Consider the following 60,717-nt stretch of genomic DNA (forward strand, 5'->3'; position numbering starts at 1 on the left):
ATCTGTATGTGATTTGTGATTACGTGTAAGACCATAGTTGGACTATGGCATCGAGAAAACGAAGTACTCAATTCCGTAAGACGTTCTCTAATTTGGCAAATGTCGGTAAGTAAAATAGAAGCCAAGTATTGGAATTTAATTAGATATTAACGTTGAGCTTGAGTAAGTAAATTCGTTGTGTGAAATTGTGAGTGTCAGAAAACATTTGTAATAAATAGATGTGTTAATTTGCTTGGAATGAATTACGTGGTTATGATGGTATTACATTGATGATGAATACAAAATCATATATATATATATGTATCTATGAGAGCAAGTTGAAAGATTTATGACTTCACCATCACCCCCTTATCAGTATTGTTCTATGACGAAAATTATCTTGAAGAGACAGATATGTTTTTCAACTGAGTTAATTCTAATAGTATAGAAATAAATACTAAAATGTTTGAGTGAAAATGTATTGATTATGAGTTGAAACTCATAAAGGTATGGATCAAAGAATAAAACATTTTTTTTATTGATGAATGTTATAATTATACAAGCATATGAGTTATGATATTTGGATTATGATGTTATATAGAAATTTTGATTGTGAATTAGTGATTTGAGTTAGAATTTTGTGTTGAGAACAAAAGTGACTAAAAGCAAATGTTTATTAAATGCTTTGAGAATGTGAACTTAGTAATGAATTGGCTATTTGTGATGGTATGTGTTATGCGCATTTATGTGTAAGATAAATTTGAGGCTTTACTACACTCACCCCCATATTAGTAAAATGTTACAATGAAATTTGTGAGATTTTGGTTGAATAAGCTTACGAGTGTAGTGTTACAGAAGTTCGTGTACGGGAGAATAATAATGTGGTCGGAAAAGTGAATGAATTAGAAAATGAGGACAATATAAAAAGAGAGAAATATTTGATAGTTCTGAAAACTACTCAGGTTATCAAAATGGATATCATTCTATATGGATTGTAATTTTTCGATACTTTGTGTAGCTTCAGATGCTGAAATATCGCTATCCTGATTTTCTTATGAATCTATGTGATTATCTGTAAAAGATATGAAAATCCAAAATCATGTGTGAATTTGAAATATACTGTGGAAGTAAATCATTAACCTACCATTTGGTAAGATTTTCGGGGACGAAAATCCCTAAAGGGGGGGAGAGTTGTAATAGCCCGATTTTAGGCTTAGTCGGAACAGTGGTTTCGGGACCACAAATCCGACGAAAAAAAAAATGTAATGGCTTGAATTTTCAGAGGTGTCGGAACGGTGATTCGAGATCACTAAATTCGACAAATGGGTAGAAAATATTATTAATTTAGTAAGTATAAGTTAAATATGAAGTTAGGAAAATTTTTGAAATAGTGAATAGTGCACTAGAAATAAATATTAAAATAATTAGAATCGAAATGAGGTATCAAGACCTCGGGGATTTTAAACTGAGCCATAAATATTTTTATAAATATTTATGGAGTGTTAAAAAGTTAGTATTAAAGTTTCGTTAAGAAATTTTAAAGTTCCGATAATTAATTGAACAAAAAGGACTAAATTGTAACAAATGCAAAATTTTGGGAAATGATTAAATAGCTTAAATGATAAAAGGAAGAGGGCTTAAAAGGAAAATAGACCCAAGGTCTATTTGGGCTGGACGGCAGAGGCATGAAATCAGCAAGAAAGTAAGGAGAATTAAGGGCAAAATTGGAAAATTGCAAATTTTGCTTAATAAAGTTAGGACCCAAGTGGAATTATCCAGATTTCTCTTCATTTTTCTGAATTCTCATCAGCTAAAACACCATGGAAGGGCTTCTTCAAGCTGGTTCTTCATATTTTTATTACAAGTAAGTTCAATTCTTGACTATTTCTTGAAATTTTTGTATTTTTATGACTTTTACAACTAGGCCCACTTGTTAAATCCATTAGTTTTTGATTTTATGAAAGAAGTTGAAAGTTGATATGAATATGTGCTGGAAGTATATGATGATTTAGCATGAAATTAGAGTTTTAAATTGTTCATATGCTGATTTTATTGAAAGAATTGAATAGAAAGTGAATGTTTGGGACCTAATAGTAAAAGAGTTTGAAGATAGAGTTATATGTGGAAATTCTGAATTTCAATAGTTGTGTAACAACTTATAATGTCTAGTAAAGTACTAATTGAGAAAATTTGATTAATTGAGGGGTTAATTGAGAAAGGACCGAATTGTATAAACTGTGAAATTTGGGGCAAAATGGAAATCAACATTTTGCACTAAAGCAGTTTTAGACAGCAGCAGTAGTGTAACTTTGAAAAATCACCAAAAATTGTAGAGATTGAATTAGAGGATGAATAAAATATGAAATTAAAGCTTATTGAGTCTAGTTTCTTATAAAAGAAATGATGTGAGCAATGGAATTGTAAATCATGAGATATAATAGATTTTGTGAGACAAGGTCAGAATGAATTCGGGTTCCCCTGTTCTGACTTTGGAAAATCATTAAAAATTGTACAGAAATTATTATGAGTTATAGTTTATATGGTTAGAATCCTTAATGAGTCTATTTTTAGAAGAAACAAGCTAAAACATCATCCGAATTCTGTACAATGAGATAATTAATTTTTAGTGAAGAGTGGTCGGAACTGTCAGACAGCGAAACAGGGGAAACTTTAAAGAATAAACTGTACTATTTGGCTGAACCAAAAATTATGAAAATTTTATGGTATGAATATATGTGAGTCTAGTTTCAGGGAAAATTAACGGATCTTAATTTGGAGCTCTGTAGCTCCGGATAAAAATAATTTAGTGACTCTGACTCGGATAAACAGCTTTGAATATACATGTTAGTGAATATTGAAATTATGGTTAATGTTGTTTAAGTGTGTTATACACATTAAGGATGTGGAATGGAGAGGAGGAGGAGGAAAATTGGGAAATATATGAATGATTCGTGTATAAATGGTCATATGTTTGATTATAACTCATAAACGATGAAATATGAATGATGCTTATTTTTGTGCATTATTGGTCATGGTTTAAGCTCATGTGTGAAAATAAAGTTTCATAGTATGTGTGTATGGTATATTCAGTATATGATTTGGCATGAAATAATACCATGAATGGTTTATGAATTAACACATGTTGGTAAGCCTGATATATGAATAAATGATCAAATTGAGCGGAACGCCGGATTTGAGTACTTCTAATCAAGTGACAAAGTGATAAGTGATAGCTTCAGCTACACTTATCTGATCAAGTGACAAGTGGAAAGTGATAAGTGATAGCTTCGGCTACACTTATCTGATCAAGTGACAAGTGAAAAGTGATAAGTGATAGCTTCGTCTATACTTATCTGATCAAGAGACAAAGTGATAAGTGATAGCTTTAGCTACACTTATCTGATCAAGAGACAAAGTGATAAGTGGCTACACTTATCTGATCAAGAAACAAAGTGATAAGTGGCTACACTTATCTGATCAAGAAACAAAGTGATAGTTGGCTACACTTATCTGATCAGGGACAAGTGATAAGTGATCATACGTAAGACCATAGTTATACTATGGCAAAGTGAAAGTGAAGTACTCAATTTTCCGTGACCGTTCCCTAATTTGATTAAAGATGGTAAGTGACAAATGGGCCCAAAAGAATTAAAGTAAATGGATAAGTGGTAGTGTATTTATATCAGGACGATGTTGTTATTCAAACTAAAGTGATATTTTCATTGCTAAATTGAGAATTTCATAAATGTGTTATTGAATGGTATAATCAATAAACATTGAGTTAAATGGTAAATACGTATTAGTTTTGAATTTGATGTCATTGAATTGTACGTGAATTAAATGGAAATTTCTAGTGATATGATTTAAATTATGAGCATGAGAAATTGCGAATTGAATGAAATGGAAATGAAGCATTAAATTGCATGAGTATGTATCGGGTCTCGCAGGCCCTAATTATTATGATTATAATATTTTGAGGATATATTGTGAAAAGTTATAGAAACATGTTAATTATTTTGAAAGTTTTAATTTTGATGAAATTTTATAACTCGGTTAAATACGTTTACAAGTGTATGTGTTTTGGTAATGCCTCGTACCCTATTCCGGTGTTGGATACGGGTAAGGGGTGTTACAGAATATCCCTTCTATAGTAATTTAATAGCACAATTAAATACTACTATTATACCCTCAAATATTGAAAGAAAAATAGGACAAGAAAGAACACAAGAGTTTTAACGAGGTTCGGTAAATTATACCTACGTCCTCGGGCACTAACACCAGATGATAACTTTACTATCTCCAAAGTATTACAAACAAATAGAATTCCTTAAGAATTCTCAAATGGGAGAAGAGAGAAAACTAAGAGAGAAAGATTGGTTGGGATGGTTGAAATGAGAAATGGTTAGGCCTATTTATAGTTGAAGTTCAGGGACTAACTTGCAAATGGCCTAAAAAATTAGGGACCAAAATTGCAATTATCCCTTTCAACTTTAAACAACTTGCCAACTATTTTTTTTCTTTCGGTGCCAATTGCACCTCCCACCATTTTTGACTTTTCAACCCCTTTTTTAATTTAACTTATCAACAAAGTCAACAAAGTACATCGGAAGGCCTGTCTACACAAGAATCGGTCTCTTCCAAGAGACCTAAAATGGATTCAAGTAAAGGCAGTATTTGAAAAAGTTGGGTTCTGTTTTTTTTTTTTTTTGGTATAGGTTTAGACACTTGATTATGGACACCTAATTAAATTTTGGTTATTGGTGACTTAAATTTTTGTGGTTTAATTACTTAAGATACATATAATGTAAAAAAGTAGAAGGCACAAATTTTTTATCTATTATGTAATTTTCACTATTTTAATTTTGGATATTTTAAATGTTACTTATTGAATTATAATACATATGAATGATATGAACTGATATTTGCTTCTCAATTATTCATCATCTCAACTTCCTCTCTTCATTACCATTGATAAATCATTTTATTTTTCTTCTTAACACCATATTAAGTCATATTCAAGTTTTCAGTATACAACTACTCAAAATTTGTCACTTGAATATTTGCTAAACTGATTCTAAATTAAAATAAGTTCACAAATTACAAAATTCACGCTTCAACATATTTTTCCTAAACCCTAAACCAACCAAAAAAAAACAAAGATGGAGACCTAACTAAAATTCTATAAAATTATCCACGTTATCTTCATCATTTCATCACAAAACAGTACCACCAAACAAATATCCACATACACCGCTCAGTCCTTCTTCCCCTCTCCATAGTTCTTATCTTAATAAGCCAACAAGAAGGGCTCTTGAACGTGGACACAATAGAAGATCAAACCACTTAAAAAATCTACAAGAACTCTTAAATCGATGCCCATAGTTTTCACAGTCGAAAACCCTTCTCCTCGGGTTTTCATTTGACCACGAAGTCCGAAAAGAAGCTGACAAGCCGCAATAGCACTCTAGGATTGCATAGGGTAACTCCATACTTGGGCGTTGAACCTTCAATTTCTTTCCCTGTTCTCTTTCTCTAAAGACAAAGAATGAAACTTACGAAAAAAAACAATTTTGGAGTTGGGGCTTTTACATAGGTAAAAATAAGGGAATAAAATGGATTTAAAATATTTACATTATTACATGGAAAATATCAGCCAATAAGCATTAATTAAAAGAATTACCTCTCAATCCACATTAGCCTCCATTAGTGAGATTGACTTGTTGATTTTTGTTAGCTTGTTGCATATAAAATTGCCAAATTTTTTCTTTTTTTATATATAAACCGTTGAACTGTTGATTTTCAATTAACAATTTAACAACAAAGTTCACAATTGGACTATCTTTTCAATTTCTGTTGAATAGGTTTTTAATTTTTGCAAAGTATAATAATGAATTTTAGAGTTGTACTTGATAAAATGTCACTTTGTTTAGGGAAAAAAACTATTCGAAATATAATAATAAGTAGTAGTAGTAGTTTCGAGAGCTCGTTAATGGCCATTCCATTAGATCCAGTCGTAGTTAGTTGGGAGAATGCGGCAATTATAAATGTTATGCCTTTTTGTATTGGAGTGTGATTTATGTATCAGATCCACCTTGAAACCATGCCAAAGCATCATATATATTATATATGCATGCGATTGAATTGAAGCCAAGAAAAAGTCCAAAACGCACCCAACCTTGGCTAATTAATTGCGGGCATAGGAAGCTATGTTAGAGTGGCTAGTGGAGAAGCATGATGGTTCTCTGTGCCATTAATTAAACAATAGTCTTCCTAACCTTTTATGACCCCCACTTTTGGATTCTGCACTTCAATTATTTATATCCATCAACAAAAATAATCTATTTCATAGTAATAAATAGCTAAAGCCCAAGAGCATAGGGCTGTTGGACACATGAAGACCCTAATTATGAAAGTTATTAAGGAATGAGTAGGGATGGACATTGCGCTTTCTCCATCATGTGAAGCAATGCCACCTTTTGTTTGGACTTTGTCCATAGTTATCATGTGAACTTGAGACTCATAACCGTATGCATATTTAATATCCATCCAATTAGCATTTCTGTCTACCTACAGAAGCAGATGAAATAATCTTTGCTTCACATAGAGCTCGTAAGTGATCACTGCCTTTCACTACATGCTAAATGAGGAAGCACTCGAGTAGTTGAAAGGCCAGGCGAGAAGTGAGATAAAGGCGTGAAGCAATGACCAATCCTATCCAATACACAATTATGCCATATTCAAGCAGCAAACTGTACCGTGTCGGCGTAATATACCTTTGCCTATAAGTCAAGAAAACCAGTTGGGCACAGGCTATTCCCAATATGCGAGTGAGTCACAGTCATCCTCCCATTCATGGACTTTGACATCATATCTTGTCGTACTGGCAGCTAAAACCTATGTTACTCGAGGTTCAATGTTAGTGCCATATATGAATATGTGTGCAATATGAGTAAAATTATAAAGAAAGTTTTTCTATTTTGCATTTCGGTTTTTTTATTAAAATGTAAATAAATTAATTTTTATACATTTTAAAAAGTAAAATTAGACTCTCTGTTACATGGTAACATGGAACATTAATTAAAATAATTAAATTACTAATTTTATCCCTAAGTTATAGCTAAAATATTATTTTAATTTTTTTAAAAAAATTCTTAACAATAATGCTAAAAAATTAAAAAAATTTAAAATAAATATAATTTATTAAAAAGAATAAAAATATATTAAAAATATTATTTAAAAAATTAATAAATTTAGCTCTCAATGTTTACAAAATTTTTCATTTTAATTCTAATTCTAAAAGAATCAATAAATTTGACCCTCAATATTTACAAAAATTTATTAATTTAATCCGAACTCTAAAAATTAAAAAAATATTTTTAATCCTTTATAACCCATCAGCTAATCCATGTAAGATATTAAAATAAGAAAAAAAATACACTGCTTTAAGCCACTTGCAAAAGAACTAAAAAAATACACTGCTTTAAGCCACTTGCAAAAGAACTTTCAAAAGTTGGGATAAATCACAAAAAAATTAGGGTAAACCACAACAAGTGTCCCTAAACTTTGTTTAAAATTATATTTCGGCCACCCAACTTTCAAAAGTTATGTAATAGTCACTAACGTTATCGAATTGTTACATTTTAGTCAGTTATCCATTAAATACCATTAAGAGGATTATGTGGCATGTTTTTTTAATAGTTAATTACTAATTTATCCCTTCAACTATAGTTAAATTTTTATTTTGATACTTTAAAAAGTTTAAACATAATTCTAAAAAATTCTTAAAATTACAATAAAAATCTTTTAAAAAAGTATTAACAATATATTTTTTTAAATAATCTGCTATCGATTTTTTTATTATCTTTTCTTAACTTTTTTTCTTAAGAAATCAAATTTGCTAGATTTCCACTAAAATAAAATAAAATAAAATTCTATTAAAGGTAAAACATACATTCAAATAAGTTTTTCTTTTTGAATCGTGGTGGGTTTTTCTTTTAAAATATCGAGCACTATTTCAATAATAAGGAAACATATTTATTTTCAATAAAAATTCTCTATTTAATGAGAACTATCTAATGTAATAAGACACCAATCGTACTTATTAAAAACACTTTCCGGTACAATTCTAAAAGCACCAATTTCAAAAAAATATTAAAATTCATTCAAACCAAAGAAACAACACATTTATAGTAAACAAAATATTTCGATTTTGCATCTCTTTGGCAACAAAGAAGAATATGAAGGCAATGAGCTCTATTCGCAGCTTCTCCACTTCAGGAGATGCATTGATGATTTTGGGGTTCTATTTTGAATTAAAATTCCACTTTTTATATCTTATTTCTCCTTATAAATTTAAAACATCATTTTCTAAAATTTCAAAATTCATGGAGTCAGACCTTGTTTAGAATCATAAATTTATATTAAAAATTCAAAACCCATAAATTATTAAATCTAATAAAGCTTCTTAGGTATTAAACAATAAATTCTTCAAATGAGAAAGTTTATAATAGCTAAGAGATACGAAAATGAAATATCGAAATTGACGAAGATAAAATTGAATATTAACCAAAGCATAAAAAATTTATAAGTGTTAATCAAAACTTATAGTTTTTTTTTTTTTGCTTCAATGAAGTTTTTATTTATTTATTTTGTTCTTCAATAAGCACGGGATATCTTTTTATTTTTCTTGGTTTTGTTAAATAGGGAAAAATTCTTGTAAAAAGACCTAGTTTTTGAGTTTCAAAATAAATAAATAAAAATTATATTTTAACTATAGTTCAAGAATGAAATCAGTAATTAATCATATCATTTAAACAGAAATTTTAACGAATCAATAGTGGGGATAAAAGGAAATCTGCCCCTAAGAGGCTTTCCTGGTGATTTTACCCTGCAATATGAGAATACTAAACAATTTTTGATGTTTTTCTATATATTTGAGAAACATATTCCATTACACACCCAAACTTCAAATATGTATATACAGATAATTTAGGAAAAATGAAAAGGACAAAATAGCGTAGGCTAAGGCACTATCCCTTCATTCTCCAATGAAGATTTTGTTACAGATGAATATGATCATGATTGGCTAAACTTTCCTTGGGTTTACATTCTTGGAATTCTTATCATCTTAACTTTGCAATCAACATGATTCCTGGGGGGAATCAAGATGATGTTGGAATCCATTGATCTCCTTGAATGAAATTTTGGACTGAAAATGTATGTACATGCTGGGGTGGAATTTGAGTACTCCATGGAACTCTGTTCAATGGAATGGATCCAAGACCAGAATTCCCAAATTCTCCATAGAAGAGTGTTTTCAATGCAAAGTCGCCCTTCCATGGCATCCATCCATTCGGATTAATAAGTGCTTCCATAACACAATTTATAAAAACTGTCCTTGAATATTCCTTCCATGGCCTTCCCAAAAAGTTCTTGTGCACTTTAGGCTTGCTATAATAGTATCTCATGTATTCATCAGTTCCGTTGATCAAGCAGTTCTGGAAAACCAGACCAGTCGATTGAGCAGGATCAGTTCTACCATGAGCTGTCACAGCATTGTTCTCACCTTTTTCGGGTTTTACCTGCCGGGGAGCAACCAAAATTTCACAATCTTGGAACACCGAGGCAGAATTCCCGAAGATGAAGTCCACGTTCCCCTGAATACGGCACTTCCTGTAGAACTGGCGGAGGGAGTGAGCGTAGAGAGTATCTTGGTTGCCTAGGAATTCACAGTTCTCAATGACAGAAAGATCACTATCTGATCTAAAGGCTACGGCTTGGTGGGCATCAGGGCCTGCTGTGTTCCGGATTGTGAGTCCACTGGCCATAAATCCATCCCCAAGAACCCCTGCAACAGCCAAAGCTCAATCTACATTTGCAATAACCATGTATATACAGCCTAAAGAAAAGGGGATAAACCTCTGGATTAGCTAAGCGAACAAGACTTATTTGATGAGTTAAATAAGAGACTTTTACTCGAAATAGGCTTATGGGTACTACTACTATATATAAGCTCTGGGAAACCATGAAAGTCTAGAGGCAGTATCTTATCAAGCTCATTCATATATGTAAAACTGAGAATTCTTAAACAAAGTTAAATGTTTAACGTAAGTAGTGGAGGAGGGTAGTAGTACTCACCGACAGTAGCAGTCTCATAAGTGGTAAGTCCAGGCATCCCTGCATTTAAAGCACCCGCAATGATGGTTTTACCCATTCCATCCCCCAAAAAGACCACATTTTTCTTCTCCAGTGGCACCCTCACCGTTTCTTCGTACACACCTTCCTTTATATATATCACGAAACGGCGTGTACTCTCTGCATTTGCCGGTGCTGCGTTGACGGCCTCTTGCACCGTCTTGTAACACCCTCCGCTCCCGTCTTTACACACCGTTACGTCCGTCTTCAAGTTTGACGGTAAACCCCCGTTAAACCCCAGCTCCGTCCCACCCGACCCGTTCTCGTAGAACCCGTCCCGTTCCGTCTTGGGAGGGACCCACGCGGCTATGTCCTCCCCGATATTATCGTAGGCGACCATCATGCTCAACGCGTTGCTGCTGTGTTGCGTTAAAGAGTCCAAAAACGCCATCGTTTCACCGACCAATTTGGTGTCATTTACGTACTTGAGCGCGCTCCAACAATCGTATTGGTAGCAAAGGGCCGCGCTCATCCACGCACGAGCGTCCTTGATCTTGCCACGTGCCAGAGCGTCATTGGTCGATCTTATGCGGTAATCAGAATTAGAAAGGATGTTGAGACAGATGGCGGCGGCGTTAGAGCGGTTGAGGTTGCCTTTGGAGGAGTCGAGGATGGATTTCACCATGGATTGTCCGGTTTTGAGGTTATCGGAAGAGACGGAAATGGCGGATTGGATGAATTGGAGGGAGGTCGGATTAGGAGGGAGAAGAGAGGATCGCGAAAGGGAGGATTCGCAGGGTTGTGGGAAGCGAGTGGATTTGCAAGCAAGGCGGATTCGAGAGGAGTCAGAGGCGTAAACAGGGGAGTTATGAGGTGGGTGATGACTGGAAGAAGAGAAGATGAAGAAATGGGAGAGGGAAAGAAGGGAAAGGAGAAGAAAAGCAGACATGGATAGTGAGACAAGGAGAGAAGTGGAATTCCAGGGATTTCTTCTGGGATGTTTTTTGTGGGACTGGTGAGAAGGAGGTGGTGAAGATGAATGCATGGTTGGGGGGGGTATAAATATGATAAGGAGAGTTGATTAGGAATTTGGGAGTTGGGTAAAATTTGGAGATATGTGTTGGTTTGGAACGAAAGCGAATGAAATCACGAGAAGAGAAGAGTGAAAGGAGTCACGGGGCGCTTGGGAATGGGCAGGCCATGTTAGAGTTTGGAAGTTTGCCAATGGAAGCAGTGGAAGTGGAAATGGAAGGCGTGGCCATTTACTGTCAGTCACGAGATTGATTGGGTAGAAAAAGTAATCCCAAAGAAAAGAGGGAAAGCTTTTTGATGCGGTGAAACTAAATGGAATGAAGGTTAGGAAACGAGGAAAACTGTGGGCGTGGGGAAGGGGAGGGAAGGAATAAGGGGAATGAAATAAGAAAAAGCACATGGGAGATTCTTATATTAAACTGGGTAATCGGGTTCGGGTCTTACTGAATTCAAATACTACTGCCTACCCGACTCTGCCTGCTTTATATATCGCTTTCATCACACCAGTTGCCATGGGGATCGGCTTTCATTAACTAGTTAATTAAATTACATAATCACAATTTTATTAATAAATTAAATATGAAACCTATTTTAATCATTCATACATTTTAAATATTTTCTAAAGTTATTTTGATGATGAAAAAAATAATATGAAAAATACATTAATAGTTTTTTAAATAAACTTATTTTTAAAATTTTAATGAAAAATTATAGGTAAAGAGTTATTTTAGTGGTTTGAAATAATTATTAAGTTTTTATTAAATTCTGTGAAAAACTTAAATAATTTTAAGGGATTTTGAAGCTTATATAGTGACTATTAGAAGTACTCATGGGACTGGTTAGATTTAGATCGGGTCTAAGTATAATATTAACATATTTTATACTTGTTCAAGTCTGGTTTGACTCAAAATATGTACTTAAAATTTTGTCCAAATTCGACTATATTTACAAAAGACTAACCTAAGTCCAATTTAGGCAGCTCGTATTATATTTTAAATATTTTTAAAAAAATATTTATATAATCTTATTTTAATATTAATAATTTTTTTATTTATTAAAATTTTTTATATAATCATCTTAATATTATTTTAATGTTTACATAAGAGTAATATCATATACTTAGTATAGGTTTATTTTTTTAATTTGTTATAAATTATATAATATATAAAAATAACATAATATAAAATATTATAAATTTAAAAATGAGTTGATTTGAGTCAAACTCGGGCCTGAAATATTCAAACCCGAGCCCTCTCATATTTTAAACAGGCCTAAGTTTTTTGACTAAACCCATTTTTTAGGTCTAATTTTTTATCCGAGCCTTCTCAAATTTTGGATAAGCTAACTCAGCACATCAATATATATAGGAAATGATTTGAGAGATGATAAATAAAACAAAAATGGAATTGTAGTTTGATGATACATCAAAGCAAATCAAACACAAAGCGTGGTGGGTACTGTCACATGAATATACAAACCATGAAAAGGGAAACGCATTGATTGCTGAATTTATTCACATTTCTTTATTAAGGGTTTACAAATTTTCAAGCATCCATGCGAATGATACAGCGGATGCCCTCCCCAGCAAGCATGTAATCGAAGGCCTTGTTTATATCCCGGAATGCCACTTGATGCGTTATAAATTTCTCCAGCTCAAGCTCCTACATGCATCACAAAGAAATTACAAACATGAATGTTCTAAGTAGCCATCCAACATGTTAGAATTGGTTGACAACATGCTTTAACTCAGATTTGGTATTATATTCTAGGAATTAAGATTCAAAGTTTAGCTAGCGCCATATTTGTCCAGAAGTTTTAGGAAGGACTGATGTAGCTTACTTTGTTCATATACTTTTCCACCACCGAGGGAAGGTCGGACCGGGGCTTGTAGTTGCCAAAGAAGGTACCTTTCAGAGTCCTCTCATTCAAAAAATTTACGGGACGTGTTTTAAATGCATCATCTCTGTTAGGAACACCGACGAGTACCGCAACACCCCATCCCTGCACAAAAACCAAAAACATGGCCAAATGTGTCAAACATCACAATTTCTGTTATTTGCTTCGTTCTACTTCCTAATTTCTATCCAGTTTAGGCAAATGCATGAAGAAAGGGAATTACATCGTGAACACATTCAAATGCAGAGATCATGGTATTAATGTTTCCAGTACACTCGACGCTTCGATCAACTCCCCCATCTGTCATTTCAGCGAGCACCTGAAAATAAGGGAGTAAAATTTTGAGAATGAAGGGTTGTCTTCATTTAGTTTTACCTTGAAACCAATAGTTAGGGTTTTCACAAACCTCTTGAACCGGCTTGTTATGGTCTTTCGGGTTGACGAATTCAGTGCAACCAAATTTCTTAGCTGTTTAAGATACACCAAGGAAACTGAACATTAGACCAAGCATTTTAAAGACAATAAATCAACAAATTCCCTTCTGGGGTTTTTAACTTACCTTCCTCAAATCTGTTAGGATTCAGATCAACCCCAATAATCCTAGAAGCGCCTGCAATTCTAGCCCCTTCAGCAGCCTAATTATAAACACCACATCAACAATGTTATCCAAGTTAGCAGCAGCAGGGGCGAGGAAAAAAGTTACGAAACTTATTATGTTCCCACGCATTATTATTTTTCTTGAAATATCTATGTCCAAGAATGGCATTGGACACATGAAGCTAAGAATATAGCCTCCAAAATTTCCTCCATATACATTTTTAAAAAAATAACTTCGAGAAAACTGATCATAACCATGTGGAACACATCCCATATACGATACTCTGCTCAATTGTATGGAAGAAGGGATACTCACAGCGAGGCCTACTGCTCCCAGTCCAAAAATGGCCACAGTTGAACCTTTGGTGGGCTTTGCAACATTCAAGGTGGCACCAAGACCTCGAAAATGATTTAAAACTCCATTAAACTAACAGATTAGATGGAAAATGAAAATTTTAAATCAAGTAACAAATTGGTTCTTTTTTAAGACCTGTAGAGATGCCACAGCTGAGAATACAAACTTTGTCAAGAGGAGCGGCGGGATTGATTTTGGCAACACTGCCAACATGAGCAACAGTGTATTCACTGAAGGTGGATGTGCCAACGAAATGATAGATGGGTTTTCCATTAATGGAGAACCTGGTCTTGCCATCACTAAGCATCACCCCTCGGTCAGTGTTGATCCTTAGCAGGTCACACATGTTGCTTTCCTTGGACTTGCAATGACGACAGTTGCCGCATTCCCCGGTGAAGACCGGAAGCACATGGTCACCGGGTTTAAGGTGTGTCACACCCTCACCCACACTGTCAACAATCCTGTAAACAAAATAGTCAATAGAGTGATAAAAATATCTGGTTACCACACTAAATGGATACAGACACGCCCATTCATACCTAGGTTCAACAGATCCGACCAATCTGACATAGATCCCATGCAGATGCTGTTTAAAATAAAAAATATGCCTTGCTGAATTTATATGGAAATGGATCGGATAAGAGTTTGACTGTTGGACTCATTGATGATAGAGGTACTTAAAATGAAAAAAGGAAAAAAAAATTAGTGTTGAGCATACCCCCCAGCTTCATGACCAAATATACGAGGGAATAATGGAGTTTGGCCCTGTAAGATGACAATGATGAACAATATTAGTTTCCAAGTATGCGAGTAATGAGTATTGCTTTACAACGAGAATGCATCATGAGGAGGCACTTAACTAAAATACCTTGGCTTCCCAAAAGTAAACATCAGTGTGGCAGAGAGAGGTGAAGAGGATCTTCAGACGAACCTCCATTGCTTGTGGTGGTGCCACCTCCACTTCTTCAATCACTAGTGGCTTCCCGGCTTCCCATGCCACCGCAGCTACATGCAGTTGCAATGTATTTCAAAGAATAAGCATATACAATGACAAATGGTTTTCCTCAAAAACGAAGCATCAAAGTATGATGATAAAACCCTAAACACTCAAGTAAAAATCCAGAATGAAAATATACCTTTGCAACGAATGACCTGACCAGCAGTGCTTTGGGCAGACATATTTACTTGGCAAACTATCTGTTTTCTCCTTTTGGAAACCTGGAAAAATATTCTAGTAAATTGGGGTTTAGGAGCTTGGCATCTCTTAAAGTAAGAATCGAGGGGACTGATATTTTTACACGTCAAAGAAGCCTGTTTTGACGGGGCATTTGTAACAGACATATACATCGAATTCATGAACTAGAAGCAAGAATTCACCGAAGGGAAACGCTGTTTTTCTTTTGATCCGCAAAGCAAACGACGCCTAAAATTTATTTGTTTCCCGAACATGGGTTCGTGAATATGGTAGTATTTTAGTAGATTAATTCGAGGGGTTGAGGCAAGTGTGCAACTTTAAATTTAGCTAAAAGTGATCAGACGCTTGTTTCGGAATATCTGCCTTCTACCATTTTAGCCCGGACACGTGGTGGTCCTACGTACCCCTGTCGACTGAGTCCCTGTCATGCCTGACCATACTCAGAACTTACTATATGGACTTTTTCAACCATGCGCTCTATAAAATTTTAAGCATATCAATTGTTTTATCAAATTATATTTTTAAATATATATTTGATTTTGGTTTAATTGATATTATTATTTGTATATATAATATATCAATATAAAAAATTTCAACTCATATATAAGAATCAAAATTATCAAAATTTACATATAAAAAATACTTGTATATCCCGTCCTAAAATAGGTTAGGAGTTAGACTTATTAAACTTGAAAAATATATTTTAAATCTTTATCAATTGATTAATTGAAGAGAAATGGAATTGTAGTTTGATGATTCATCAAGGCAAAGGAACAGAAGCGTGGTGGTACTGTCTCATATAGTATACAGAGCATGAAAAAGGGAAACAACATTAAGATATGTATGATCGATGACGATTACAAATGAAGTTTGATAGGTTTCAAGTATCCATGCGAATAAGACAGCGGATGCCCTCCCCAGCAAGCATGTAATCGAAAGCCTTGTTTATATCTGAGAATGCCACTTCATGCGTTATAAATTTCTCCAGCTCAAGCTCCTGCATGTATCACATTACTCTTTCTGAGTTCATAACAAATTACAGAAATGAATGTTCTAAGTAGCCATCCAATTGCTAGCTGCATAATTGTCCAGAGTTTTTAGGAAGGAATGATGTAGCTTACTTTGTTCATGTACTTCTCCACAACTGAAGGAAGGTCGGACCGGGGCTTGTAGTTGCCAAAGAAGGTACCTTTCAGAGTCCTCTCGTTCAGAAAATTCACGGGATGTGTTTTAAAAGCATCATCTTTGTTCGGAACACCGACGAGTACGGCTACACCCCATCCCTGCATAAAAACAGAAAACATAGCCCAATGTGTCAAGCATTATTGTCTCTGTTCTTAGCTTCATTCTGCTTCCTAGGCAAAATGCATGAAGAAAGGGAATTACATCGTGGACACATTCAAAAGCAGAGATCATGGCATTGATGTTTCCCGTGCACTCAACGCTTCGATCAACTCCTCCATTTGTCATTTCAGCCAGCACCTGAAAATAAGGGAGTAAATTTTGGGAATGAAGTGTTGTATTTATTTAAATGTACATTACAGCCAAAAGTTATGGTTTTCAGTCACAGACCTCTTGAACTGGCTTGTCATAGTCTTTAGGGTTCACGAATTCATTGCATCCAAATTTCTTGGCTGTTTAAGATACACCGAGGAAACAAAACATTAGAGGAAGCATTTCAATTTTCAGGACAGTAAATCAACAACTCCCTTTTGGGATTCGTAGCTTACCTTCCTCAAATCTGTTAGGATTCAGATCGACTCCAATAATCCTAGAAGCGCCTGCAATTCTAGCCCCTTCAGCAGCCTAATTATAAACACCACATCAACCAGCAGCAGGGCCAAGGGGAAATAAATTATACGAAACTATGTTGGTTTAACTCTTTACTGATATCAATATATATATATATGAGAGGACTCTGAAGAAAGTGATACAATCATGTCGGACACTCACGTCCAAATTTGATTAAACATAGTATTGAAGAAGGGATACTCACAGCAAGGCCTACTGCTCCCAGTCCAAAAATGGCCACAGTTGAACCTTTGGTGGGCTTTGCAACATTCAAGATGGCACCAAGACCTCGAAAATTATTTAAAACTCCATTAAAACTAACATATTAAATAGAAAATGAAAATTCTGAATCAAGTAACAAATTGGTTTTGTTTAAGACCTGTAGAGATTCCACAGCTGAGAACAAAAATTTTGTCAAGAGGAGCGGCGGGATTGACTTTAGCAACACAACCAACATGCACAACAGTGTATTCACTGAAGGTGGATGTGCCAACAAAATGGTAGATGGGTTTTCCATTAATGGAGAACCTAGTCTTGCCATCACTAAGCATCACCCCTCGATCAGTGTTGATCCTTAGCAGGTCACACATGTTGCTTTCCTCGGACTTGCAGTGACGACAGTCGCCGCATTCCCCGGTGAAGACCGGAAGCACATGGTCCCCGGGCTTAAGGTCTGTCACACCCTCACCCAAACTCTCAACAACCCTGTCAATAGAGGGATAAAAATATCTAATTGAGTTGCTCAATTTATAGGGAAATGGATGGGATATGAGTTTAGGGCATACCCCCCAGCTTCATGACCAAATATACGAGGAAAGACTGGAGTTTGGCCCTGTAAGATGACAAATGATTGACCATATTAGTTTTCAAGTATGTTAATTGCTTCACAACGTGAACGAATCATGAGAGGCAATAAATTAATTAAATTACCTTGGCTTCCCAAAAGTAAACATCAGTGTGGCAGAGAGAGGTGAAGAGGATCTTCAGACGAACCTCCATTGCTTGCGGTGGTGCCACCTCCACTTCTTCAATCGTCAGTGCCCTCCCGGCCTCCCATGCCACCGCAGCTAGTTACAGTCGCAAAGTATTCCAATTTTTTTAAAATAAATAAACATATACAGTTGCACATAAACTCTTAAGTAAGATTCGAGAATCAAAGAGAAGAGATAAATGGAGAAAACAGAACCAAATGTACCTTTGCAACGAATGACCTGACCAGCAGTGCTTCGGGCTGACATATTTACTATGAAAAAGAAATTCTAATAAAGTTGTTTTTTAGCTTTCTCTTATAAAAGAAAATCGATGGGACTGGAGTTTTACACTTGGGGTATTTATATGATACAGAGATATATAAAGTTCATGAATGGGAAGAAACCGCCAAGTTCAGTTCCTTTATAATGTAAATATTTTTTAATTTTAAAATCTCACGCAACATTTTTAACAAAAAAAATTATACCAATGTAAATAAATCATTCAAAATTTTTAAATTAAAAAAATTCCGAATGTTAAACCTATTATAATTTTAAATTTTTATCTATAATTTAGGAAAAATAATTAATTAATAGCATGGCAAGTGGAACATGAATGTGAGAGGAGGCGACGACTGGCTCGGTGTCTTGTCTTCTTCCTTTATAGGACAACACCTGGTGGTCCAAACTCCAACGCAGTTTGATTTTTCATTTTCCAATACCGATCCTGTCATGCGTGACCAAAGCCTTCATTTAAAATATTACGCTTTATTTACTTTAGTGATTGCGGTGGCCATCTCATGTCATGTCCATCATTGGTTCCAGAAGTTTACTTATTTTTAAATTGGTTTAAATATGAAATAAATTCTTCTACTTTTTTATAAATTTTATTTTTAAAAATTTAGTTTCCTCATTTTTATATTTTAAATTTTGTTAATTTTAAATTTATTAATATTATTTTACAGGTTTGTGTAAAATATAATTATTTTAAGAAATCAATAAATACTCCCTTATTAAGTTAATAAACACTTTAAAATTTATTTCGAAGTAATATAACCTTACATTTCACTTAAGTAATAAATTAGAATATCGTAGATATTGCATATGATTTTATATGTTAATTTTATTTTTTAATATTTTATTTTAAAATTTTAGTGTAATGTATATTATTTAAATCGTTTAACATAATTAAAAATATTACAGAAATAGCAAATTTTAATCCTTTTAAAAAAAGTAATTTCATTAAAGTCTGAATGAAATAATAATGAAATTCAAACTCTTTTTAGTGATTTTTAACTACTAATTAAATGAAAATACCTAAATATTTAATATTAATGCACATATTTTGTAGTGTTAAGTTTTAGCTTTAAATTGAAAAAGTTTTATTAGAAAATAAATTAATTAAAATTTAAACATCTAGAATTTAATTGAATTAAAATTAAGTTTAAAATATTTAGCAAGTATTTGAATAAAAAAATATTATCACTCAGGCTTTTTTTTTAAAATAAACTTACATTTATTAATTAAAAATACATTATGTTTTACATATAATTGTATTAAATATAATGTAATCTATGATTTAATTTAATAATTATTAAACCTGATTATATTTTTATTGTTTTTAATTGAAATTTGATGAATACAAAAGATTAGAATAACAAGTAATTACTAATGGGTAAATTCATCTTTTTATTTAAAAATCAATTAATAAATAAATCATAGGAGGGTGAGTGGATATTTTTTCAAACAATTAAAATAATTTATCAATTCTAATTGGATTTGAATAACCCTAATTTTTTTATTTAGCCTTTTGAAATGAATTTATTAATTTTAAAACTAAAATATATCTAATTTAACAAATTCTTTGATCAAATAAGATTTTATTTATATATTAAAATTCTATTGAAATAAAATAAGTAAATGAAATTTAAAACCAACTTAATTATATTTGTAAATTGATTAATATTTGATATTGCAACTAAAAAAATTATTTTTATAAATAGTGTTACGTCCAAATTGATAACAATCTTTCATGATAAATCCACTAGAGTGAATTTAGAGATATTCTTTTGTGTTTCGTAGGTCTATTAAGGGGATAGACGTTAGCTACGAATTTTAAAGTTGCTCTATATTCAGGACGAGGATCAAACCCTTGACTATTAATTAAGGTAGAAGAAATCATTGTCATCTTATCTAACCCCATAATACTTAACTATATATGCGTGTGAATTAATATACTCTATTTGAAATAATTCAACTTTAAAAAAAATTAAATGTAGCTCTAAATCTCTTAAGCTTTAGCTTTAAATCTATACTCCTAACTAATAATATATATCTCTAATACTTTTGAACCAACGAAGTAAAATATATATATATTCTATATAAAATAATAACAATTACACATTAATTATAGTATCTTAAATTAGTGGGAAACATTAACTCTTCATAATTGACTTGCTATCACTAAAGGTATCTCCTGAAAAGTATGTGGATTGACAAGGAATTGCTTCATCGATTTGGCAAGAGCATGTGCTGTAACACCCCTAGCCCATATCCGTTGCCAGAACAGGGTTACGGATCATTATCGAAATATACAAATCAAATACAGACATTTCATATTATTTAACATGCATGTCAGAAATTATTCATAAAGTCCTTTATATGAGCCTTCGAGACCCAAAACATGCATTAGAAACAAGTCGGGACTAAACCGGGTACTTAGAGAATTTTTAGCAAAATTTCAAAATTTTTCCAATGTGAAAGGGACACACGCCCGTGTGGGCATTCAAAATAGGGCACACGACAGTGTCCAGCCCGTGTCTGTACCCATGTAACTCTCTAACTTAGGTCACAAAGCCAAGCCACACACCCGTGTGCTAGGCCGTGTGTCACACACGGCTGAGACACACGCCTGTGTCTCTGCTCGTGTGGACGAAAATAGGCCATTTCCAAGGCCACTTTTCTCACCCAAATTGTCTTCCACCTACAACAACACCTTAACACATTCTCAAGGCAATACCAATCATTCAAATTAAGCTAAAACCAAGTTTAGTACATATTATAACATCCTATATATCCAAGTATTCAATTTCCTCTAATTGAACCATTTCACATACATGCATATCTTACCAATTATACTAACTCAAATCAATTAATAATGAGCCTATATATTTTCCATCATTTAACCAATTCAAAGACTCATTAAACACATTAAGACCATATATAAACTCATCAAAACATGTCATTCACAAGCCATTCCAATGGCTAGTTACAACCAAACATTTACATTGCCATCATTGGTCATATTTAGCCTATACATGCCATTATAACCAAAATTAGTTTACTATATATATACCGAAAAGTTCGAGGGATAGTATGATGTGACTCCGACCAGCTTCCAACCTTTACGAGCCTCCAAGTACTATAAAACAGAGGAAATAAAACACAGTAAGTATTTAATTCTTAGTAAGTTCGTATAACAAGAAACTTATTTACCAATCATTTTCATTTAAATAAGCATACAAAATGCATCCAAGCAATTTGGCTAATAGCCTAAACACACAACTTCATCAAACATGTTAGTCATTTATTTCACATGAATATCAAGAATTATGTATGAGCTCATCAACATCAAATTTCCATGTATTTCGTATATATACAGATAACGTTTCACTTTGAATTAATATATTTTCTCATATCAGGATTTTGCCCGTTGAACCATTTAAAATATCGATGGATACCCAAGTAGTACACACGAAGTGTACAAACCTGAAATCCGTCAATTCATATTCGGGAATGCTCATGTGGGCACATAAACGGGAAGCTCTTTCCAGCTATATAACGGAAAAGCTCATGTGAGCCATGTAACGGGAAGTTTTGGAACAAATGTAATACCCCCTACCCGTATTCGTCGCCGGAATAGGGTATGAGGCATTATCGAATTTTACCAAATTAATTTCTCGTTATTACGAGTTAAATACTATTTATTTACCAAAACATGTCATGACGTCCCTTAGATGGGCCTTCGAAGCCCAAAACATACATTGACACCAAACCGGGATTAAATCGAAACCATAAGAATTTTTTTGCAAAATCCCAAAGTTTTTTTTTATGAACTCAATATAACCCCTTTATAAATATCTAACATTCCTTGCAATTTTAAACTGAGACCAATCCAAACCAACCAATCCATTTCAACATATTTTCAAGATAGATTCAAACATATCCATAAGATAACCTCATCACATACCAAAACCAAGATTTATTAGTCATACCAATGGCTAACATTACATTCATTTCACATTAACGTTTACTTTATTAGCTTATACATGCCATTGATTTCCAAAATAAAATTTTTTTATATACCGAAATCTTGAGGTTGATAGTGTGATACGTCTCCGACCGAATCCGACCTCCGAGCTCTTAACACTACAAAACAGGGGAAAAGGAAACAGGGTAAGCATTTTGTGCTTAGTAAGCTCATGTAACAAGAATTATACTTACCTAATATTTTCAATACAATGCAATAAACATTCAAACATCCATTCAATGCATTATTCCCCTAACATGCACAAACTCAACATTCAAGTTAGTCCAATAATTTCCATGTATCAATAATATATACCATGATTGATGAGCTCATTAATACCATGATTTTCATTCCCTTGTTATTTTTCCATATTTATCTCGTTCAATTTCTCGGAATTTTGATGGATTTTCAGGGGTACATTTTAGTGTACAAATCCAGGTCTGTCAATTTATATTCATGTGTGTACATTTCCATTTCAGAGAGCACACTCCCGCGAACCTCATTCTTAAAGCGGGATTACCAGTCCAGGCTAAATCCCCTGTAATATAAACTCATAGAGTATTGTCGGGATTACCAGACTAGGCTAAATCCCTTGCAATGACAATTACTCTAATGAGCTTGGATCTGAATTACCAGTCCAGGCTAAATTCAGACCCTAATTCGAATTACCCGTCTGGGCTAAATCAATTTTCCATATATTCTTCGGGAGAGCTATATCAGGATAGGATCACCCATCTGAGCTAGATCCTTTTTACGATCAATTCCTTTTCAGAAATCCATCTAATTTTCCTTTCATTCAACTGGGATTTATTTTTCCTTTTCATCAAGAATATCAATACTTCATCAATTATCATACAATAAACATCCAAATCATATTCACATCAATAAAAATATATTTCAAGCATTTAAGAATATAATTCAAGTTACACGAACTTACCTCGATACTTGTTCGTATACAAAAAGTCTACTAATCTCAAATTTTTTCTTTTCCTCGATCTAGCTTCTTATTTGAATTTTTTGGATTTAAATAAATAAATTTAATCATTAATTTAATACATTTCATGTTCATATGTAACATTCTCTATAATTCCATTATTATTTATAATTCATTCAGAGTTGTCTCTAAGGAGTCATAGTCACTAAATTATTTATATCTTGAACTACGGAACTCCAAATTAAGATCCGCTTGATTTTTCCAAAACTAAACTCACATATCTTCTTACCATAAAATTTTCAGAATTTATGGTTTAGTCAATAAGTACATTTAATTCTTTAAAATCATCCCTGTTATGCTGTCTGACATTTTCGACCCTTCTTCACTAAAAATTTATTTTCTCCTAGTATGGGATTCAAATGATGTTCCTGTTTGTTTCTATTAAAAATATACTTATTATAATTTTAAACATATAAATTTAAGCCCTTAATTATTTTTATCCAATTTTGATGATTTTCCAAAGTCAGAACAGGGGAACCCGAATTCATTCTGACCTTGTCTCAAAAATTTATTATATCTCATGATTTATAATTTCATTGATTACACCGTTTCTTATATGAGAAACTAGACTCAATAAGCTTTAATTCCATATTTTTTTCATCAACTAATTCGATTTTCACAATTTATGGTAATTTTTCAAAGTTATCCTATTGCTGCTGTCTAAAACTGTTTTAATGTAGGATGTTGATTACCATTTTTCCCCTAAGCTTTCAATAAATGATAATTTCGTCCCTGCTCAATTAACCTCTTAATTGAGCTGATTTTTCTCAATTAACACTTTATTCTATACTTTAAAATCTATCCTGAATGGACTCAACAGAAAGAACACAATTTGTCTCTACGATAACATTTATTCATTTTGCTTCCCATGTAAATTAAAGACCATCATAGATAACCCATAATTCAACTTACTCAACGTTACATCTCCCAATATTTCTTTCGATTCTTCAAAACCAATAAATTTTAATACTATTAAAATTAGATATCTTAATATAAATTTTTAACTCATGAAATAAAATAGATTTAAATAATCAACCTCTAAAAATTATCTATATGCTGTCAATACTATAATGCCTGAGTGTATTTTGTTCAGTTCAATTTTGGATTTACACTGAAATTAATTGAATCCAACCAAATTCATTTTTTATGTTTAATTTATATTAAGCTTTTCTTCTATAATAATATGAAAACAAATATTTTATATTTAAACCACGATAAATTAAATATTAAATATTACAAAATTATATTCAAAAAAATGTTTAGTAAATTTATAAAAATTAAGTATGAAATATAATTATATTTTTCGGATAAATGTAAAAGTTGATTTTCAAAATGTTATTTATTTTTTAGTTTTAACCTTTTTAATATAATATTTCATATTATTTTGGATAATCTTGAAAAATATTAAAAAAATAATTTTAATATCTCATTTTTAATAACTAAGTACCTACCTACTTATTTTAATTAATATTTTTTTGAAGAAATGGTATAATTAATCACTTAATTATTGCTGTGTTTTTATTATTATCATAAAAATATTAAAAATAAATTGTGACATATTGAATCGGGTTGAAGTAAGATATAGCTTTGACTTTTCGGGTGTTATTAAAAGGCACTAAATGAAGCATACAATTAAAGTAAAAATCGAATCACAAGTAGGGCCGTCCCTCTTGGAAAAATTTTCATTTAAGCCTTTAGAGTTTCTAAAATTTTAAATTAATAATGATAAAATTATACTTTGACTCTTCAAAAATAATAAAAAAATTGATTTAATATTTAAAAAATATAAAAATATAGATGGTTAAAATAATAAAATTATATTTTTTATACTATCGTAAAATTATACAATTTGATTCCATCCAAAAAATTTTTGAGATCAAATAAAATCTAGAGAATGTGGAAAAAAATCCCAGGTAAGAGCAGGGAAAGGTAATTTATTTTTTGGAATTAAAATTAAAATTTAAGTTTTCATATTAAGAATACAATTTAGGTGGTGTCTTACTATCGCATCTAACACTTATCTAAATATTCAAATAAGAAATATCAAATAAAAATAATTAGGGTAAACTATTAAAATAATCACTTTTGTTTACCTCAGATTACATTTTAATCACTGAGCTGTAAACTGCCATTAACGGTGTAACGATAAGCTGGCGTGACACGTTAAATCATCATTTCAAACAAAAATGTTAAGTTAAATTATATAGTTTAAATTTTTTCCTTTTATTTCTTTATTTTTCTTTTCTTCTTCCCCTTTAGTTTTGGCAAGTGGAACACATAGAAAAAAACATGTTAAAAAAGATGAAGAAGGGAGGAAAACAAAGGGAGAAGCAGAAGAGAATAAAAAAAAGAAAAAAAAAGGAAAGTTAAAAGAACAAAAAAAGTTAAATTACTCAAAATGAAAAAAAATATAGGGACCAATTGTATAATTTAACTTAAAATTTTATTTGAAATGATGATTTAACATGCCACGTCAGGTTACTATTACACCATTAAATATATCAAAAATATCAATCAACGGCTCAATAACTAAAATGTTACAACACGCTAATGTAAGTGACTAAAACGTAAAGTAACTAAAATGTAATATGAAGTAAATAAAAGTGACTAATTTGATAGTTTACCCAAAGTTGGATTGTAGCAAATTAAAGACATATTTTAGAAATTTACGCATTAAAAATATTTAAATTTTGACTTGAAACTAAATTAGATGGGTGCGAACAGAAATTACAACTTGGTTCCTGTTAGATAATTATACTGGGCAAGCAAATGTGGCCACTTAGCTACCAACTCCAACCTTTCTGCATCTTTTTCCTGCTTTTGATGCAAAGCTAGTTACCTAAAGTCATGTTATCTCTTTGAACCAAATCGCCCTTATATACACCCATTGGCCTCTTTGAAAGCTCTCATCATAACAGCGTTTTCTCTTCCTATTTCAGCTGTTTCCAGTTCAACTATTCGAAAGTAAAAAAATGGACGGAAAAACAAAAAACATTATGGTTTGTTCTATAATAGTTATTACTCTTCTAGCCCTTGGCTTTGCTTCAAATATAATTGGAGGATACCTGTACCCTCAGTTTTACGATCATTCATGTCCCAGAGCTCAAGAGATAGTGAGAAACGTTGTTGCCAAAGCTGTTGCAAAGGAACCTCGTATGGCTGCTTCATTGCTTAGGCTACACTTCCACGATTGCTTTGTTAAGGTAACTTATTCAACCTCACCAAACCAATAGCGTAGTGTCGAATACGAGACTAGTGTGTCTAATATGGATATATTCAATTCATTGTTTTCAGGGCTGTGATGCATCGATTTTGTTAGACAGCGGCGGGAGCATTATCAGCGAAAAGAAGTCGAATCCAAACAGGAACTCAGCCAGAGGATTCGAAGTGATGGATGAAATCAAAGCTGTAATAGAGAAAGAGTGCCCTCATACTGTGTCATGTGCTGACATCTTGGCTCTAGCTGCTAGAGACTCAACTGTTCTCGTATGTTGTTTTTTATCAGAGTTTTGTCTTGTCATTGAAATTGACCCCATGGTAACATGCTTTTTTGGAATTGCAGACAGGTGGCCCTAGCTGGGAAGTGCCACTTGGAAGAAGGGACTCCAGAGGTGCAAGCTTGAGTTGCTCTAACAACAACGTCCCTTATCCAAACAACACATTCCAAACAATTCTCACTAAGTTTAAGCTACAAGGTCTAGACATTGTTGATCTTGTTGCACTTTCTGGTAGGCTATATAGTTCTTTCACATTCTGTAAATGACCAAGAAGGCAAAACTCTGAAAATATTTATCATGCAGGGAGCCACACAATAGGATTTGCCCGATGCACCAGGTTCAGGGAGAGACTTTACAACCAGTCAGGCAATGGAAAACCAGACAACACACTTGACCAATCCTATGCTTCTCAACTGCGCAGGAACTGTCCAAGATCAGGCGGCGACCAGAACCAATTTTTCTTAGATTTTGTTAGCCCCATAAAGTTCGACAACAGCTACTTCAAGAACTTAATGGCTAACAAGGGACTGTTGAACTCTGACCAAGTTTTGTTCACAAAGAATGGTGAATCAAGGGAGTTAGTGAAGACATATGCTTATAACCAGGAACTCTTCTTTCAGCAATTCGCTAAGTCCATGATTAAGATGGGGAATATTTCACCGTTGACAGGGTACAGGGGTGAGATCAGACAGGATTGCAGGAAAATTAATGCTTAAAATCATGAAGTGATAATTATATGAATAAAGTTTGTACCCCTGTTTGTTATGTTATTTTGATTTCCTTGTTTTGAATTAATTAATAAAAGAATTTCATATGTGTGTGCTAACGATTGTCCCTTTCTTTGTTCCCTGTTGCTGTTTGGGGGAGTCCCAAAAGGATGGCTTAATTAGTGAGGAGTTGTCAAATCACTCGGTGTAAGATCTATGAACTTATTATATATTATATACAAACTACTGGTTTGGTCACTGAACAGAGGCAGACTGGTAGCTTAGGAGGCCTTGGTCACTCAAAATTTTAGGAGAATTTGATTTCTCGTTTTAGAAAGTTTTAATTAGTCTTTTAAAGTTATTAAAAATTTTCATTTCTCTTTTTAAGCTTTTAAAAAATTTTACTTAGACTCTTTTTAATATTTTGAAAACTCACATTATATCTTTAAATTTTAAAAAAAAATCAATTAAAAATTTTAAAAATTCTTATTAATTTTACAAAAAAATTTAATTAAATCCCAATTTTTATTTAAAATTTTCTCATTCAACTCTTAAAATTTTGAAAAGTTTTACTAAACTCCCCCAAAACTTAAAAACTTAATCTCGGGATTCATCACGGTCATTAAAAGAGGTATTATACAAACTCTTGATTAAATTTTTTAATACAAAAAAATGATCTATACCTAAAAATATAGTATATATTAAAATTAAAAAAAAAATTAAATAATTGCACGTGTCAAAGAAGCATTGACTCAAACTTAAAGTTGAGACTTGAAAATTTTTTAACAAGACTCGGCAATTCTTTTTGGAATAAATAAGCCAATGGCAATTTCATTTAATCAATGGGATAAAACATCGTTAAGAACAATATCATCGGTCCTACTAAACTTAAACCTAACATCATCGGTTGTACGTAAGCCTACGCAGATCAAGTTTTGTATGTTTGAGATTTTCAAATTTGGGGATCCGATTTGATTTAATAGATTTTTTTAATTTTTTTAATTAGATGGATTAGATCGAGGTCAAGTTAAAAAAAAAAGCCCACCTTGAGATAATTACCAAACAACTCATTTATATATGATATTAGTTTAAAATAGATTTGTTCATGGATTGGGTCATCGGGTCTAGTCTGAGGGTCTGATTTGGTAAATATATATGTCTGAAAAATGAGTTTGGCAAGAAAATAAGGCCCCGTTTGTAAAACAAGTCAAGCCTCGGGTAAGGCTTTTTTGACCCGAGCTAGAATTTGCAAAAAGAAAAGTCTAATTTTTTTTGTTATTTTTTTATTGTTTTCTCATTATTTTGCTACTATCTCATTATTACGATGCTACTGTTTTGTTGTTAATATTTGAATATTGTATAACTCTTGTTTTATTATTAATTTTATTTTTATTTTAGAGATATTTACTTATTAAATTTAAGTTACACCTATGTTAGTGTTATTTAAGTATACATTTTTTTTCAAGTTGTTGGGAAATATTTATTTTAATATTTTTAACATTTTTTATGTATTATAATTTAAAATATATATATACGGGAGGGCTGGACCGGGATCGAATTTTAATATTTTTATATGAGTCGGGCTAAGCTTAGCAAACGGGCATAAGATTCCGATTGAGTCTAACCCGACCCAATCAATGAACACCTGTAGTTTAAAATATATGATAGTAAAAAATATATTAATGTTTACTCTAACGTAATTATACCCCGAAAACAATTAATAGCATCATTGAAAATAATAATAAATCAAAATTGGTGTTCCATTTTGATAAAATAAAAAAAATATCAGCATATCAAGTTGGGTCAAAAGGTAAATCTTTAATTTTTGGAGTTAAGTTGAAGATAAATAAATTAATATTTACTATTAAGTTAGGCCGAAGTGGAGTTAAGTGTTGCCATCTTTATTTTGATTTTTTAAAGATTTATTTGTTAATTAATTAATTGAGTTAATTATTTAAGGGTTAAATGAAGCATATAATTAAAGTAAAATCGTATCAAACTTCAATTAATTACAAATCAGATAAAGATACGAATGACGAATAAAAAAAATCGTCGCAAAAAGTTTATAAAAGACAGGCGCCGTGCGTAATAGTCACTCTACTTTTCGCTGCTTTCAGTTCTTGGCTGTTGACTCGATCTCCTTCGGTGCTCTCTCTCGCTCGCGGCTCTCTTCTCTACGGGTAAAATTCTAGGGTTTTCACTTCTTCTGTTTATAATTCTTGTTTCTACAAATAAGCATTAATCCAAGGTCTTTGCTTTGATTTGTTAGTTTCGGTCTTCCTTGATTTTTCAATTTAGGGTTTTCTTTTTAATTGGATCTAGGTTTTCTTTTTTAAACAAAAAATTGAATGTACTTATTGTTATGGTCGATGATCTTTTAATGATATGGGAGCCTTGATATTGAAAACAGGCTTTACATTGCACACCAAATGAATTTTGAGCTCAACTGGGAACAGCCGCCTTCTGTTTTTTGTTCTGATCTGGGGTTTACGAACCGTGGGAGATTGAGGTATTTTTCACAAAAGATTTTCTTTTGGCATTGGACTTGGCCCGTTTTTTACGCGTCAGGTTTTTTGTTTTGATTATACGATTTGATTCTGCTGCTTTACTTGAAGAAGCGGAATCACAAATTTTGTTGTTCATTTTCTCGTGAGCCATTTGTTTGTTATTGGATACCGAGACTCCAAGTTTTGGATTTTTCTGATGGGGAAAAACACATTGCCCCCGGGGTTTCGATTTCACCCCACCGATGTAGAACTTGTTATGTATTATTTGAAAAGGAAAGTATTAGGCCAGAAGCTTTTGTTGAATGTGATTGCTAAAGTTGATGTTTATAAGTTTGCTCCCTGGGACTTGCCTGATATGTCCTGTATGAAGACCGGGGATCTTAAATGGTACTTCTATTGTCCTATCGAGAAGAAATATGCTAGAGGGGATAGGGTGAATCGAGCTACTATATTCGGCTACTGGAAAGCCACAGGAAAGGATCGGCCTGTAAAGTACAATGGCGAAGTTGTTGGAATGATCAAAACCTTGGTATTTCACAAAGGTAAAGCTCCACGTGGTGACCGAACAGACTGGGTTATGCACGAGTATAGGCTTGAAGAAAAAATATTGGCTGACAGAGGGCCTGTTCAAGATATGTATATGCTTTATGTTGTTTTCAAGAAGGATGGTGTGGGCCCAAGAAATGGTTCCCAATACGGGGCCCCATTCAAGGAAGAGGAGTGGAGTGACGACGAGCAGGCAGATGTGCCTGGTGCTGGTTCCCTTTGCGGCCTGTCTACAGTAGCTGTTGGTGGTGATAATAGCTCCTGTGTCCCCGAGAGTGTATGTGTTGGGCCTTCTGTCGAGTCAAGTGGGTGGTGTACACAACCATCGATGGGTCATACTAATGGCGATGTTAATGTCACCACTGCCATTGATACTAATGCTTATGCTGCCCCTACATGCGCGGATGCCCCTGAAGTTCCAGTGGTCGCTGTTGCTGAGGATGTTCCTACATTGTTGGAGGCGCCTCAACCTGCTCTGGTTCCTCAAGATCAAGAATCGAATGATAACATGTTATCTATGTTGGAGTGCTTCTTTGAAGAGGGTGCATTTGGTACACATGAAGGTCAGAGGAGGGGCAATGCAACTGATTCTTCCTTCAAGGATACTCCTGTTTCTGATGAGGATGATATTTCAATCTTGTTGGCCTCTTTTACTGATGTCGACAATTCAAATAACTGGTCTTATCCTTTTTAATAAAGTAATTGTTTCAACTATTGGAACTGGAAGCAATGTTTTTAGATTACTTGTTTTATTCTTAGGAATAAATGCTGTTGTTTGGTTTACCAGTGTCATTGACTTGTTTCTATTTGATTATCATGTTGTGCTCTCTATACATTTTCTTTAATGGAATGTCTGGCATATTATTTGTGAATTTAAATGTTCCAGTATTATGAATTTTCTGACTGTTGCTCTAGGAATCATAAGGTTGCAGGTACAAACTACAATCCATTGAAGAAAAAGTATAAAAGCACATATGAAAGGAAAGGTATCTCAAAGGAATGAATGCTGCTGCTGCTGCTGTTGGGTTTACTACTGTTATTATCAGCAAGTGTTTGGTTTGAGATAGAAGAGCAGCAGCATTCATATCAGTTTAAATACTTTTTCTTCAATGGAGTGTCAGTTTTAACCTGCAGTGTGTGGTGATTTAAATTGATATAAATTATTTTGTAGTAATATTTCCCAATTCCCATGGCTGTTTGGATAGGAATCATAAGTAGGCAGTCTTGGGAACATATATTTTCTTTACCCCTAGGTGTGTTCAATAGTTTTCTATTACTACTGCGAAAGGAAAGGCACAAAAGAGAAAAACAGGGTCCTCATGTTATTAGTTTCGCCTAACAATGATGAAAAACATAAACCAGAGTCATGTGATTTTATGTTGTTTCATTCCATAATCTGCTGTAAATACGTTAGTTTTACTTGAAACTGATAGCAAGTTAACTTCAAATACAAAATTTTCGTTTCTGTCAAATTTAGGCTTAACTGAACAAAATGAAGCCTAATTAATTAGTATGATTAAAGGATTTACACAACTTGATCCCAATTTTGTTAAAATTATGATCAACACACTATATTTGGATTTTTGTGCAAACTCCTTTACTTTGATGACTATTTAAAATTTTTACTTTCAACTCAATTAATTAATTTTAATTGTCTTATCCAGAATATGCAATTACGTAATTCATACAATTTTTTTCCTGATTTTTCTATTAGTTTTAAGTTTTTACTTGCAAATAGTTGAAAGTTATAACGAGTTATTGGAAAAATTGATTAGACATATAATTAACTTATAATCGAGTTTTAACTCTTCATTTATTAAATATAAAATTACTAAGTGATAGAGTCAAATCATTAAAAATATCATTATTGAACTCTCCTTTATATATCATTACAAAAGCTGTTTATATTTTTAAATTTCAATCCAATAAAATTATCATATGTGTTACTCTTATAAGCATTTCGTGATCGCTTAATGTTAAACTCGTTCAACTAATGTTTTCACTTTTATCTCCTGGGTACCATTGTACTTATTATATGATGAAAATGATCTTTATTTATACCGATAATGATTAAGTCATTTGTTCTAGACAAATGATTCATGATTATGTTAAATTTTAAAAAATCATAAAGTTATTTTATTACCTCTATTTTATTTTAATAAGATATTTACATTTTAATTTATTATGTATATTTTATTACCTATCAATTGTATATTTATACTTACTATTATTTAAACCTCTAATTGAATTAGTGTCACTAGTCAATTGAGCACCAATTTGGTTTGAAAAATTATGAAAATGTCCTTTCCTATTAAAATAAGTACATTATTCGATGGTACTTTAATCTCTTAATTTTTTAGGGTTAAATCACTTTTGAGAGCCTGAACTTGATAACTTTTCCTATATTAGGGCTTGAACTTTTTTTTTGTCCAAGTTAGCCTTTGAAAACCTTAAAGTTCAAACTTAAACCCCTGTTGAGTTGGTGTCATGAGTCAACCGTGCACTAATTCGGTTTGAGAAATGATAAAAGACGTTTTATATTTAAAATAAGTTATATTATTCAATGGTACTTTAATCTTTTTATAGTGAGGTTTAAAACCCATGCCATTTACATTTAAAAAACCCTTAACCATTGAACTGAATGTAACACCCCTAACCCTTATTCGTCGCCGGAACAGGGTTGCAGAGCATTACCGAGCTTTTCAGATCAATTACGAACATTTCATATGATTTAATACACATATCAGAAACCAATCATAATTCACTCACATTGTCCCTTACACGAGCCCTCGAGGCCCAAAATATACATTAGAAACAAGTAGGGACTAAACTGAGAACTTAGGGAATTTTTTGTGAAATTTCAAAATTTTCCTTAGTTGTAGAAGACACACATCCGTGTGGGGATTCGATGTGAGGCACATGGCCGTATCCCAGCCCGTGTCCATACCCGTGTAACTCTCTGACTTGGGTCACACGACCAAGCCACACGCCCATGTGCTAGGCCGTGTGAACAATTTAATTTGCAATAATTAGGTGCAGGGGTCACATGGCCAAAATACACGCCTGTGTGTTAGGCTGTGTATCACACACGGCTGAGACACACACCCGTGTCTCTGTCCGTGTGGGCGATTCGGAGCATTTTGTTTCTTAATTTTCAAGATGCAGAGGACACACAGCCAAACCACACGCCCATGTGCATGGTCGTGTGTCACACACGGCTGAAACACACGCCCGTGTCTCTGTCCATGTGGACAAAATAAGGTCATTCCGAAGCCTTATTTCTCACCCAAATTGCCTTCCACCTATATAAACACTTAACCATGTTCACCAACTAATTCAAACCATTCAAATTAAGCCAAATTAATGTATTAAGTATGACGTAATGTCACATATAACTAAGTATTCAAACTTACTAAATTAACCCATTTCACATATATGCATATTGGACTAAATGTGCTAACTCAATCTAACCATCAATATATCTATATGCTTTTCAACACTTAACCATTTTAAACACAAACCAAGCATGATGAAGCTACACACATACATATATATATGTATACTTCGAAATATAACTATTACAAGCCATTCCAATCGCTAGTTCCAACCAAGTATTTATATGCCATCATTTGGCCAATTTAGCCTATACATGCCATTATAACCAAAAATTAACTTGCTTTACATATCGAGAAGTCCTAGGGATAGTGTGATGTGACTCCGACCAAGTTCCAACCTTCACGAGCTTCTGAGTGCTATAAAATAAAGGAAATAATTCAGAGTAAGCTTTTAAGCTTTGTAAATTCGTATAACATGTAATTTAACTTACCGTTATTTCACAATTGTAAGCATACAAATAAACATGCATCCAAAGCAATTTGGCCAATTGCCTAAACACATATACTCATTAAGCATGTTAGTCATGTATTTCATGTGCATTTCAAGTAACAGAGATGAGCTCATCATATAAACCTTTTCATGTATTTTCAGGTAGATACAATTATTGATTCGTTCAGACCTTATCTTAACTTATATCGGAACCTTGCCCATTGAACCTTATGAAATATCGATGAACATCAGGTAGTACACAATGAAGTGTACGAATATGTAATCCTTCAATTCATATTCGGGAGTGCTCATAAGAACACTTAAACGAGAAACACTCTCTCGATCCATATAACGGGAAGCTCATAAGAGTCATATTCAGGAAGCTCATGCGAGCCAATATCGGATAGCTCCGAAGAGCCAATAACGGGAAGCTCCGGATAGCTTAATATTAGGAAGTTCAAGCGAGCCATATCGGGAAGCTCATAAAGAGCCAATTAACAGAAAGCTCACGAAGGGCCATAATCGGGAAGCTCATAAGAGCTACGGTGTGTCCACAACACATGTAGGATCACAACCAATCGGGATGTTCCGAAAAGCTATTAACGGGAAGCTCGCAAGAACCATATGACGGGAAGCTCGAGAGGGCTAATAACGGGACGCTCTTTCGAGTTGTGGTGTATCCGCAACATATGCAGGACTACAACCAATAAGGGAAACTTATATCCATCGATTTTCATTTGTTCAAACGAGACTTAACATTTATCAGGCATTATCGGATATTCAATAAATTTCATATACATGGCAATTATACAATTCACATATACAACATTTAATTCAAACATATAAATGTACAAAATTTAGTTACACGAACTTACCTTAACAACGTTCGCGTTTGTAGGCTACTAATCCGATACTATTTATTTTCCTCGATCCAATTCCAAACTTGGTCTATTCGGATCTATACGAGTAAATTTAACTAAATTTAATACAATTCATATTCAATTCCATTCAATTCACATATTAGGAAAAATTACCATTTTCCCCTATACTTTTGATTAATTACAATTTCGTCCCTAGGCTCGGAAAATGAAATTCATGAAATTTAATCTTCATTCCAAGCCTATTAATTTTCATACATATTAATATAAACCCATGAATTCCATAAAATTTAGAAGTTTCCATGAATTCAACATCTTTTCAATTTAATCCCTAAATCATGATGTCATTAAAATTCTTTAATAAAACACTTTTAAATACCCATCAACACCTCAAATTCATCATCTAATAACTAAAATCATATGCTCATCAATGGTAACTTCCAAGATTTTCAATAAATCAAAAACCAAAGTAAAGGTTAAGTGGACCTAATTGTAAAAATCACAAAAGTATAAAAATTTCAAGAAACGGGTAAGGATTTGATTTACATGGAGAAAGAATTGAAAAACCAGCTTAAACCCTCTTCAATTTCTATTTCTAGAACTGAAAATGATGATAAAATGTCTAGAATTCTTTAATTTCTTATTTATTTCATTAGATTTGAAATTTTGCCCTTAGTTCACACAATTTTTTTATCATATTTTTAAGGCTTATGCAACCTCAGCCATTTTCTTTTGGCATATTTATGCCTTAAGTCCCTCCTTATTTATTGGTTAAGCTATTTAATCACTATTTCTTTTAATTAACAAGTTTTGCACCTTTTCCAATTAGTCTTTTTTAACAAATTAGACGTGTAATCGATAAAATTTCTTAACGAAATTTTTATACGACATTCCTATCACACCATAGACTATAAAATAATATTAAAATAAATTTTCTTCCGACCTCAGATTTGTGGTCTCGAAACCATTGTTTCGATTTTACTAAAAACGAGTTGTTACACTGAAACTTTATTTTTAATATAATATATCAATTTTATTTTTATTATACATACTTTGTCACCTCAATAAATTATATATATTGATAATATTGTTGATTCCTTATTACCTCAATAGATTATATATGTTGATAATATTGTTGATTCAGTTGGTATCACAAGTTAACTTGATAGTTACCATGATAAACAATTATAGTGCATTATGATGTATTTACATATTTTAAATTTTGTTTTACTCACAGTTTAATCTATTTTTTTCATTTTAAAATCATACATATTTCACGTGTTATTACTAACTAATTTCAATTCACATGTTTCATTATTCATTGCATATTATTCTTAAATGCACATTTATGTTTTAAATACGTAGTTTCTGTATGCATAAACTTTTAATCATATGTAAAAAAGGAAGCAAAATAAAAAAAATTGACTAGAATATGAATCTGAACAATTACAATGTAAAAATAAAATAAATCAAACTAATATTGGCTAAATGGTATTAAAATAGCACATGACCACATGACGGGACAAAAAAATCTACATATATAATTATGTAAAATAAATCCCAAACACTTACAACTAAAATTCAAACACCTCATATAGTGTTGTAATTAAAATTACAAATTATGCAATAAATAATGTGTTTTGGACAACTCCTACTTCTTCTTAGACTTTCTCTTGTTTTCCTCAATATTTTTTGAATTAATTGTATTTTATTATTTGATTTTAGTTTAATTTTTTAAAATCTAAATTATTAAAAAACTTGAGAAATAACCAAATCAAAATAGTGTTATCTCACTCTTACTTCAAAAAAGAAGAGCTTATTGGCAGAGAATTTGTGATGGTTATGTTTTGCCCAAAAAGTAGTCACATGCATATTTCAGACTTTAATGTGGGAAATTAGTCTGACAAAAAGTGTGACGTACAATCAATGCTCACCTTTTACTATTAATTTCGCTACTATAAAATATATTAAGCATTGTGGGTAACGTCGAAGTCCTTTTGGATAGGGATAACTATGGAGTTAGGCAATGTTTGAACTTTGTTATTAAATGCTGAAAGCATTGCTTTCATAACCATATCACTTCACCTCCATTCTTTTATTAACTATACACTAGAGTTAGTGTATATTTATAATCTAGTTGAGAATTTTATGTAACAATTTTTTTTATTAAAATTTTACATAGAATTTAATTTATGTTTTTATGTAACAATTATTTATTATGGATCGAGTCACCCCCAGGTCTAAAGTCCTGTTTAAAATGTGGAAGGGTTTAGATAAAAATACATGCTCGAAAAATAGGTTTGGACAAAAAATAATGCTCATTTACTGCCATTTTGATGTTGTTTTGTTGTTATTATTTGAATATAGTATAACTATTATTTTATTATTAGTTCCCTACTACTTTAGAGACATTTCTTGCTAAGTTGCAATTATCTAAGTATTATTTGAGTATAAAGACTTTTTTTAATGTATTTTTAATTTGTTGGGAAACATTTATTTTAATATTTTGTGTATTTGATGAATTGTATTTTTAAAATTCTTTTATATAAAAATTTAATACAGGCAGGTCGAACTCGAGTTTAGCATTTTTTATCTGGCTCAGGTTTGGGCAAATTTTTAGGCCCAGAGCCTAAAATTTTGTATTGGCCTAGCCCAAACCCGACCTAACCCATGATTAGATCTAATTATAATGATAAAATTAATTGTTTATCATGCATAGTATTTGGAGTTCAAATCTCATTATGATTAAATTGTTTATTCATTTATTATATATAAAGACAAAAACACCCTATAAAAATATAACTTAAGTTGTACAAAATATGATCTTTTAGTAATTTCATAACCGAGTTGGTACCCAATTAGTTCACGATACCAACTCAGTAGAACACTTAAAATAAGTATAAAGTATATATATAATATACCCCCTCACACACATATATGTTAATATATATTTAGTATTATACTCTAAAACTATATAAGATACAAATAAAATATTTTAAAATAAATTATACAATCAATCACTCAACTATTAGCATGTTTTTGTTTCGAGCACAGAACTATGAAAATTTTCATTATTGTTATTAACATTATTATTTGTTTATGTTTTGGTCACCCTTCGTTAAATAATTAGCGAAAATGATGACATGGTTTTTTAATTAATATAATTACATATTTAGTCTTCAACACTTACACACTGTAACAATTTAATTATAATTCTAAATAATTCGATAAAATTAACCTTCCATATTTACAAATTTCATCGATTTGTAACATGGGAAGACAACGACTACATACTTATCTTTGAATTTAGACATATTTTGAGACTATAAATAATACTTTATAAACCAAACAAGGAGAAGAAAGAGAATATAATAAAGCGATAGAAGAGTAAATTCGATATTTGAGGGTTTTCCTTGTGGGCGATGAGAATCAAGGGAAAAGAAGAACAAACGATTGCGAATGAAGTACGAAAGCTGGTTGTGGCGCAAACTAGGTGACGGCAGAGGGCAATAGAAAAGGCGCCCATAGCAATAATGGCACTGAAAAAGGATAACAACGGCAACAATGAGAACAAGAATAAGAAATGATGAGCATAGGGGGTCAATGAGAAGTTAGCTGTCACGGTGGCTAGTGAAGCAACAAATAGGGAGGAGGAGAATAGAAAATTGTAAATATGAAGGATTAAATTGGTTGAATTATTTAAAATTAAGATTAAATTAATAAAATATATTAAGTGCTAAAGAATTAAATGTGTAATTATACAAATTAAAAAAATCAAGCCATTAGTTTCATTAATTCTTAACAGAGGGTGACCAAAATAAAAACAAATGATAACATATTAGTGATGAAAATAAAAATTTTTATAGTTTAATGACTAAAATACAAATATGTTAATAATACGATTTGCCGATATTTTTAAATGTGAATTTGGTAATGTTACTTAATACACAAGCTAAAATTTGCCGAATTTGGGGTACCCTGCCCTAATTTGGAGATAGGGGTTGGGGGTTGGGTTATGGAGATAGGAAGGCAACACATTAATGTCCACAACTAATCAAATGTCAACACTTTGTTAAAGGGTTCAACCACTTTTCCTCCCCCAAAATGTGGACAAACTTTCACTTTCCCCGCCCCAAAAAAATATGGCCTTTCAAATGTTGTAATAGTCCCACAAGATTTCATGGCTCTCAAAGCTTCCGTATGCCTTCTGAGAATCAATAATATATAAATGAAAATAAATACATCATTCCACCGCTTTTTTATATCATTAATCGACAAATTTTCACTTTCGATGATTAAAAAATATCTTCTTAATTAAAGATTATTCCCAGCTTGAGGAGGTCAGCTTACTGTCGGCAATAAAAAATCCAGGCGGCTCAGCCTGGGCAAGATATGAATTGCCAACGGTTCCAACTCCGCCGGCCTTTGGACTGCCCAGAATTTGGGTGGCGCCGCCACCACATCGATGACTAGAATCTCCCCATCGCCACAAATAACGCATAATCTTCCTCCAGCGGCGGCCATTTGGCATGCCCCTTTAAGACTCTCTACCTCCATTATCACCTCCCAATTATCGCTGTCTTGGTTATACCTCGTGAGTAATCCCTTACCTTCGTCAACGGCATATAGAACTTCCTCATCCATGGCGGCAACGGGTCCTCTCCAACCACCCACCATCCCCTCCGGCATCTGTTCCCATATGTCATTAGCGGCGTCGTAAAGAATCCCTTGTTTAGCCACGTTCACCATACAAAGCTTCCGTCGCCAACCAACGGCGTCGATGGCGTCTGTGCTGAATCTCCCATCTTTCAGTTGTCTCATCTTCTTCCATCTGAAATCATCCATTTCATCCTCCTCCCCCAAGTCCCACTTCTCCAAAGATCTCGCCACGTCGGTGGAGAAGTTAGACCCAATCCCACTGGCAACGTAAACGGTTGGACCCGATGCCCCCGCTGCACACCAGCGGCGCGGAGTCTCCATTGGAGGACCCAAACTCCATGAACGAGATAGGGGCGAGAATATGAGGGGGCGAGAAAGGGCTGGATTGAAATTGGGGGCAGTTGCTGCTAAAAGAACAAGATTACCCGATACAGAAATGGATTGAACAGGGAGGTTCCGGCATAAGAAAGAGGGGTGATGAACAAGGAGACGAAGAGGATTAGGGGGCGGAGGAACCGTTTCCCACCTAGACGACATCGGATCGAAGCTCAACAACTGGATTTCATTATCTGACGATGAAAAGAATAGAGCGTAGAGAGAGGGGAAAGGAGGGAAAAAGGGACAGTAGATTAAGCGACGCCATGAACGGCAAACGGAGTAAAGCAAAGAAGGGTGAACACGAGAGAGGCAGAGCTCTGCCACGTGGTCCGGCAGGCCTGGTATTAGAGGCTGTTCTTGGAGGTGGCGGTGGTCGTAGTGGGCTATCAGCTTTTGACGTTTGCTGGGGTTGAGGGATTTGCCCATGTATGAATGGTAGAGCTTGAAAGCAAGGGGAAGCAATTGGGTGCAGATTTGGGAACTTAAAATGGGAGGGTTTTATTAGTATTCTTCATTACATTATAATTATCCTATTGGCAAAGTCTCTTTTTATTTTAATATTCTAATCCAAGAAACATTAAGATAAGAGTCATCAAACGGGATGTTGCCAATTTGTCGTTTTATATTCATTATTGTCCACCTCTATTAAATTTTAAAAGTTGGGTTTTGGCCATTTGGGATTTTTCCTTTTTAAGTTTGAAAGGTGACATAATTTTAAATTTTTATTAATTACATCATTAAAACATTATATATTTTTACAGATATCATTATCATTATCAATATAAGAATATATGAATTCAAATAAGTTAAAACGTATCTTTTTCCTATTTATGAGTGAAGAGGAACTATGAAAATATTAATACTATTTATAAAATTAAAAAAAAATTCAGCACAAACTTTTGTTATGGACCATCTATTTAATTCTTAGCTTTTAAACTTTCTTGACTTGTAAACTTTACAACATCAACTACAGAGGTAGGTTTTTTTCTTTAACTTTAGGTTCACTCTTGGGGTATCACGTGGGAATATAAAGACAAATATAAAGCATTTACCCAACTGATAATTAAACTATATATATCCACTTATCCTATTTCAATTTTTAATTTTAATATTGTTATCATTGAAAATTTAATGTATAATTTTAATTAATGTCAACTCTTATCATGTCTTTTATTTCTTTTCCTTTCTCTTTTATTTATAGTTCAACTTTCATGAAATAATCTTTTAACCATAGATGATGGTGAGGATGAAGCTTGACAAATCAATTAAGGTGAAATTGTTTAGACATTTACGTATAAAAATTGTTTAATTGGTTATTTTTTGACAGTTAATATTACAATTTACTAATTGAGTGTTTGATACCATACCGATGGTGTGACAATAATAATTTTAAGAAAAACGCTTCATTTTTCAATATTACCATAAGATCAATGTGGAGAGGATTGTTGACGGTAGATCATGAACCTTTAGCAACCACTTATTATTGATACATAGGTTAGAAATGGGGCAAGATGCAATGCTAATCTCTCTTTATTTTGCCTATTTTTGGTTGCAAATACATGAACCACTAAGCGGCCCCATGTTTGAGGCTGTGGGAACGCAATTCGACAACTTCGTAGGTGCTTCTGTAGGATATGATGCAAAATCAGTGTCTAATGACTTTAAACGTTATATGAGGGTCATAGTATGGTTGGATGTGAGAAATTCGTTAAAGCAGGAAAAGAATATTGTTGTCACAAAATAATCATGTTTATGCTTGCTTTAAGTATGAACCTCTTACACTATTTTGGCTTTTTATGTGAACATCTTATCTACTTGGAAAACACTTGTCCGATTCGTGCACTTCCTACAATTAATGGGAAAAAGGAATTGCCGATGAATTAGGGAATTAAATTATTAAACCGAATTAGGTTGTTGATCAGCGTTCAACTTCCACGACTAGCCATTGGCTCAGGGAAGGAAGTGAGTTTGCGATTTCACAATTGAAGGGGATAAGGATGGAAGGTGAGGATGTTCAAAGGATACTGTTGAATTTGCATTTTGTTAACCAAATTAGGGCTATTCTTTGCGTTAATTTGGAAGGAAATTCAAATAAAGAAGGTTGGCAACATAGGCTGAAGTAGTGGGTTGATGGACTCAGGAGAGGGCAAAGAAAATGAGGAGTGGTCGATTGAGATTGTAGACAGTAAGAAGAGGCCTGTAACAGTTTTTTCTCTACTTCTAAAGTTTTTGCATGTTAGTAAGATGAAATTGGTTTGATGGAAGTGCGAGTTTTTGCATGGTACTGAGCTTAGTGTTAGTGATACTTGTGGTGGGTGATCAATGATCTAGAGACAAAATTGTGTTGTTGATTTGTGAAGCTTTTCAGCTAGCCACATCCACGTTGATGTTCTAGATGGAAATAGATGGCGACTAGCAGAATTTTATGGTAATTTTGAAAAAAGAAGAGGACATAATCGAAATGAACAAAACTGAAAATGTGGTTTAGGTGTGAGATTGGTTAAAGTATCCACAAATTGTATTTGCGTATCGAAAAAAGAAAAAGAGAAAATATAGAGAGCATCTATTAGACCCAGATCACTAAATAATTCAAGTACCACTCTTATTTTTTTTTTTTTGAGAAAAGTTCAAAAATACTATGATGGCACCATTACTTTATATATTTATTTCGTCTGTAATTCAATAATTCCAAAGTTTTTTTTTCGCACTCTTTTATTGTTGGTGAGACAATATTTATTGTATGTAATGTAAACTTGGCCTAACGATGATATTAAATATTATACTAATACGGTAATGTAAGATAAAAAAAAATCGCTGCCTAAAAATAGATGTACATAAAGAAAACCCTAAAATGTAATGTAGTGGATCACTTTGTTTTTGGATTTGGGTTTCAGTTGGGCAGAGGACATATAACTAAGTGAAAATGATTGAAATAATTGAAATGATGTATGCTTTTGATTTGAATGATGAAAATGTAAAAAGAAGAAGAAGAAGTTGCAATAAATAATGGATAACTGCTTATGCTATTGAATAATGCAGTGCAACGATGCATAGGAATGCCATTTGGCAAATGATGAAGATGCATATGCATACAATGACGCTTGTGCAGCGTAGGGATGTATAATAATAGTTATAATAATAATTTCCATCAAAAGAGCTTACAAAGGGCGAGCGCAGCCGGTGGCCCACTGTAGACTGGATCTAGACCTAATGATAAGGATGGGTTTGGATGGGCGATTGAGTGCGGTACGGTGCGTTTAGCTTATTTTTTCTCTCACGCTACAGTGTCGTTACAGTATCTAATCTCACCGCCACCGCTGTTTTTATACTAACCGCAGGTAAACGCACCGCCCATCCAAACTCAGCCTAAGAGAGACAATATTACAGTAATCGAAAAGAGAAAAAAAAGTAAAAAGCCTCGAACAAAGAATAGAACAGCCAACAAAAATAAATTTCCAGTGTGCTCTTGCAATTTCAAGCTTTAGAGGTAGAAAAGAGATATTTGGAAATTCTATTTCACCCTTTAATTTTATGAAATTATTATTTTAGTTTTTTACTTAATTTTTATTTTCTTTTAGTTTTCAAAATTAAATTATTTATCAAATTGTTTAAAATGGATAAAAAATTAATGTTTGTTAATTTTGCTAAGGTGACATTCACGGAGTAATCCACGTATATGTCACGTTAGCAAATAATTAATCTTTTAAAAATAAAAAATATTTTTTTAAAAAATAAAAAAATAACTAATTGTTGTTGTAACATTCACATGGCAATCCAAGCCGGTATTAATAAACATTAATTGTTTCAGTCATTTTAAGGTGATTTAACAAACAATATACAAGTTTAAAGGTTGAAAAAAGAGAAAAATTATATAAAAAACCAAAACATTTTTTTTTTGTAAAAATTAGAAGACTAAATAAATCATCATCATATCTTTTAAATAAAATTTATTTTTTAACCCACATTATTATTTAAAAATAATAAAATATAATTTATATAAATGTTTATATATATTATAATTAAATTTAAATAAAATATTTTAAAAAATCAAATTATTTAAATGTAGATCCATGAACAAAAATTGGATACCAGATCTGATCTGCACAATTTATGAAAATTCAAATTAGGGTGTTAAACTTAGAAAAATATTTGTAAACCCTTAGAGAGTAGGGCATAATATTTCTAACATTTTGTATAAAAATAATGGTTCAATCGTTTTAGAGATCCCATGGTTTGTGAGCCCCCAATTTTAGGGTTTATATGCCTTTATTGGTTTTTTGCGGAGATCGCGCCCTCACTTTCACATGTCCATGGGCTTCGCCGCGTTGGATTCCTACATAATTCCTTTTTGCTTCTCTTTTATTATTAAAAATAGGTTAAAATATGACAATAGTCCTTATATATTTCGAAACTTTAGAATTTAGTCTCTACACTTGTATTTTTAGATTTTAAAATTTAAGTCTAATTATTAATAATAATATTATTATTTTGTTAATTTCAGATAAACTACATCATATTTTTTAATTACAGGACTATCAAGTGAGTAGTTTTTTTAGTTTTAAAATATTATTGCAACAAATTTAATAATTGAGTTTAAATTTTAAAATATGAAAAGTGGAATGACTAAATTCTTAAAATTTGAAAAATTAAATGAGTATAGAAACATTTTATCTTTAAAAAAATAAATAGATATATTTTATCTTTATTTTTAAAATAATAATAATAATAATCAAATTACAATCTTATACGGAATTAAATTAAGGATGAGGAAATGGAGGAACCAACTAGGTGTCTTCATAATTAAATCATGTCTCAACTCAAAAGTTACTAAATATTATTATTTTATTTAATCCTATTTTTACCAAATTTATACAATGGATGGAATGATGTCGGTTTTATCTTATTTCAGACAAGACCACAATGTCAATGCCAATAGCATCCAATCAAAAGTCAAAAGTTAGCTTCACGTATGGAACCGGGATTATAATTGATTGGGATGGCGGATATTTTCTTTCTTTTCAGTTTAGTAATAAAATAATGTGGGTTTTCGCAGTTGATTTTCGTAAGCTTCCCACAGCAAAAAGAGAAAACCTTTTGTTTATAAATAACCATGTCCCCTTTCCTTCATTTTCTCCTTTAGTAAGCTAACACGCCATTAGAAAACACCGATTGTTTTATTGTTTTTATGGGTGGGAAAATGGAGTTAGAGCAACCCGTGGTTATAGAAACAAGTGAGGCAGCCACTAAAGTGAAGCCTGCAAATGATCATAGCAAGAATATGCCGTCGTCACCATCAGCATCAACATGGTCCCATGTTTCAAGCAGATTGTGCCATGGCTCGGAATCATTCAGGAACCTAGAGATGGGGGTACCTAAAGTTAACTCATATGAAAAAAAGCTGTCATGGTTACGATCCCAAATCATTGGTGGCGATGCCGAGTTTGAATCTCCTTTTGGAACCAGGAAACTCACTTACGCTGATAACACTGCATCGGGTCGTTGTCTTCACTATATCGAAAATTTCATCATTAACAATGTTCTTCCCTTTTACGGTAATAAAGAGATCACTCCAGTTTTTGTTTCCTGTTTTGTTTTTTTTTCAGTGGTTAGCTTTTGTCGTGTGTTTTTAGGCAATACCCATACGTGTGACAGCTATGTGGGGCAAAGGACGACTAAAATGGTGCATGAAGCATCGAACTACATTAAAAGATGCATGGGAGGCGGCGAAGATGATGCAATCCTGTTTTGTGGATCAGGAACTACAGCGGCCATTAAGAAGCTACAAGAAGTTATGGGCATTACAGTGCCATCAATTATGAGGGACAAAGTAATAAAGTGCTTAAGCAATGAGGAGAGATGGGTGGTTTTCGTTGGGCCATATGAACACCACTCCAACTTGCTCTCATGGCGTCAAAGCCTTGCCGAAGTTGTGGAGATTAGTTTAAACGAGGATGGGTTGATCGATATTGAAGCTCTAAAACAACAGCTCGAGTTGTTTAAATACAGGAATAGGCCTTTGCTTGGTACCTTTTCAGCTTGCAGTAATGTCACTGGGATTCAATCAAATACACGAGAGATTGCTAAACTTATGCACCAATATGGAGGTTTTGTTTGCTTTGATTTTGCCGCAAGGTGACTACAACTTGTCATTAATTTTTATAAATTAATCAATTGAATTAAATTTTGAATATTTGGTCATTTATGAATAGTGGTCCATACGTGGCAATGGATATGAAGTCGGGGGAGATTGATGGATATGATGGTATGTTCCTAGGCCCACATAAGTTTATAGGTGGACCTGGATCACCCGGCATCCTTTTAATGAGCAAAGCTCTGTACCAGCTGGGAAATTCTCCTCCATCAACCTGTGGAGGTGGAACTGTTGAATATGTCAATGGTTTTGATGAAAAGGTACTTGATTGATTACTCTTTTATTGCCTTTTCATTTCATGTTTAATTATATAAATCCATTGAAGGAGATGAGGAGGGTTTGACAGGCCAACCCATTAGGCATTTTTCTTGGCCCATAATTTAGAGGGACTCTGCTGGTTTACATCTTTGATACTGACTACCGAGTGAATGGGAAAGTGCTTTAAAATGGACAGAATTTTATTTATTTATGCCACATGCTATATGGCAAAATTTTATTTTTGGGATACCGATGTGAACCAACTGAGAGCAGACCATTTTTATTCCTTTAAAAATATTTTTTAATTTATATGAAGTTCTAGACATTTACATAGTCTTGATTTAAAAAAGAAAAAAGAAAAGGTAATTTAATATAACGTTTTTCATAGTTAAGTGCAGGTTTGGTGACATGATCAAATTTAATGTTTAGAATGTGAATTTTAAATTGTCATGTATGATAATATTTTCATAAATTGATTCTCATGACTCAAAGATGATGGAAAGTTGTTTAAAATGATTATAAAATTAAAATTTAATATTTATAAATAAAAATCTTGCAGTTAATACTTAAAATTTATTTAGCAACATTGTCATCAAATGAATTTTGATGACATTGTACTCAAGACAAAAACTTTTTAAGACGGTTAGGTTTAGGGTTTGTTTTATTATTATAAGACGAGAAGGGGATGACAAGGTTTGAATTTGTGCTATCTAGGTACCACATGAAAATTCTAATAATTCTTTCAAATAATTTTGACTATTATAAGAATTATTAATAAATTTTTGAAATAAATATTCATCAATTAGTTATTACATGTAATGCTTGTAATAAGTAGATCCCTTTTTTACTAAATATGATTAGGTTATTAAGTATGTGACAAATGCAGGACACGTTATATTTAAGTGACATAGAAGAAAGGGAAAATGGAGGGACTCCTCAAATAATACAGATGATAAGAGCAGCCTTGGCATTTTGGGTGAAAGAATATATTGGTTATCAAGTGATTGCAAAGCAAGAGAAGTCATACATACAACAAGCTTTAAACAGGCTTCTCCCCAATCAAAACATTAAGGTTTTAGGGAATACAAGCAGCCACACAAAGAGACAAGCCATTTTGTCTTTCCTCGTTTACTCCACAACCAACTCTGCCCCCATTAGCAACCAAGAAGATGAGCTTTTCATGTGGGGTGAGACTGGGAATAAGAGGGATAAGCCTCTCCATGGACAATTCGTTGCCACTCTCCTAAATGACCTTTTTGGCATCCAAGCCCGAGGTGGGTGTGCTTGTGCTGGACCTTACGGTCACTGCTTGCTTGGTATCGATCAGACTCAGTCCCTTGCCATTAGAGAAGCTATTAAAAAGGCATTCCTACTCTGCACTCAACACCCTACTATAACATTGATTACGTTCATAATCACTATAAATACGATGCAATTGAAAATGCGTTGACTTTTTCTAAGAGAGCGATATTTGATTTTGCAGGGCTATGTTGGAGCAAAACCTGGGTATACAAGAGTTGGGTTTCCTTACTACATGTCAAATGAGGAGTTTGAATACATTGTAGCTGCATTGGAGTTTGTCGCCTTGTATGGGCAACGATTTCTTCCTCTTTACCATTTTGACCTAAGAACAGGCAACTGGACATTCAAGAACAAGGCACTCATCAAGGACACCTGTGATGATGGCATCCCTGTCCTGGATTTGGCTACTGCTTTTCAGGCAATAAACACGGATCGTGAGAGCGACAAAATCGATGCCAGAAAAAAGGACAATTCTTCTATCGTTCTCAAGTATTCATCGTATTTGGAAAGTGCTAAAAGAATTGCTGCTTTACTTCCCAAGTTTCCATCTCAACGGAGGTTTCAAGAAGACTTTGGCGTTGAACTCTATTTCAGGGTTTAGTATGTAAACCCTGAACCATACTAATTAAAGAATTCATTCCACTTGATAATCATATACTATTATTTAATTTTTTATCTCACGATGTAATGGAATGTTCTCACAACGCATATGCAGAAAATAAAATTAAGGGTAAACTATAAAATTAGTCACTTTTAGTTGTCTTAGATTACATTTTAATCACTTATGTTTGAAATATTACATTTTAGTCATTTACGTTATCATTTTGTTACGAAGTGGTCACTCTATCTTTAAGCTCCGTTACCTCCTTAATGGTGGTCCTACATGACAGTCCAAATGAGTTTTAAATGCCAACTTAGATGTCCTACGTGACAATCCAAATTGAATTTATTTAATTAAAAACCTATTTTCATTCCAACAACTGGACATCCAAGTTGGTATTTAAAACCAATTTGGACTGCCACGTAAGATTACCGTTAGGGAGGTAATGGAGTTCAATGGTAAAGTGACCACTTCGTAACAAAATGATAACGTAAGTGACTACTAAAACGTAACATTTCAAACATAAATGACTAAAATGTAATCTAAGGCAAACAAAAATGACTATTTTTGTAATTTACCCTAAAATTAAATTATTGCTCAAACATGGTATGTTAGGTAAACAAGGAAGATGGCAGAAGCTATACCTTGTGAGATGCAACTTGAATACCCTATGAAAAATATTAAAACACACACAAATTCAACAAGATCATTCAGGTATATACAAATATATTAAAATTTGTATAAGTTGAATTATTTACATGTCAAAATCTTTATGCTACGTATATCACATGCTAATACTTTAGAAGCGATTATGGTAGAACATGACATGTATTCATGAAATGCCATGTTAGCAGACATTCCAATTACGCGAAATCCAGAAACTCAATTTGTTTAAACCAGTCTAGCAATGGCCTCACTTTATGAAAATAAAGGCGAGCGACAGGATATGAATGGCAAAAACTATACCAGTAAACTTTCAGTTACTTTTATAACTAAAAGGATACAAAATAAAAGAATTTCCATTTGGATCACTCACAAAATTCATTTAGAATTCTACAGCTAGCAGCAATGATTCTATTTTGAATGCTTTGAAAGGTCAGGCCAGCACTACATGCAATGGTGTGTTGTATATCTCTCTTGTAATAAAAGTATACAAACGACTGAGCTCGGGAAAAAATCTGCCCATTGACCAGATATCTAGCAGATGTAGAAAATGAGGATGGCTCAATTGATTAACAGTATGCAATCAAGGGAGTTTGCAGAGAAGCAAAAATTGCCTTCATTGAGCATACATCATGCAGAAACGTCAACTCTCTAGCAGATAATGTAAGACCAGGATAAAGCCCATTGTAACTTTTCAGCAAAACTGTAAGACCAGGATAAAGCCCATTGTAACTTTTCAGCAAAACTGTTTGGTATTCCCCGAAAAGAAAAGGATCTACAGTTAAATTCAACATATAAGAATGCTTTTACAACATAGACTAATACCATTTATGTTGCAAAAGAAATTCGAGAGAGAGAGAAAAAAGAAAAGGAACAACTCAAATTGAAATATTACTCATGACTAAGAAGGAAAAACATTACCATGATTTCAAAGGAAATGACTGGCCATCAAAAGTTGTGGCTTCTCCTTCTCTTCTTCAACCTCCATTGAAGCTTCAGCTTTTATTTCTTCAACCCTCTTATCCCAAATATTATCTATGAGCTTCCACGTTTCATCACTGACCGTTTGAGTCTGTACAAATAAAATCAAAAAGCATTTTTGTCAGAACTCAGAAATGAGATATATGATAAAACTAAGTCTTGTCCAACTTGCCTCCTTGGGACGTGGTGCGCCAAAAGTTGAAAACCCAGAACTTCCAGGTGCAAACGTTACCCTCCCTGGAAGTGTGATCCCATGGATTCCCCATCGCCCAGCATAAATTAGGGCTCCATATTCGTCAACTGGATTGACAGTAGGCTATACAATGGGCAAAAGCATCAATCATGCATTTCATTAAAAATAATGAACTAGTAGTCATTAATCAATAAGCATTCCACCATTTAAAACCGCACCTCTATAGCTTAAACATACAACTCTAACATGTAATGCTCAAATAGCAAATCAAAACAATCATATAAAACCAGAATTTCAGCCATATCACTACCAAGGTACAGTTATTTCAAAGGTCGGTTCATATTCAAGAAAATTATTATGGATTCTCTTATGTATTTTCTTAATGTAACTTGATTTTCCCTAAAACGACTGCCATGAGATATTATCAAGAGACTATCATATGTTAACCTTTCAGACTCCCACAAGATATACGGTCAATTGTGATTATAGTTCTAAAACTAGTCTCATGCAAAGTAATTATGCCCACACCGGTTAAAAAGAATGGTTCAAGATGGAATATCCTAAGTGAGAGAATACAAAACATTGGACTTTATTTTTATATTTTCTTAATTGTAACTTTTATAAATATTTAGGATATTTTGGTGCTTTATTCTAATTATTATTTTACTTCTTTTCCAAGTATTAGGGTTTTTACAGTTATAATTTGGTATTTGCATTTTATTAGGTTTCAGGTTTAGTTATAAACATTTATGCTATTTTAGTATTAAGGTTTTGAATCATGAATTTAGATAGTTTGGGATACTGACATATTGATTATTGAGATTTTCTCCACATTGCTTCTGTGGTTTTCTCCCTCTAGTTTCTATGTTTCTCCCCTAGTTTCCTCTATTCCTTCCTAATTGCTCCTGTCTAATACTGCTTTTCTCTTTGTAGTTATATCATTTCCCCATACTTGCTCTTATATCAAACAAGCAGTATATCAGTGGGGAAAAAGGTTATATTTTAATTGAAAACAACCAGATCAAAGATAATCTGTATAGAATATCTGTCAATAAATAATTGCAAATGTTCATAAATTTCCACATTAGATTCATCTAAGAAAACATAGCGGCTTTTCCCAAAGAAGAATGTACATACCGAAGCTAGGACAACCATAATAGAATAATAATTATTGAATCCTAAGCTATAGAGCCTTTTTGCATTTAGATTTTCTCTAAATATGCCATTCCTTGAATCAAAAACTACCTGAGGTATTCGAGGTGCTCTATTGTATATATCCCAGATTTCCTCTGCTTTAATCTCTCCCTTTTCAAGTAAAATATCTGCAAAATGTAAAACATGGAGTCAAGCATTTAAGTATTTTGTTGTACATGGTCCTTTTGTTGCAAGAATTCAAAATTTCTCAGTACAATTAAGATAACTGAAATAATTGTGTTAGCCCAAAAATTTTATGCAATATAGGAATTAGTTTAAAGAATAATGAATTGACCATATGAAAACAATTAACCTGTGATTGTCTCTACAGCTGAATAGAACTCCCTCAGCACAGATGCACATTTTTCCACAGAAAAACGCAAGTATTCGTCACGAAGTGCTTCAAGTTTCGCAGCAAGCTAAACATGAAGTTAATAATGCAATCAATGTCAATTCATAAAACATCTTCATGAAGTGCTATAAAGATTTAACAGCCACAAACTGCAAACATACATTAGGCACAAGATCATTTTGATTTCTGTAGTAAGCTTTTCCAAAAGCTGTCATCCCTGTCTGCAAAATTAAAAACTCTGCAAGCCTAGAAGCTTCTAATGTAGCTTTTGCTGAGATCCAACACATGTTATCAACCCCAAACATCTCCTCCTCAATTACTCTTGCTGCAAATTTCAGCTACCAGTCAGCCAGACTATACTTATTGTCAGAGGGGAGAAATAACAAAGTACTGTAAGGGAAGTTATCGAGATTAGCATTTGATAACATGAAAGACCAGACAGGATTAGGGGCCAACATACAGTAGCAAGGAACCTTACTTAAGCAGGTCGAGGAGGGTCAGAGACTTAACCATATTGTTTTCAAATATAAACTATAAAGAGCTCTATTCTTAGAGTCAAGCTTACAACCATGGAATTGGAAACTAAATGACACAGAGTTCAATTACAATCTTCACTTTCTAGGGCAGATTTACTTTCCCCTTATTTTTACACAAGGTGGAAAGTGGACATTTCAACTTCAAATGCAGTGAACTTCATGGAAATCAAAGACAAGAATAATACACAAAATTCAGCTAGTAAACTAATAAAAAACTCAATTATGATGATAATGGATAAAAGTTTTCATTACTTACGAGCACATGCACGCACTATAGAGCTTATGTAATCTGATTTTCTCAAGAAAACCTTCCCCGAAAATTCAGCATAGCGCATATTTGGCTGGCTATGGATGGACTTTATATCCGTCTGTAGGAGATAAACATGAAGATTTGATCAATAACTGTGAAAACAGGCTGAGCAAAAGAATAAAAACTGTGAAAACAGAAAATATCACAGAAGCAAATGGTACTACAAGTATATGAACAGGTGATGTTATCTTAATGCAGTGACCTCTGTGAATGGGCGGTAGGGATCTGGAAAGTAGCATGCGAGAACAGCAACAGCTGCTTCTCGATATGCTAATCTCAACTTCAACTCCTCTGGAATTTCTGTACTATCTTCTTGGCCTGTTTCAAATGTGCCCTTTTGCTGGAAAGTAAAATTATGAACAAAGTGAGAAAGTGACAATCAATATGTTGAATCAATAGCCATATGTAAGGAATGTAGACTAACCCTCTTCAAAGCCTCTAGAAGTTCTTCACGTCCAATGTAATCAAGATCTTTTCTGGCAGTCAAAATTCCAGCCTCATTCCTATCATCCCAGTTTGGAAAACATTAGTCCTCCCAAATGTTAAGTGGTATAATTAAAACGTAATGAGATATATAGTTATGTACAATATATTTTGAAGCTCAGCCCCAGTGAAATCTTCGGTAAGCATTGCAATTTCCTCCAGGAGAGTCTCTTTATCCTCTTCAGACCGAAAAAATTTATTTCTAGCATGGACCTGTGGGATACAAAAATGAAATAATATAATAAGACACAAAAGCATACATGAGAACATAAAGGCTTTTGTTACAATCACATTAAACAAATACCTTCAATATGGCCAATCTGCCATCTTTAGATGGCAACCCAACTCTTATTATCTTGTCAAACCGACCCTTTCTCAGGAGAGCAGGATCAAGAATATCCAGTCTATTTGTTGCACCTATAACCAACACCTGACAAGCCCAAATTTAGGATTGCATCAGAAAAGTCCACTTAAAATCCAAGTAAATACAAAATTTAATACCTGTGATGTAGAAACTTTAAATCCATCCATCTCAGTCAGTATCTGAAGCAGACCCTGTTCCCTTTCTGCACCACCCTATATAGAAAAATTACATTCACAAAACCATAGAGCAAAGTCAGACATTAATATGAGAGCCAATAGGTGATAATACAAGGCTAAGTTAGGACATTGCTATGAAAAAAGAGCTTTATAGGCACATCTATCCCAACAATATTTTATACTAATATGGCAACAAAAAGATCCAAGGTTCAAAAAGCAATTTGTGTGGCAATCCATTTGAATTAAGAAGCCTAGCATGAGCTCTTTAGTTGGCTGTCGAGAATATGTGGATAGAAAAGATCCCATTGCAAAGTTTTAGGATAATGTTACATGCCTTGTCTGATATCAAAATCAAGGATCTAATTTCCAAGGATACATGCAAAGTTTTTTTGTGTGTATGCTACACTCAAGCTAAAACTTTTCATTGAAAATGGAAGTAAAGGAAACACTAGCAAGTGAAAGATTAATTACGATAATACTTGATATCCGGACCAAATTAGACAATGCAATGAAGCAAACTCATTAATAAAATCATCTACTTTAAGATTATCAGCTATGATGAGAGAATTTTCTTTGCTTTATGTTATATAGCATACTTTAGGAAATAGTGCTTTACTTCACTACCTTTTTTTTTCTTGGATCTTCACCCTCAAGAAAAGTACAGATTCAATATACTTTCAGAAACTATTGTGATTATGATGATTAATAAGGAAAAAGTGATCTTAGTTTTTTCATCTTAACATTACATCTTTATCACACTACAGCTAAAAGTAAAAGGATCGGCCTTTTAATGTTATTAGCACTTAAGGGTGCCAGTTGCTCAAGTTGGAAATAGAACACCTCTGGCTGACCTTTAAGCTTTTCCCCAATAGATAAGAGAAAGAAGATAATAAAAGTGAGTTATCCATTGACAACAACAACAAAAAAAAGGTAAATTGTCTTACACCACCGATATCAGGCCCCCCACGCTTACTACCGATAGCATCAATCTCATCAATAAAAATTATGGAAGGTGCAAATGATCTTGCATTAGCAAACAGGTCCTTCACACGTGATGCAGCGACTCCAACAAACATCTGGCAAGTTATATCACTATATCAGCCAGATTTCCAGTTCCAACAATTTCAGATAGGCGACAATAAAAAGGAAATAAATTACAACATGAAAATAAAATTCAATGATATACCCTGACTAAGAGACTTTAAAAAATTCAGGGCCATCAGGGAGGCAACATGAAAAAAGTTACTAAACGATGCACGAACATTGAGATTTTAAAGTAGCAGAACTCGAGGCACATTGCATTAAACAGACTAGAGGAATTGTGCGTTTAAACAAGGCTTCAACAGATGCACATTTATATATGTGCAAAGGTTAAAATAAAAGAATAAAAAAGAGAATTACCCAGAGTCGGTGCAAAAAGTAGTGGGATGACAAAATTAAGGCATGGATTAAAGTAAAGAGAACAGCTATAGACAAGATGAATGATCAGACCAATTCAAGATTTCCCTATCTATGACCCTTTAAAATAAATATAGCAACCGGATTTAAAAGCAACCAAGAATGAAGAAGTAAACGAGCAGAAAAAGAAAGAGTCAACAGTTTCAGGGGGGAAAGGCAATTAAAATTTCTCTTCCAATTTCACTAGATTTAAGGCCATAATTTTCCAAAGATGTTTAGGATAAAGCCTAAATATAAAGCATCTGAAAAATCCAAAAGATAACTCAGATAAATTGAAAGAAATGAATTTTTTGTGAAGAAACCAGCCTTCACCTCTACGAAATCAGTGCCGTTTGCTGCAAAGAATGGTAGTCCTGCTTCACCAGCAATAGCTTTGGCCAGCAGTGTTTTACCAGTCCCAGGAGGCCCATGGAGCAAAACACCTTTAGGGCAGTAAATACCTTTGTTTTGGAACTCCTCATCATTTTTTAAAATTCGTACAATCTCTTGTAATTCTCTCTTGATATATTCTTGGCCAGCAAAATCCTCAAAAGTAACACCAGTTCTTTCCTCTGCTGATATAAATTTTGCACTGGTTAAAGGCAGTAAAGTTAGAGCCTGGTAGAATGATTTTGTTATCAACCATCCAAAACTACATTCACCACATAATCACCTAAAACTCATTCTAACCCAACAATAAAAAACCTTATTGAAAGAATGTAGGCATTACTAAATATTCGTGAAACAATTGAATGTGAAGTGGAAAATCTACCTTTTGAAGGACTAAACAAATTAAAATCTTAAAATTCAGCAGTTTTCAACCATCATTTAAATTATAGTTTAGAGTGATTACTCTATTTATCTAGATTATAACAATGCCTCCTTACCTGGAACATTAAAGATGCAGACAAAGCAACTTCAGAAAAGATGGTTCAATAGTATTAATATGCAAAAAAGCAGGTTTCTTGCTATAACGTATAGACAAACAAAAACAATGCAATAACTCTAGAAATTCGAAACCTTGATAAAATTCCCACGATGAAACAACAATTATAACAACTAGAGAGCAATGAAGAAAAGACACATGCATTTAATATTATAAAACAGAGGGAAATAAAATAAAGAGAACAGAATATATAAAAGGAACGGAGAACTGCAAAAACAAGATTCTATCCAGCACTTAAGGGACACTTTGAATATTACGGGTATCATACTGTTTGATACTAGATCCCAAGTCAAAGTTAACATTCAACAAGCACAAGAATATAGACACAGGTGGAAAGGTATCTTGAGTCAGAATCAAGTAAATAGTGAGGCTGACAACCTTTCCTTACCCAACTAAATATCTTTCTTCATGCAACACTACCTCAACATTTTAATCTAGGTAAAAGAATGAAGAACATATTCTAAATATTGAGCAAGCGGCATGACTAAAACCATTGAGCTGAACATTGGTAAAAAAGGTCACTGGCCTCGAAAATGTAGCCAGGTTTCACTCAATCTACTGATGACTTTAAAAACACGAAGCAGTAAATTAACTAAATAAAACCAAACCTCTATTAGGGGGCACTATAGAAAGAGAGCACCTAATGTTCATCTGTCATGAATTAATAGAAACAGTAAACAAGCTAGGTGATATCATAGGCTACCATACAGCAGAATAAAAAATAACTTATCAACAACTAACCCAATGGGAAATCATTGTTTGCTTACCGACTCTGGCCTAATGATCCAAGGGCACGGCGCTTGAGTGGTTGTCTAATTTTTTTGTTAGGAGCTCCCAAATCACAAGGTATTAGCTTTGCATAAATGGGCCTCATCATATTATCAATCCAGAGATATAGTGCAATTGACAAGGCAAGTCGCATAGACCATATTACTGCAGTAGCAACAGACGAGTAGACCTCTGCAGGTACAGTATCAACATTCAAGACATCAACATTCACAATTTGTTGGTGAAGCTTCTGCCAAACATCATTCCAACAATCAATGGGCATGCGGTCCACTACATGGCGCCGAAAAACTATTTCATTCTTTGAATTCCCCCCTGTTCCGTCCACTTCATTATCTTTGTAGTATGGCAAAATCACTGCAGGAAGCTCAACAGAGTTCATGAAAAAGAAAAAGAACAAGTAACTATAGGCTTTGGCAATCTGCAGGATGATGCAACAATGGTTCAATCAGCCAACCCAAGTCAATCCAGTGAAAGCTCCAGTGAATAGTTTATGAATGACTTAATTAACATACATATACACAACCATCATGTGGATCGACCAAATTAACAAATAACATTTAGTTCAAGCCATTGAGAGTAAGAAAGCAAGTGGTTCAAATCAAATATCATATAACCAAACATGCCTGAGATATGCAATAGAACATGAAAAGATGATCTATGTCACTCAGACTCGGGGGATAAATGTAGGATAGAACTATGCGTTCGGCACAGGGACATTCAGTTTTAATTTTTATTATACTTTGGGAGGGTCAGACCTCCATACCCATGTCTATCAAATATGTGTTTGACATGATTACTTCAAGAAAAATGGAGATATGGATCACTTAGGCTACAATGTTATTGAATGAAGTAAGCAAAAGAAAACCTTTAGGATGTAAAAATATGAAAAAAGCTTAAGAAATACCCAACAGAAAGATCAATGTCTCAGTCCAAAACCATTTACCCAGAACTCATGATGATACCTAAGGATACCAATCTAGAATCTTAGGATACAAATTGAGTATTCAATATTTGGATCACTTCATTCCAGTTATTCAATAAGCATCCTAGACTTCAGGTACCAATAGCAATCCCAGGGTCAGTAAAATAGGAAAACTTTGGTAGCTTTGATAACTGAGATAAAAAGCAGTGTACCTAAGTCTACAGTTTGCTTCCATCATTTGGTTCACAATAAATAAAATGATATCCAAGTTCTTTGAAAGGCTTTAGATCTGATGGGTGTTACTCAAGTTCATTTTGGATTTAGGACAATGCACTTCTTCAATCTGATTTACTGATGTGCTACAATCTTAAAATTGAAGAAATGAACTACAATAGATTAAGTGACGAGCAGAGATCTAAAGGTTCAATGTAAACAACAAAACTTCATTACCTGAAACTGTCTGACCATAATTCGAATACTCCATAAATTGGACATTGTTTGAGTTAAGAAGTCCCATAAAGTCACTGAAGTCAATTCTGTGTGAACTCTCAGGATCCCACTCTGTCCCCTTCAACTTTCCACACAAGGTCAACAGGGCTCTGCTCCAACAGGAAGCCATGACAAGCTGTCTTTCTAACTGCAAGTCAGCCTTCCTCTCAAGCTCTTCCAGTTTATTTATTCTTTGCCTCTCTGCATCTTTTAATTTCTGGAGTATTGTTGAAATCAACAAAAGTTAATAATAGATAAGGGCAATGTAATTCTACAGTCCATGGCCCTAGCTCCTTAAAGTGCAAATTCTGGAGGGAAAATTGCCAACACATTAAGTCTTTGATTCAAGCAAGTTTGAACTATACTTTTGCAAGAACAAAATTCTATGAGATAAAGAGTGGTTTTACTTGCAATGTTCAGATACCACATTGTAGCATCATATTTATACATAACAAAAGGGAAGCACCCATATCAACTCGGATATACCATTTTACTGTTCCAGCGAATCATTAAAGAACTTAATTCTTATTCCATTTGAAGAAAAAGGTTCCCATATAATTAGGAAATTTTGTCCATCAGTGTAAAAACATAGAGCTGATAAGATGTAATACTGGCTATTCTTAGATTAATAATTACAGAAGTATCCATGTTAACAATAGGATGAAACTTCATATATATCCACTGTAATAATTAAAAACCATACAAATAGATGAAGTATCCCACATATACGAAATCAAAAAGCATTTCATAATCCTGAACAAACTACACAACCTATTCAGATTCTTTAATTTGCATCAAATATCATTAGACTTATGTGGCTAAATATAAGGTAAAGAACTTAAATTCTTTTTCCATTCAAAGAAAACCATTACTATATGATTAGGAAATAATATTTTGTTCATTAGTGTGAAAACATAGAGCCGTAAAAGTGTTCCATATGAAAGTAACACATGTTGTTGCATTTCCTACTTGCTCTTAATTGCTCTCTCAAAATACACCTCCAGACCTAAGTGTCCCATATGAAAGCAAAACGAAGCCTATCATCATTCACAAAATCTAAACTTTTAACTTCTAATCTTTCAAAATTACGTTTTGATTTCCACTTTCCGCACCCAACATTATTTTCTCATTGAGAAAACGGACTATATCGTTAGTAAAAAAAGAAAACTGGAAATGAGGAAATTTTAAAAAGAGAAAAAGAAACCTCGAATAACTGAGTGGACTCAGCATCTTCTTCCTCGACAATGTTGGAAGCGACAGTTGAGTCGGAACTCGAACAGGAAGTGGAATGGTTGGAAACATCAACAGTGATGTTTTCGCGTTTAGTAAAGCTTAATTTAGGTTTGAGAGTGTTTTTACGGAGTGGTTTATTGCGAGAAAAGGAATAATAGGGGAATTTATCGAGAAGAGGTTTAGATGAGTTGCAGAAGACTGTTGGAGCTTCGACGAAAGTAATTGGTTTAGAAAGATAAGAATTCATTTCCTTTTATAAAAAAAGGAAAATTATGCTTCACTTTCTCTCACTTTCTAGTGCGGGAAAATGCGGGAGAAAATGTTGGGACTTTATCTTCGCCTCGTCAAAGCATGCTGGGAACTGGAGTTGATTTTTTGGGTTTTGGGAGAAGAACAAAACGCTGCGTTTTCTATATAGGCTTCTTTTAAAATAAAAATAAAAATAATGAAGAAACTCATGATTCAGTTGGGTAATATTTGGGGCGAGGCCCAAACATACTGCTACTTATTTTGCCTCTTGTTTATCGTTTACTTTTTACTCTAAGGTGAATAATTTTACTAATTTTCTATATACAATAAAATTTATTTATTCTTGAATTATTTCACTAACATTCTTACATCCGTATTGAATTAAATTATTTTTTTGTATGATTAATATTTTAACAATTTAATTATAATCAATTATACATTTTATGCTGTATATCAAGTTTACCATAAATTAAAATTTTATAATTATTTATTATACATAAAAAAAATTCAAAAATTTAATATATATTAATACAAACATGGATTCGAAAATTTACTTTAAATAAAATATTTGTTAACAGTGTAAACTATATAAATGCATTGAAATTCATAAAAAATGGAGCAATTAATTATTTAAAATTAAAATTAAAATTAATATCTTAATTAACCTAACAAGTTTCATATCAATCCTTGGCAAAATTCACAACAAAATATAAAAAGGACAAATCCTAAACAATGGCTTCTTGAAGTTGATTTTCTTTTTTTATTTCTTGTGAAAAAAGAATAAGATTTCTTTCCAAATTGATGGAAAGAAATTTAAGAAACTTCCTATTTTCAACATTAT

General features: G+C 33.1%; 8 protein-coding genes across 13 annotated transcripts; 3 read left to right on the plus strand and 5 right to left on the minus strand.

Moving 5' to 3' along the window:
* Positions 1-8,874: 8,874 nt before the first annotated feature.
* LOC107911676 (probable pectinesterase/pectinesterase inhibitor 51) lies at positions 8,875-11,526 on the minus strand. Its single transcript, XM_016839548.2, has 2 exons — positions 10,117-11,526; positions 8,875-9,826 (listed from the first exon to the last, which is right to left on the minus strand). The coding sequence occupies exons 1-2, from the start codon at positions 11,156-11,158 to the stop codon at positions 9,141-9,143; spliced, it is 1,728 nt and encodes a 575-aa protein (XP_016695037.2). The 5' UTR covers positions 11,159-11,526; the 3' UTR covers positions 8,875-9,140.
* A 1,009-nt stretch (positions 11,527-12,535) lies between these two features.
* On the minus strand, positions 12,536-15,482 carry LOC107911677 (alcohol dehydrogenase 1). Of its 2 annotated transcripts, XM_016839551.2 has the most exons (11): positions 15,130-15,482; positions 14,862-14,998; positions 14,712-14,758; positions 14,533-14,605; positions 14,129-14,454; positions 13,955-14,037; positions 13,601-13,676; positions 13,448-13,509; positions 13,265-13,360; positions 12,985-13,146; positions 12,536-12,806 (listed from the first exon to the last, which is right to left on the minus strand). In XM_016839551.2, the coding sequence occupies exons 2-11, from the start codon at positions 14,882-14,884 to the stop codon at positions 12,690-12,692; spliced, it is 1,065 nt and encodes a 354-aa protein (XP_016695040.1). In that variant the 5' UTR covers positions 14,885-14,998; positions 15,130-15,482; the 3' UTR covers positions 12,536-12,689. The 2 variants fall into 2 exon arrangements, with proteins under 2 accessions (XP_016695040.1, XP_016695038.1); XM_016839549.2 differs by lacking the exon at positions 14,533-14,605 and having other exon boundaries at positions 15,130-15,481.
* A 432-nt stretch (positions 15,483-15,914) lies between these two features.
* LOC107911678 (alcohol dehydrogenase 1) lies at positions 15,915-18,339 on the minus strand. Its single transcript, XM_016839552.2, has 10 exons — positions 18,175-18,339; positions 17,910-18,046; positions 17,765-17,811; positions 17,359-17,684; positions 17,185-17,267; positions 16,919-16,994; positions 16,761-16,822; positions 16,575-16,670; positions 16,310-16,471; positions 15,915-16,185 (listed from the first exon to the last, which is right to left on the minus strand). The coding sequence occupies exons 1-10, from the start codon at positions 18,215-18,217 to the stop codon at positions 16,069-16,071; spliced, it is 1,149 nt and encodes a 382-aa protein (XP_016695041.1). The 5' UTR covers positions 18,218-18,339; the 3' UTR covers positions 15,915-16,068.
* A 7,684-nt stretch (positions 18,340-26,023) lies between these two features.
* On the plus strand, positions 26,024-27,559 carry LOC107911223 (peroxidase 72). The gene is made up of 4 exons (XM_016839099.2): positions 26,024-26,453; positions 26,545-26,736; positions 26,813-26,978; positions 27,051-27,559. Exons 1-4 carry the CDS (start codon positions 26,223-26,225, stop codon positions 27,461-27,463), a joined length of 1,002 nt encoding a protein of 333 aa, XP_016694588.1. The 5' UTR covers positions 26,024-26,222; the 3' UTR covers positions 27,464-27,559.
* Positions 27,560-29,520: 1,961 nt separating this feature from the next.
* On the plus strand, positions 29,521-31,377 carry LOC107911680 (NAC domain-containing protein 82-like). Its single transcript, NM_001327052.2, has 2 exons — positions 29,521-29,634; positions 29,865-31,377. Exon 2 carries the CDS (start codon positions 30,158-30,160, stop codon positions 31,199-31,201), a length of 1,044 nt encoding a protein of 347 aa, NP_001313981.2. The 5' UTR covers positions 29,521-29,634; positions 29,865-30,157; the 3' UTR covers positions 31,202-31,377.
* An 8,034-nt stretch (positions 31,378-39,411) lies between these two features.
* On the minus strand, positions 39,412-40,917 carry LOC107911679 (F-box/kelch-repeat protein SKIP25). Its single transcript, XM_016839553.2, has one exon. It carries the CDS (start codon positions 40,671-40,673, stop codon positions 39,552-39,554), a length of 1,122 nt encoding a protein of 373 aa, XP_016695042.1. The 5' UTR covers positions 40,674-40,917; the 3' UTR covers positions 39,412-39,551.
* A 4,348-nt stretch (positions 40,918-45,265) lies between these two features.
* On the plus strand, positions 45,266-48,944 carry LOC107911681 (probable cysteine desulfurase). 2 transcript variants are annotated; one of them, XM_016839555.2, is made up of 5 exons: positions 45,267-45,799; positions 45,878-46,379; positions 46,457-46,658; positions 47,543-48,019; positions 48,140-48,944. In XM_016839555.2, exons 1-5 carry the CDS (start codon positions 45,433-45,435, stop codon positions 48,557-48,559), a joined length of 1,968 nt encoding a protein of 655 aa, XP_016695044.2. In that variant the 5' UTR covers positions 45,267-45,432; the 3' UTR covers positions 48,560-48,944. The 2 variants fall into 2 exon arrangements, with proteins under 2 accessions (XP_040961583.1, XP_016695044.2); XM_041105649.1 differs by having other exon boundaries at positions 45,266-46,379.
* Positions 48,945-49,522: 578 nt separating this feature from the next.
* LOC107911682 (probable inactive ATP-dependent zinc metalloprotease FTSHI 4, chloroplastic) lies at positions 49,523-60,027 on the minus strand. 4 transcript variants are annotated; one of them, XR_005920981.1, is made up of 18 exons: positions 59,599-60,011; positions 58,356-58,611; positions 56,962-57,337; positions 55,582-55,840; positions 54,756-54,887; positions 53,773-53,847; positions 53,576-53,701; positions 53,375-53,484; positions 53,213-53,291; positions 52,991-53,128; positions 52,735-52,846; positions 52,104-52,267; positions 51,904-52,009; positions 51,642-51,718; positions 50,376-50,519; positions 50,144-50,294; positions 49,935-49,997; positions 49,523-49,892 (listed from the first exon to the last, which is right to left on the minus strand). XR_005920981.1 is itself a non-coding variant. In XM_016839556.2 (17 exons), the coding sequence occupies exons 1-16, from the start codon at positions 59,872-59,874 to the stop codon at positions 50,151-50,153; spliced, it is 2,574 nt and encodes an 857-aa protein (XP_016695045.2). In that variant the 5' UTR covers positions 59,875-60,027; the 3' UTR covers positions 49,523-49,997; positions 50,144-50,150. The 4 variants fall into 4 exon arrangements, 3 of the variants coding, with proteins under 3 accessions (XP_016695045.2, XP_016695047.2, XP_016695046.2); XM_016839556.2 differs by having other exon boundaries at positions 49,523-49,997; positions 59,599-60,027; XM_016839558.2 differs by lacking the exon at positions 49,935-49,997 and having other exon boundaries at positions 49,523-49,925.
* Positions 60,028-60,717: the final 690 nt, after the last annotated feature.

This window comes from Gossypium hirsutum, chromosome D11, assembly GCF_007990345.1.
Source record: "Gossypium hirsutum isolate 1008001.06 chromosome D11, Gossypium_hirsutum_v2.1, whole genome shotgun sequence".
Taxonomy (NCBI): Eukaryota; Viridiplantae; Streptophyta; class Magnoliopsida; order Malvales; family Malvaceae; genus Gossypium; species Gossypium hirsutum.

Coding starts and splice junctions, on each gene's coding strand:
- LOC107911676 (XM_016839548.2), bottom strand. CDS start 11,158: ATGCATTCATCTTCACCACCTCCTTCTCACCAGTCCCACAAAAAACAT. Junction 9,827..10,116: donor TTATGAGACTGCTACTGTCG/GTGAGTACTACT, acceptor TGGCTGTTGCAG/GGGTTCTTGGGGATGGATTT.
- LOC107911677 (XM_016839549.2), bottom strand. CDS start 15,349: ATGAATTCGATGTATATGTCTGTTACAAATGCCCCGTCAAAACAGGCT. Junction 13,677..13,954: donor TGGGAGCAGTAGGCCTCGCT/GTGAGTATCCCT, acceptor GTTTATAATTAG/GCTGCTGAAGGGGCTAGAAT. Junction 12,807..12,984: donor TGGAAAAGTATATGAACAAA/GTAAGCTACATC, acceptor TGATGCATGTAG/GAGCTTGAGCTGGAGAAATT.
- LOC107911678 (XM_016839552.2), bottom strand. CDS start 18,217: ATGTCAGCCCGAAGCACTGCTGGTCAGGTCATTCGTTGCAAAG. Junction 17,812..17,909: donor TTTACTTTTGGGAAGCCAAG/GTAATTTAATTA, acceptor GTCATCTTACAG/GGCCAAACTCCAGTCTTTCC. Junction 17,685..17,764: donor TTTGGTCATGAAGCTGGGGG/GTATGCCCTAAA, acceptor CTCTATTGACAG/GGTTGTTGAGAGTTTGGGTG.
- LOC107911223 (XM_016839099.2), top strand. CDS start 26,223: ATGGACGGAAAAACAAAAAACATTATGGTTTGTTCTATAATAGTTATT. Junction 26,737..26,812: donor CTAGAGACTCAACTGTTCTC/GTATGTTGTTTT, acceptor TTGGAATTGCAG/ACAGGTGGCCCTAGCTGGGA. Junction 26,979..27,050: donor TGATCTTGTTGCACTTTCTG/GTAGGCTATATA, acceptor TTTATCATGCAG/GGAGCCACACAATAGGATTT.
- LOC107911680 (NM_001327052.2), top strand. CDS start 30,158: ATGGGGAAAAACACATTGCCCCCGGGGTTTCGATTTCACCCCACCGAT.
- LOC107911679 (XM_016839553.2), bottom strand. CDS start 40,673: ATGGGCAAATCCCTCAACCCCAGCAAACGTCAAAAGCTGATAGCCCAC.
- LOC107911681 (XM_041105649.1), top strand. CDS start 45,433: ATGGGTGGGAAAATGGAGTTAGAGCAACCCGTGGTTATAGAAACAAGT. Junction 46,380..46,456: donor TGCTTTGATTTTGCCGCAAG/GTGACTACAACT, acceptor ATTTATGAATAG/TGGTCCATACGTGGCAATGG. Junction 46,659..47,542: donor TCAATGGTTTTGATGAAAAG/GTACTTGATTGA, acceptor TGACAAATGCAG/GACACGTTATATTTAAGTGA.
- LOC107911682 (XM_016839556.2), bottom strand. CDS start 59,874: ATGAATTCTTATCTTTCTAAACCAATTACTTTCGTCGAAGCTCCAACA. Junction 55,841..56,961: donor GGATCATTAGGCCAGAGTCG/GTAAGCAAACAA, acceptor GCCTTTAACCAG/TGCAAAATTTATATCAGCAG. Junction 52,847..52,990: donor CCTACCGCCCATTCACAGAG/GTCACTGCATTA, acceptor TATCTCCTACAG/ACGGATATAAAGTCCATCCA.